General features: G+C 41.7%; 3 protein-coding genes and 1 long non-coding RNA gene across 4 annotated transcripts in view; all 4 read left to right on the forward strand.

Annotated features, from left to right (window-relative positions):
* The window catches only part of LOC147222268 (copine-9-like), a 120,571-nt gene extending 115,402 nt beyond the window's left edge, over positions 1-5,169 (forward strand). The window contains exons 19-20 of the mRNA XM_086167745.1: positions 1,553-1,626; positions 2,796-5,169. Coding sequence (XP_086023871.1) covers positions 1,553-1,626; positions 2,796-3,023 — 302 coding nt within the window. The 3' untranslated portion in view covers positions 3,024-5,169. The remainder of the gene's footprint in view (positions 1-1,552; positions 1,627-2,795) is intronic.
* A 5,348-nt stretch (positions 5,170-10,517) lies between these two features.
* LOC147222269 (zinc finger protein ZXDC) lies at positions 10,518-20,021 on the forward strand. The gene is made up of 10 exons (XM_086167744.1): positions 10,518-12,986; positions 14,540-14,692; positions 15,079-15,157; positions 15,442-15,572; positions 16,548-16,718; positions 17,029-17,804; positions 18,026-18,110; positions 18,209-18,363; positions 18,910-19,011; positions 19,370-20,021. Exons 1-10 carry the CDS (start codon positions 11,033-11,035, stop codon positions 19,454-19,456), a joined length of 3,693 nt encoding a protein of 1,230 aa, XP_086023870.1. The 5' UTR covers positions 10,518-11,032; the 3' UTR covers positions 19,457-20,021.
* A 7,433-nt stretch (positions 20,022-27,454) lies between these two features.
* Positions 27,455-46,034, forward strand: klf15 (Kruppel like factor 15). The gene is made up of 3 exons (XM_086167746.1): positions 27,455-27,588; positions 31,089-32,533; positions 43,077-46,034. Exons 2-3 carry the CDS (start codon positions 31,311-31,313, stop codon positions 43,243-43,245), a joined length of 1,392 nt encoding a protein of 463 aa, XP_086023872.1. The 5' UTR covers positions 27,455-27,588; positions 31,089-31,310; the 3' UTR covers positions 43,246-46,034.
* Positions 46,035-48,911: 2,877 nt separating this feature from the next.
* On the forward strand, positions 48,912-51,162 carry LOC147222271 (uncharacterized). Its single transcript, XR_015107781.1, has 3 exons — positions 48,912-49,361; positions 50,185-50,311; positions 50,912-51,162. It is a non-coding gene; the product is annotated as an uncharacterized LOC147222271 (long non-coding RNA).
* Positions 51,163-72,089: the final 20,927 nt, after the last annotated feature.

A 72,089-nucleotide genomic window follows, 5' to 3' on the forward strand; every position in this document is an offset into this window, starting at 1 on the left:
TGTTGAAAAGTCTGTGAACCCTCAGGCGAGTTTGTATAGGATGTGTGTTAGGCTGTAAAATTAAAAGTGGCACAGTTTCCTCTTTCCGGTGCGTCAACTGATGAGAAACATGAAAAGAATACGTTGTTAAGAGAGACGGGAGGTTACCAGACCGACGCATCTCTTGGGGCGTGCAGCTTCGGGGTGCAGTTGCAACAAAGTTCCTACGCAACACCTGGCGGATGGGTTGCATTGCGAGTATGTCAACCAAATAGAATCCATACAATAAGTAAAGTGGGGATTATTCTGTCAAACAAAAAAAATGGGGGGGAAAATGTTGTATTAAATTGCAGTGTCAATTTGCCATACAAGCAATTATCTTGTATAAAATGTGAAACCATTTTCAGTTTCATTGTAAGCATCTGAACATAGAGATATAGCAGACCTCAGAAACCAGACCTTTGTTTTTCACTATTTTTTGAAAAAAAGAAAAAAAAAAAACACCCATCCTTGTGGGGAGATGTTTAGATCATTGCACAGAAAAAACTCTAAAATATATGGTGTAATGACTTAACCACTGAAGTCTGTTGTGATTAATGTATATGTTAGTCTTTAGCTGGATGCCATTGAAAAGGCTAATGGGATCATTGAACAGGGCTCTCGTCTTGTTTTAGCATAGCTTAGTGCAATTTGTTGTTAGTATTTAACCGTAGCCTCATGATCGCTCTCTGTCTAGTTTTTGCATGTTTTTAGCAAAAGGTCCAAAGTGATCATTTGGCATGTGGTATACATTTGGAAAAGCCCCCTTACACTTAAAGTGCATTTTTCCTTTGAAATATCATAACAAAGAATGCCCTTGCAATGTGTGCTAAATCTGCCACTCCATGCACAAAATAACCCATTAACTTTCATGGAAAACAATGCCCTGATTTATGCACAGAGACTTATGACCATCTCTTTGTGACTGCACATTTCAAAGGGGGGTTTATTCGAAAGTATCAAATCCTGCCACGGTCTTATTCAGTAAGACTCAATGTATAAAACTGTCTGTCCATTAACCAAGTGATTATTATATAGGCTTGTGGTAAAAAGGGGATGATGCAAGCCGTCATACAAACACACACACACACACACACACACACACACAGCTCTAATCCAGTGTTAGATAACCATTGTTGGTGAATGAGCAAGTTGAATAACTAGTGAAATGCATTGGTGAGAACCAATGACTCATTCTTTCCAAACTAGTGGCATTTAAAAAAATCCCCCATTTTAAAGCTAAACTTGAATCTCAAACATAAATTATGTGAAAATGTATGCCGAGCGTGATTCGGTTTCCTTTTTAGAAAGATGAATTTCTGCTGGTATTAAAAATTAGCTCCTCTTACACAGCCAACCGATGTACGGTACATGCTATGTTAGTTGACTAACAGCTCAGATGTTTTTGATGTATTGAAAAGCTGCTCTTTGAGTCAGAGATGACCTTAAGGGTCAAACGTTGACTTTCTAGTAATTCTAGTGCCCTTGGCTTTGAGACAACAGTGCGCTAACTCTTTGTTGTCCACTTTTGCAGCTATGGAGGAGCTGGATGGTGATGAGGTTAGAGTTTCCTCCCGAGGACGTTTCGCAGAGCGAGACATTGTGCAGGTATGTCATGCTCCTCATTTGACCTTCCTTTATGTTTGCCGAAGTGAGTCTTCGCACACTACATTATATCAGAGCAAAATGACAGCTGTCCAGCTAATCTATCAGTTTGGGGCTTTTAGGTTGGACTGAATCAGTCTGCCGGAGATCAATTATTGATTACGATTGGCTCGCATTGACCTCAGGTGTGCCTGCCGTCAGAAGTGTCTTGATACTGATTCCATTTATGGATTTACAGGACTGTCTCAGAAAATTACGATATTGTGATCAAGTTCTTTATCTTCTGTGATGCAATTTCAAAAACAAAAATGTCATACACTCTGGATTCATTACAAATCAACTGAAATATTGCAAGCCTTTTATTATTTTAATATTGGTGATTATGGCTTACATCTTAAGAAAACTCAAAAATCCTATCTCAAAATATTGGAATATCATGAAAAAGTAATTTTTGTTTTTTTAATTGCATTACAGAAGATGTAAAAATTTATCACAATATTCTAATTTTCAGAGACAGTCCTGTATGCCCGGGCGACAAAGCTATTCAAAGAATTTAACAATCTATTCTTCCTTCAAACAAACATGCAGGAGAATATATGAATCGTAACAATTTTGTTGACGTCAGCCAACTGATTTACTTGGTTTGATTTAGGTAACAAAACTACTGAATTAGATTTATGGGCTGAATTACTCAAAGTTGTTTTGTTGTAAATCCAGCTAAATAGTTCAGAATTTTGGTGAACAAAAGCACTTGGTTTTGGCAACACACTTATATACAAGGTTGAGACAGCAGCTGCTTCTGATTCAGATTTTTCTCAAACTTAAATAAATAACCTTTAAAGGGTTAATTCAGTGTTGGAAAGATTTTCTTTCCAGCTCTCTAGAGGAAAATCTTGTTATTACCATAGAAAAAGGTAAGGGAACAGCATTACCCTCTATATGTATGTCTGATATTCTATAGGCAAGTTATATAAGATAGACAAGACGGCTATTTTTTTTTTTTACAATGAAGAGATCATCTCATGGAAAGCAAGAGATGAATACACTGTGGAGATATAAACACTTCCGGTTTACCCTAATCAAAATTCTGCTGCGCTGTTTTCAGCCGCAATAATATCTCAGAATTCATGAATTTAAATTTATTTTTCCTTTCCGTTCTCATCTTCACCCAGTTCGTTCCTTTCCGGGACTACATAGACCGATCGGGAAACCAGGTCCTCAGTATGGCCCGGCTGGCCAAGGATGTCCTCGCAGAGATCCCAGATCAGCTGTTGTCCTTCATGAAGAGCCGAGGGATCGAGCCGCGACCCCCGCTGCCTGCCACTTCGGATTCCCCAACGATGGCCACCACTACTGCGACCTCCACTCCTGCCCCCAAGGCACGCAAAACCAATGCCTGAAACAAGGACAGCAGATGGAGAAGTATGGCAGTCAGTGATCCTAGCATGTGTGTGTGTGTGTGCGCTTGAGTGTTTTGCATGGTTTCAGGGTTTGTTTACAGGAAACGAGTCAATTGAGACTCTTTTTCCAACTGAGAGGCACCAATCTGATGAATACACATCCTGTAAGAGGATTACTCCCAACAATATTTGGTCAGGAATCTGCAGAAAACACACTTTTGATCTGCTTTCTGCACGTGGCACCAATCACTTCACGACCTCCACGGGGACAATGCACTCGTCTGCAAAGATTCAGACACTACATGGAAAGGTGAACTCGGTAATGCCGGAGAAAGATAAGAAACGTCGATAGGCTACACCTGGAAATGCTCTTTGCAGTCCCCGGTTGTATGAACAATACAGTCGAGCAACAACTCAAAAGGAGGACGACGCAATACGTGAGTGAGTCAAGAATTAGCCATCTACATTCTGTAGCAACAGATAACAGCACAAATATTTGCGTAACATGGTGAGTGATTGAGTCCAGACTGATGTTGCAGCACTGGAAGTGTCCAAGAGCATCTTTGGGGTCCATGGAAACCAAAGGGTCCGATGTCTTAACAGAGACCTTCACTGGTCAGGATCCTCATCTCTTTACGGTAAATAGAGTCCAGATTATGTTGTAATATCTTTCTGTGGGTCGGGGGTCTTTCAAATGTTATGTGTAGTAGATAGGTGACCCAAAAAGTCCAAGCGGTCAAAGTTCGGTTTTATTTCACATAGATGATAGCAGGTTAGCGATGCTGAAATTAGCAGCCACAAAAAAAAAGAATGTTACCACTCAAAAGGGCAAACAGTGGCAAATGTTTGATGTCAAATCAATTGGAAATTGAAAAGCTTAATCTGGATGAGTTGAGTTGGTTCACTTTCATCGTGATCGGTCTGTTTTGGCTATCCACGCTGTCTCATCTTTTATTTGGGTTGCAAATTCAGATTTATCACCGTGACCGGATGACACCGGCCCACATCTGCTGACTGAGTAGCTCCGTGTGAATTTGTGTAGCACATTTTCTGGGGAGGTGATGGAAGTACACACCATATCTCACGCATCTCTTGCTGGATTATTTTAGTTTGAGCTGCTTTGTTGGTTTCGTACTGTTTACACAGGCGGTATTTCAACTGGGCCAACATGGATCAACGACAACAACAATGTTCTTGCAGTACACCAAAGAGTCCATCTCACACCCAGAACAGCAACATTATCTGAATGGGAGCGTCACAAAATACAGGTCTTTGACTTACGTTAGAATTTCATTCCTACGGCACAATGTAACATGATTTTCGCTGTAATTCTGAATTCACATAATGTACATAAGTGCCAATGACATTCACCTACGTGAACACAGTGGTAAAATCCTGATCTTGGAAAGTGAAAATACAAAGTAAATAATAAAGACCTACACTGGGAGTCAAAATGAAGGTTAAAAAGTTCCCAAAAACAACACAAACCAAACAAAGTACAAACGGTAAATGTAAACAAAGCTGTCCTCCTAGCATAGCACCACGTGTTGAGTCCAAAACTGCTCAAAGGTTCTTGTAGCTGGTTTTGACGGAGGTAAGAACACATTTAGAATGTAAATGCACTGAAGCGGAGTTCATTTAAAATGGACTGAGAAAAATTGACAGCAATTGAAACAACTTCAGTACACCACTGCTTACACTCAATAACAATGAACAAAGTAGTGCAAAACAAAAATCAACACTTTTCAAATAGCTTCAAGACGCTGCCCTTGCACATCTTCATCAGAGGTCATATAAGGAAGGAAGAGTTGTTGAAATTTCAGGTGACAGAATGTGAGAATGAATTATTTGCAAAGAAAACTCGCAATGTTATGGCTGGAGGTTGGTTATATTGTTGTCAAATTTGAGTTTATTTATAATAATGAATGACTTAACTTTAAAATTTAAATGCTTTTTAGTTTGGAGAAGTGTTTTTTTGTCAGATAGCAGTTATATGACTGTTTATTGAGCTAATATGATACAGTATATAACACGGGGTAGCATCGAGTGGGGGACTTTGTTGATTTTATGCATGTTCAGTTTGTGTACCGGAAACCTGACTGAAAACAAACTTTAAATAAAAAAAAAAAAAAAGAAAAGAAAAAAATTTTAAATATTGACACTTCAATGCTTGGAGAAAGTCGGGAAGTTGATCTCATGCTGCAAGGTGAATGCTATCAGAGGTATAGAAAACTGATTTAAAAATGGGGTCACGCTAAGCCCTCCGCATAAATATAATGGCCGTATCAAACAGGAAGCGACAGCTAAAATGCAGCTATGTATTTTAAAAACATCATCTGCATGAGTGTGCATTCTGATTATAATCCATCCATTATGTAGCACAGTCATCCAAGTCAAGATAACTGTTGTGGTGATGACAACACACACATACACACACACACACACACACACACACACACACACACACACACACACACACACACACACAACCACTCATTTTTTGCTCTGTTTTGATACGATCAAAATTTGTTCAATCTCATCATGCATTCGAATGGAAACCCAGTAAAAGCTAATGGCAAAATGTCGTTCATTTTTATGTTAACACAAATTCTTTTGTTCATGCAGTGAATTACCGTGGTTTTAAAAAACAGGATTCATTTGTGATAAGGTCTAACCCCCGAGCACACGCACGTGCACACACGCACACATGCAGACTCAGCTTGAGGCATTTAAATCAGCAACGCAGGCAGTCAGAAAATAGAGCCGCAGATATGAAACCCAGTCCGGGTTTAACATTCAGCAGCCACTGGACGCCTGGTGTTGTTTCATTGCTCATTAAAATGTATGCTAGGAATGAAATTCAAATAAGTTTTCTCATATGTGCTCCATATCTCAAGGTCATCTACTTGGCCCACACAGACATCAACAAAAGGGCACAACTTCCTGAAAGCAAGAATTCGAGAGGCAACTTCAAATGCTTCCCGTTCCAGAGCCCTTTGCGTCACTACAAAAAAAAAAAACAAGAAAACAGTGTGCAGTTTAATGAGCCGAAGATTATTTCATCCGGGCAGGCAAAGCTGAGAACGTGCAGACAAGGTTTCGCTAGCCTGTCCCCGTCTCTCTCCCGGGCTGAATCTTTCATGAGGTTGTTCCCCGGCGGTCCAGAGTGAGCTCAAAATGAACAGGATGCAGAACGTTGTTGTAGCCAAGGCAGTGTGAAATTATCAAGGGAACTTTGGCCCGGCCGCAGTTCTGTTGTGATGACCAGGTCTGCTTTTGAGAAGATGGGATGTGCGGTTTGGTTTGCTCGTCAGCTGAGGCGGTCCCTAAACATTTATTTATTTGTGCCTTTATATTTTATAGACAAAGGAACAAGGGGAAAAAAGAGAAGCATAAATCTCTAGCAATTAGAGTGAACACCGTAATTCAAATTAAAAATGGATATCAATTATAAATGTCATCTGCACAAACACAACAGCCACAGATACATTTAACCCCTTTCTTTCACTCACAGTTTTTCCAGATTATTATTATCTTGTTTTGTGATTATTAGCATATTTTCAGATTTTGAGGTGCTCTCTTGTTGACTTTTAAATGATGTCTAACACATTTAAGTAGATCTCAAACTCATTTGAAAGTATGTTTGTATTTACGTTTAAGATGATCATTTATATGATCTCATGCTTCAGATTTAGATGTCTCATGCTTAATTTCATGTGATTTCTTGCTCATTTTTGGACACATTATTGCCAAATATTAATGATTTCTTCTTATTATCATTTTCATTATCATTCTTATCATTGATAATCTTAATAATGAAATAAATTATTGCAATTTTCTCATGAGCAACTTGTTTTCAAGGGCTTTCCAGCTGATTTATAGTTTATTTCTTTTTTGAAAATTATTTCTTTTGAGTTGCCTGTGGCGTCAGTGTCAAATCAAAGGTGGACTTTCTATTATTCAAATATATTGACTGAACATGATCTTGACCCTGTAATTTGCAACAAAAACAACATTTGTTGATGATTTTTACAGTTTCTTGATCTTTGTAACAACCACAGTTGAAATAGGTCATTTAAAAGTAATGCCATAAACAGGGGTTAACTGTTACCTGTATAATGAATTGGTGCTGCAGCCTCCATACAATACTTTATATCTAATCATTATTATTTTTATATGTATGTATGTTCTATCTGTCACCTGACATGCCAGTTTCAGCATACAATAAATGACAGTATTAGAGGTCAGTCCTGTAAGAAACAGGGACAAAACGGAATATCTAAAATGACTTACCATGTTTTGTCAAATTCAACACTGTTACTAACCTCGCACTTCAAAAAAATTCAGGCTATTAATAATACACATCTACCATGCAGCTGAATATTTGATCAGCATTTTATTCCGAGTCGAAGCGTAGTTGTAAATAACATCCAGACAAACACACTAGGACGCGTGTTTGTGGCCACGGGAGAATGGTGCATCATTTAAAAGTGACCGCGAGAGGAAGGAAACGTCATGTAGAATTAAGGCTAGCGTCTCCTGTGCTGTTGGATGGGAGCGTCATGAGAGTCGGCCTCCAAAGTGTAAGGAGATAAAACAATGGAAAACGAAGCACTGAGCAAGAAAGACCAGAAACAGCGGGAGTTACAGCCGAGACCCTGAGATCTAATATGACAGGCTGGATTCTTCATTTACACACATGGCATTGAAGCAACAGTTGCTGCAGACACAATTACACTGCAGCTGGGTTGTACAGGGAACTTATATATCCGGACCATAAAGATGTCCATATGTCCATAAAAGTACCAGGGGCTGGTGAAAGCAAGGCACATACACACACACACACTTTGTGATCATAAATGTTTACATAATTTCTTGCAATTTTTAGATGATTCTTTTATCTCTTTTGGAAACTTTCTTGCTTATATTTATTTAATGTATCTTTTTTTTTCTTGATAAAAGTCTTTCATATGAATGCTTGTAGATTGGGAAATTTTAGATAACTTGTCACAAAAAAAAGCAAAGCAAAAAACTTTACTTTGATTCTTTCAGGTGCTTTTTCATCTTATTTAGTTATTTGGTCATTGTTAATTATTTCCAACTCATGGATGGAATTTACTAATAATTTAGATGAATTTGCTTGGTGGATTTTTTTATGATTTATTGCTTCAATAGCTTTGTTTTCTTATTTGTTTTTATTTTTTTATTTATTTTTCTGACCCCCCCCCCCATTTGTGTGTCCCACTCTGTGAACGCCTGCTTGTAACAAAAAATAGCACCTACCAGACAGTAAAAACAGTAAAAACAGACTCAAATGACAAGAAGAACCAGCAGCTTGAAGTCATAAAATAAATACAATCTTGTATGAATGCTATCTCAGAAAGTACGGTTTGCCAGAAAACATAAACCTTCTCTTGTGTTCTAAGCTCCTCTGGGCAGCAGAGGGGATTTCCAGTCTCTGTCTTTTTCAGGCTGATTTGTTAAGAGTCTACACCTCATTTTGAGTTGAACAAAAAGAAAAAGAAAATGGATTCTAGACCTCTAAAATTATGCATTTCTGACCCATTGAAGCAAGTTGACGTTCAAGGCTGACTGTTAACAAAAAACCTGGGGAGGTAATGTATTAATCAAGTGCGTTTAAGAAAAATCAAGGATGTTTCCCCACTCAGAATTAGTTTAGGAAGTTGGAAATCAGCAAATGTTATATGAAAGTTACAATAAATTAATATAAAAAGACATCACAAAACCATCACACGTCATGGAAAATCAACTTTAAAAAAACAAGATCAGTGGGGAATTTCCAGAAAATTACCATAATTGAGTAAGAGATGAACTGAAAATCTGCAGGAAATTACCCTCACGTTTATCATGGAATTGCATAAAAAGTACAAGAAAGGGTTAAAAAAATATAAAAAAATAATAATAACGCTCTCCCCAATAAAGATTCAAATGTTTCCCCATATGATTTATTTCTCATTCTATCATCTTTTTTTTTCACTGTGAAATACATTTCTCACACTGCTAACCATAACAACAGACGACTCAGAACGCGGGATATTTAAATGGAAAGGAAATGGATATGTGGCCTTATTCCCATCATAATCCCACAAGCTCGGTCGAGGAAGGACTCTATATTTTTATAGGACAACACAAGGGGTTTGTGTTACTTTGCATGCTTTACATATTGGCTGACACGCTGCCAACAAAAAAAAAGATGTATATGTATCTTTATCCAAATCTGAAGACAACATTCCTGTGTGTGTGTGTGTGTGTGTGTGTGTGTGTGCAGGAGATCCTTCCACCTCGATAGAATACCACATAATAATAGGATACTTTCACCAACTGCATGCATGTCAAGTCCTATGGCACACTTTTGTATGACGCATGTTGATCTTTCTATACATTGTTGTACAGTATCAGTTCGACACAGTAACTACACCGATGGAGGTATGACCTGGGTCGGTGTACAGAATACTTTTGTCGGAAGTTTACCTTTGGTTCTGTCCTTCTGATGTTCCAAATGTGTTTCCATTTGTGTTGTTCATGCTGTATTTATAAGTTTGTAAGTATTTTATAGCTTTTGCCGATAAGGGACAGAATAAAGTCATTAAAAAAGGGGTTGTATGAACCTTGAGTGAGTCTGATTGCTGCGCGTCTTCAGGAAGAAATTATTTCCTTGAATTGAAATGAGCAGGAAGAGAAGCCCGTGGTGTATAATCAAAATGATGCACCTGAGTCTTCATCCACGGAAACAGCATTTTGATTTGTCTACATATTTTAAATGACAAATGGCACCAATCAGAGTAGCAATTCAGGGAAATCATTCTGAAGTGGATCCTGACTCAAAAAAAAGGACAGGACGCCAAAATCCACATTCATGATTTGAATTTGTTTCTTAAAACATTTTGAATTGTGGAGTATAGACAGGTGTACATTTGAAACAGAATAAAGATTTTCATCAAGCTACGATACTTTTAATAAGGTCGCACATATGCACATCTTAATGTAAACCACTGACACACGGAGGTTCAGATCTCAGGGGGTTAAACAAGGTAAATAAACCCATCCCATGGATTTAACTTTATTGGATACATCATTGTAGATATTTGGTTGAGAGATGAGCGGATTCTGGTGTACCGGTATCGTGTTTGGAACAGTGGGCGCGGGAAGGTTTTTCTAAAAGAATGACATAATTTCCATCATTAAAAGAATATTGGTGCTAAAGTGAGATGCACACTAAGATTTGAATGTAATAATAGGAATAAACATCTCTGTACATGTCATTTGACAAGCATTATGTACCATTTTTCATCAAAAGGGGTACAGATAGGCATAATAATACACTTCATTTTTTATTTTTACAATCAGAAACACATTTTTTAATGTAGAAGGAGCAGAAACGAGGGTATGAATTTATTCCTTTTACCTGAGAACCGGTCTTCACCCTCCAAATACACCTTGTCCTGCTGCAGAGCCTTTCTAAATCTTCCTATCGTTTACCGCTATAATAGTCAGATGTGGAGCGGCGCTGCCACCTAAAGGACATTAGGTGAAAAAAAAATCATGAAAAATAGTCACAGTGACTTGTTTCGAAGCGAGACGTTTTCACAACGCTTTGTTTCACCGATAAATTTTAAACAATGCTCATTTCCTTAATGTTCCATATTTGTGCGTCTTTAAAACGAACTGGTCCCTTCCAGAGCGCTGAAGTTCTCCCGCTGCTATCTTCAGGGACATTTAGTAGAATATTTTTACGACATCACGTGAAACCAGATAACTAAACAATAATGTTACCATGCTCATTCTTTGGTTACAACCCCCCTCCTCCCATTTAAAAATGTATTTTGAATGAACTGTGTTTATTTGTAAAAACGCTTCCGAGCCGCACGCTCGGCCGGAGTACTCGGATTTCCCCGGCGGCAGTGAAGGCACCAGCCGGCCTGCTGTAAACTGCGCCGCGGCCGTTGAAGGGCGGGCCTTTTCCGGGTCGGTGCTACAGGGATACCAAGATGGAAATCCAGGGGCTTTCTAAAGCCCAAAACACTCACTCGCAACATGGCGCCCTGCGCAGGACTACCGCGTCTCCCCTCAGACCGGCGGCGGGCTTTGTCTCCCGGGTCGCCGCCGGTGAAAATGAAGCGGGTTATCCGCCGGAGTGTCCCGAAGCTGGGAGCGACAACAACAACAACAACAACAGCGGCGGCGGCGCCAGGCCGAGGACATATCCGTTTCGCCTGCTGGCGGAAAACGGTAGCGAGGCGGACTCCGTCAGCAAACCTCAGCCGAGGGATAAAAGCAGACCGCCGGGGGAAGGTCAGGACGCGAACACGGAGAAGGAAAACGAGTTCGGCGCTTTGTTCGGGTCTCAGGAGTTCGGCCGGCCCGCCCGGAGGAGCGGGGTAGACGGCGGGGATTCGATGCCGCCAATGGCGCTGCCTCTCTTCGAGGGCGAGGAGGAGCCCCCACCACCGCCACCACCACCGCCGACGCCGCAGCAGCAGCGGCTCCAGGCGTTTCCAGTCTTCCGGCAGCAGCGGGAGGACGGCGCCGCCAAGCTAACGTCGTCGGCCGCCGCGCCGGGGAGCCTGACCGCCGCCGGAAGAGCCGCGCAGGAATTGCACGTCGTGCTGAACGTGGCGCAGGATGAAGCCACCCGGGAGACGGACAAACAGCCGCCGAACGACTCGCCCAGAAACCCGGATAGAATGAAAGGCAGGGCGCCCCCGTGCTCCGGAGCGATGGACTTCGGCCCCGGCGGCAACGCCGTCCTCTGCGGACCCGGCGACGACCTGAGCTGCCTGGAAGCCCAGGCCCTGCGGAGACCCGAGCACGTCTACGGCCTGCTGGGCGACGGTCCGACCGCGGCCGGCGCCGAACCGCCCGGCGTCTATCACACGGTGGAGGACGTCGTGTTGACGAACAAATATGGCGATAAGATCTGCGGGCAGATTTGTACGGAAAACAGCGACGGCAAGCTGCCGTCCCAGTCCCGGATGGACGATGGGAGCTCGGACGCGGTGGAAGCCATGGACACCTCTGCCTTCATCGCGGACTCCGCGGCGCTGCAGGAGCGCCTGTGCCCGGCTGCGGTGTCCGCCAGCCCGCCCGCCGGCGAGACCTTCTCGGGAACCATCACGATCAACAACCAGAGCATCATCGTGACCATAGAAAACGGAATACTGACTCTGGCGGCCCCACCTGAGGGCTACGTCCACAAAGAGGACGGCATGGTGAGCCTGAAGGAGCACCTCGGTATGAAGGACCACGAAGACATCGTGCTTCTCAACTACGAGAGTGGCACCAAGTCCATCGGGAAGATCAGCACCCTGGCGGTGTCCGGCTCCGGCCAGCAGGACGAGCCCCGTCCCGGCCTTTCCGTCAGCGACTCGGAGCTGGCCCTGATCGACGAATGCTCCCTGTCCGCCCTGGGCTCTTCCCTGGACTCCTGCTCCATCATCAAGCAGGAGGCCGGCTCTCTGTGCGCCGTCACCGAGGCCGACCTGGTGGTGACCCCGCCGCCCAAGGCCGCCGAGACGTCTCCTACTGCCCCCCTCCTGCGGTCCAAGAAGGAGACCGTCGTGTCTTTCGCCTGCCCGGAATCCGGCTGTTGCAGCGCGTTCGACACCCGGCAGAAGCTCAAGGTCCACTTGCTGAACCACGCCGAGGACCCCCGGCCTTACCAGTGCACGGTGGAGGGCTGCGGCTGGGCCTTCGCCACCTCCTACAAGCTGAAACGCCACCTCCAGTCCCACGATAAGCAGCGGCCGCACACCTGCCAGTTCGAGGGCTGCGGCCGCTGCTTCACCACCATCTACAACCTGAAGGCCCACGTCAAAGTCCACGAGCAGGACAACGCCTTCGTCTGCGAGATCTGCAGCGAGAGGTTCCGCAGCGCCACCAGGCTCACCAACCACCAGAGGGTCCACTTCGAGCCCCAGAGGCCGCACAAGTGTGAATTCCCAGGTAAACTTCTTGTCCTTTGGTAACCCCCTTCAAGGGTGGCCATGGTGATTCAACCTGCTTCATCCAACCCTGTTCTCTGTGTCCCTTTCTCTCACACAAACTAACATCACATCCACCTTTCACTACATCCATAAATTTCGTCTTCCCCTGGACCTCCTGCTCAGTCAGTCCATCTCCAAAACATCTAAAATGTGCTGCCCCTCTGATGGACTCATTCCTAACGTATAGACCAATCTACGGAATTGTATTCTCTTTACGATTTCTATATCGCTCTATATAATACAAACTGGACGAACATAACTGATGGTTGTTCTGTTTCTTTAGTGTTTGCACTGTTGCCATGTTACCGAGGCCACCTTTGAGAGCCAACACCTACATGGTGATTTCCAGGATAAAAAGTATACAAGCAAGGGAGGCTTTTTAAATTCTGTGTGGAGTTTTTAGATACATGTACATTTGGATATATGTACAAGTATGGGACAAACAAAATGCAATATAGCTTCTAACCAGAAGTGCAGAAAAGTAGCAAGTGCAGATATAACGAATACATTTTTGCAGAATGTACATGGTATACCTGTCAATCAGTGATTTGCAGATAGGGTACTGTGAACATATACAGATGGTTATGCTCATGAAATGTAGTGGACTGTAGACAGGAACGATGGACATTATTCAAAAGTAGAAATTTTCAGGTGACAAGTTATTATAAACTAAAAAAAATGGACATTAAGTGGTGCATGAATAGTCAGACTAGTATAGCATTGTGTGGTAAAGTACTGCTCAATTGCACGTTTGCATATTCTCTCGTTGTTTGTGTTGGTTTCTTTTGGCTTCCACGGTTTCTGCCCAACACTGGGGTTCGCTGGTCCGGGACGAACCTCACCACTTGGCCAATGACGACGGAATAAGCTCCAGCAACTCCAGCAACAGCAGGATTGGCGGTGTACATATTGGGTGGATGGTTTAGTGGAATTTGGGTCGGCCCTTGGTATCACATTTCCCAGACGTTTCTGGCTACCTTGGTACGCTCGCTTTAGTGCATAACACAACTGCAGTAAACATTACAACTTGTAAAAGACTAAACTTTATGAGAAGCTGAGTTGAAAACGTACCTCTTCACCAAGCATGACCTCACTAATCCCCCCCCGGAAAAAATAAAAACAAAAACAATGATGAAATGAATGTATGTATATATATGGTCCAGAAATGGCTATTTGGTAGAGTGGTCACTTCTGACTTCCGATTCATTCGGTGACTGAATTGCACTTTTTGTAAGTCGCTTTGGATAAAAGCGTCTGCCAAATGACTTCAATGTAATGTAATTTAAAGAAGCATGCCAGCAATGGGCCGGCACTCGCTGACAGAACCCAATCAGTCAGTCAGTCAATGAACTCAGAATTGGTAATGTAGCCTGAAAAGTAAGGCAGTGGCTGAATTTCAAATGGAAACATGAGTAAAGAGAAGCAGGTATACAGTTCAAGCCATGCGTGCCTGCAATTAGGGATCTATAATTTGTATGATCATTGTTTTTTTTGTTTTTTTTTTTCCTCCAGGCTGTGAGAAAACCTTCATCACCTACAGCGCCCTGTTCTCCCACAACCGCACACACTTCAGAGAAACGGGACACTTCACCTGCACCTACCCCGGCTGTGACAAGACCTACGACAAGGCCTGCCGACTGAAGATCCATCTGAGAAGCCACACGGGTGAGGCCACTTCCCTTTCCCGGTTCCCACCATGCACATCGGTATACGTCGTCACGGAGACTTTTTGTTTTGTCCCCACACTCTTGCTTTATCATGTAACGTGGTTTTCAAATTTCGACTTTAGTGTCGTTCTGCCTTGTGAAATGTTCCAATAACAAGACTTGGGGCCCGTTTGAGGCCGTTTCCTTCCACAGTCATTCCCCAGTCACATGAGTGTGTGTATGTTTTGCTCTCAGTTACTGTGGTGCCGCAGCAGCAGAATTACAAAACATTGTCAAGATGTGAGCGTGCGTGTTTCTGTGTGTGTGTGTGTGTTTGTGTGTGTTGCGGAAACGGGCCGGACTCACCCTGCGCTCAAGTAAATAAAGGCAACATTGTGGTCGCAGGTGAGAGGCCGTTCGTCTGCGACTCGGAGGGCTGCGGCTGGTCTTTCACGAGCATGTCCAAGTTACTGCGCCACAAACGGTTAGTGCACGGTCGAGCTCACTACCCTGACCAGGCGAATGCAGTCAGCTCTATTTGCAAGAAAATCTCAAAATGACCACCAAGCTAATTTAAAAAAATCTGTTTTCACATTAGTATTACAACACAAAAATGAATTGCTCATATCCCAACACTGATTTAATTCTATGATAATTGTATTTTTCATTTTTCACAGTTTTATTAAATTGATTAAAAATAATAACTGTATGTTTTCGAAGCTGACCCATGTTTGATAGCCAGAAGAAACCTCCCTTTTCGTCCGACAGGAAGCATGATGATGATCGGCGGTTCGTCTGCACGGAGGAGGGGTGCGGGAAGTCCTTCACCAGAGCCGAGCACCTCAAGGGTCACAGCATCACTCACCTGGGCACCAAGCCATTCCAGTGTCATGCTGAAGGTTTGTCAGTGAGCGATCTCACATAGGCGGCGGCAGTTACCCTTTTTAAGGAGCATCCGTGGGCGGCGCGTTTGCAAGAGTGCTTTTTTTTTTAAAATTTGATCCCAATACTTAGATATTCACCACCGTAGCTGTTAGGGTTTCCATTAAATGTCTGAACTTTTTTTGAGTTTTCGATGGAAGGCCTTCACCTTCCACAAAGTCTGCTGGGTAATTTTTTTTCTTTGTCTTTTCTCATTCTAAAGATTCGGATGCGCTCTTGATCATGAATGGATAGTTCTTTTGTCCACTTTTACTTGGAGCCACTTAACACTAGAAGGACTAAGGATGAAAAAAGACACAAACCACTGTAATGATTTGCAGCCTCCGTTGATTAACATCTATGTGATATTTTCAACAGCTTTAATATGAAAATTAAAAAAATTGCCAAAAAAGTGTCTGTTATTTAGATTGTGAATTGTTAAAAAAAAAAAAAACGAGAAATGGGCCTTTAACACCCCCCACCCCCCCCGGCCCAGAGGGTTGTGGGATCAGGACAGGTTTAAAGCCCTGCAGAATCCTCCAGTCAGGTCTCAAATAACAGATCCCTCATGTCAGTGTCCATAAGAGGCCATGCTGCCAAACTCGGTTCGGTTTGTTGGACTCATAAAACAACTGCATCATTTACTCAGAGTTTGGTTCCAAAAGCAGCAGGCTGATTACAGTGGAGCAGATTTCTGATGACAGCTTATTTTGGAATCGATGAAACTTGCTTCCAGACACTGACGTCGCTTGATCCGAAGTTATTGGTGCTTTATTGACTGCACTAGGAAGCATGTGTGTAGCTTGCGAAGATTCTTATGTTTCATTTTCCAGCGAAACATTTGTCAAACCGGTTCGTTTTATCAGATCTGCTGCGGTATTTCAACTCAGGCAAGTATCGTCGGGGTATGTTCTGGATTCACCAGGTGTGACTTTCTCCTTTGCGTCTCCCAGGTTGCAACGCCAAGTTCTCGGCCCGCAGCAGCCTGTACATTCACTCCAAGAAACACAAGCAGGACGCCAGCAGCCTGAGGACGCGCTGCCCCGTGGCCAACTGCTCCAAGCACTTCTCATCCCGAAGCAGCCTGAAGAGCCACATGTTAAAGCACCACCACCTCAGCCCTGGTCAGTGCGGACATGGGACGCCCACTTGATAAGTCATTTTGTTATCACTGATGTGTGTCTTTGACACGAGGTAAATTTGCTAAAATAAGTCCACTGGGAAGACAAAACGTGATGAGGTTGGCGACGTGCGAGAAACACTTCTTGCTCTGCTCAAATTCCTTTCCCTCCAAGTAAGAAATAGGTAAAGAGAGAAGTTAGTTTGTTCTTTTGGGTAACTTCTAAGTTATCCTGTTAAATTAACAAATGAGAAATCGATGGAAAATAACGAGGACGTTTTTGCAATTTTGTAAAAACCTTTCCTCAATCCTAGATGTGCTGAGCCAAATGGAGACAACGCCCACGTTAACTCCCAGCAGCGAGCTCATCAGCTCCCCCCCCGCTGCCGTGGCAGGTCCTGGTATGACGGGTGGCGACCAGCTGACCAATCTGGACCTCAGCTCTTTGTTCTCCAGCGTCCCGCCCGCCAGCGTGCCCCCCTCCGGCATTGGAGTGGGCATCCCTGTTGGCGGCGGTGGCGGCTCCAGTGCGGCCTTCACCATGGACCTGTCCCTCGTCAGCTCGGGCATCCTCACCATCGATCCCGCCACCGTTGGCACGGCTCTGGGCTCCAGCGCCGCTCTGGCCAAGGCCGTAGACCCTCTCATCCTCGCGCCCAGCACCGACATTGGCCCTCACCACGGCTTGGAGGGCACGGTGGGCGATGTTTTGCCCCCCCAGGGCACCCTCAATCTGGACGACGTCCAGACGGTTACCCCGGAAGCCTTGGGGACCCTCACCGCCCTGGGCATGCAAGGCCCCGGCGCCTCGGTGGACCCGGCCCTGCAACATCCCCTCAGCTCCTCCAGCACGCTGAGCATAGAGCCCACCGCCCCGCTGGCCGTTCCCACCGTGCCTGAGCTCCTGTCTTCACCCTCCAAGGTGGTGGAGGTCGGGGGCCCCGGTGGGGCAGGGCCCCTGCTGGGATGTGTGGAGGTGCTGGGCCCCCAGGAGAGACCCAAGGTCCTCACGCAGTTAGTCTTCCCCGCCCACAGCAGTTTCACGCAGAAAGACCCTGAGCTCAGTGTTGTGTCGCCGAGCAGCTTTCTGGTGAGTACATCCAAAAAAAAAAAACTCTGTACGTCATAGTTCTAAAAGCTCAAAAGCCAGGAAGTTTTCTGTCCTACTGTATTGTGCGGACAGTATTTAGATATTTCAGAAAGACCCTGCAAACAAACAGAAGGTCAAAGGTCAACCGCGATCATTGTCGCATCCAAGACCTTTTTTTTTTTTTTTTTTTTTGTTAAACTGAGCCGTGTTTTGTCCGTCAGGAGAGTGGAGGCTCTGCCAGGACCGACTACAGAGCCATCCAGCTGGCAAAGAAGAAGAAGCAGAACGGCCCCCCAGCTTTCTCCGGTAAACAGGCAGATACCAGTGCATGCGCACACACACACACACAGACACACACAAGGCACAGCAGCCGGTGAGATTCACAGTGTTCTTTGTGAAACCAGGTTCATCAAGTACAAGTCAGAGAAAAGCCAAAGGTGCAAAGGCAGCGCCCGCCCCTGCCACACGTTACAGTGAAGGAGCGGCGGCTGCCAACGGGGGTCTGACCCTTCGGGATCCAGTCACGGGCGCCCAGTATGTCCAGATACAGCTACTGCAGGTAACGCCCGACTTCTTTTCCGGCCAAGACTGAAACGACGCTCCCTGACATGGAATCATGTCTAGCAAAAAAAAAAAAAAAATTAAAAACAACTAGCCCTGAAATACATTTCAAAGTTTGGAAACTTTGCGTTCCATCGCAAATCCAAAAATGATATGTTGGGGTTTTTCCTCTTGTCAGTACAGACGAGTGATCCTCGGGCTCAGCAGCAGGGCAAGTTTCTCTCAGAATTTTAGCTAATTTGGTTAAGCTATTTTCCAGATTTTTTTTTTTTTTTTGTCAATTTCAGATAGTTTGTTTATTTACAATAATTTTTGTGTGTGTCTTTTTCCACATTTGGGGGGGGGGGATTTAAACTACATGTATTGCTATTAGAATTCTTATTCAAATTAGATGATGAGCTTTTCCTCTCAGTGCAGCCAGTCACCCTGAGGGGCCACAGCCGTTCCATATGTGGGGTCACTTCTGTTGGACTTGTGATTTATAAAAAAAAAAAGAATTGTTTAACTGCTAATTATTTGTATGTGTGCGTGCTTACATGTGCAGGATGACCCGGCCACTGATGGAGACCTGGCCTTCCAGCTGAGCTCTCAGCCCTCCACCTCTCACTCCCAGCTGACGGTCGACCTGCCCGTCAACATTCTACAGGTAACACACTCTCCAGCTCCATTCATGTTACTCTTAATGTCACTGGTTTGGGTATCAGCCACACACTTGTAAAAATTTAGGATGAAAATGTTGTTTTAGAAAACTACGAAAGAATCCTTCTGAAATGATTAAAGTAAATAGAGAATTAACTAAAATAACTAGCAGCAAGTTGTTTAGAAAATGTGTGAAATATGTCTACTGTTCTTAAAGGATTATACATATCTGGTATTTGCCCAAACTGCTGCAAAAGGTTAAAAAAGATAAATAAATTTCCACCGGGCTGTGATTGCACACCTCATTTGCTTGCATCCATGGGTTCGGTGGCGGCAGGAAGTGACACGGCTATGCTTCCTCACAGGAGCCTTCGGTAATGACGGAGGACGACAACGGCTCCGACAACTCTCAATTCACAGGAAGCACAATCAACCTGCAGGACCTGGAGTGAATCTGTTTACACCCAGAAACAATCGCCTCATCTTCTTCTCCAGGAGGTTTAAGCCCCCCGGGCCCGAGTCCGGGACCTGGTCTGGGTTTGGGGTCGGGGTAGGATCTGCTATGAAGCACCTTTACGCGACAAGACGTGGAATCAAGAAATTGCAGTTGAAGTTCAGTTCGTACCAAATCAAGCCTGAGAAAAAGAAGGAGACTCCCCCATGTCCTCGGGTGTGTTCCATTGTGACATGCATGCGCACGCACGCACACACACACACACACACACACACACACACACACACGAACACACAGTGGGCTGTCTGCCCCGGTTGCCTTACAGACGCCTCACGCCTTGTCCGGCTTTATTCGTTTCAGTCTTGATTTGTAACATTTTGGTAGATTTATTTTTCTACTGCGCCAAGTGGGTTCATGTTGAAAACATGCCTGTATCATGTGTTTATATCCATGTATGTGTAACGACTTGCTACCTTCTTCTAACACGGTCATGTGTTTATTTATTATTTCCCGGAGGGGGTTTACACAACGGCAGAGCCAGACAACTAAAGAACTTAAGCACAGCCACTTTGTTTCAGTGTGTTTTTGTCTGAAAGCAGGAGCCCAGAGCAGCATGAACTGAAAAAGGCACTTGAAAGCTTTTTAGAAATGAAAGACAGAAAAGTAAATTGATTAGGGATGAATATCAGAACAGTTTTGAAACAAATAATCTGATTAAAACACGACACAGCCAAAAGCAGTTACAGAGCATTTATCCCCCTGGCTTAACAGTGGAAAGAGTGTGCGAATCTAAAATGAGAAAATCAACTAAAATCTGAAAAATGTGGAGACTCTTGAAAAATTTGCACCAAAAAATATAGACTCCAAATAATGCCACCATTTGGCTGAAACATCAGTAATAAATTAACATAGTGAGGAGACAATAAAATCCCAAACCCCATATTTTCCTGTCAGTGTGTTTTAGGATGTGACTCATTTTTCTTATTTATTTATTCAATTTTTTGTGATTTCAAATAGAGTGATGCTTTGTTCTCAAACAGCTGGCCTTCCTTCGGAGAGAACCCAGGACCTGTCAGCCGAAAGGGCCCTGCTGGAGCCGTTCAACCTAAAATATTGCACTTCATGATGTTGATGTTATTAGCATTGACATGGGGGGTCCTGACACCCACTTCTTCTCATCACAGTGGCCATATTTGACATTTCTCTTAAGTGGTAATAGTAATACAGCTATAACTTTTTTTTTTAAGATGCTGTTTATCTTGTTCTTTCCTCCGTACTGAACTTTGATTGACCCCAGGCCTCCATAGACAAAGTCCATGCAGTTCTTCTTGTAGCCACTAAGCGACAGTAGAGTTCCTCTGAGCCGAAACCAACGTGGAGGCCTTATACAGGATACCCGTAAACAACTGCAAATTTGCATGAATCTAGTTATTATTAATGATAATACATCAAGTGATTCATAATTGCTTCCCCCTATTATCTCTATGCAAACAAAATTCAATTATAAATTGAGTTTTTGGGTTTAGGAGGTAAGCTAATGTTTCCAAACTAACAAGAGTTGTGAATGAGTGAATGGGTTTTATGTGTCTCCCGTGTTGCCCCATGATTGACAGGTGCTGGATTCATGATAAACCTAACTCTTGCACACATCTGGGATTGGCTCTGGTTGCCCCAAAACTATGACAATAAGTAGTAAAAGAGAATTCATGAATATTACAAACCACCTTATACTACTACTTTCGGTTGCTCTCTTAGAGGTCACCACAGCAAATCATCTTTTTCCCATCTAACCCTCTCCTCTGCATCCTCTTCTCTCACACTATCTAACTTCATGTTCTCTTTCCCTCCACCCATAAATCTGTCTTCTCGTCTTCTGGTCCTCCTGTCTGGCAGTTACAGTCTCAGCATCCTTTCACCCAGATCTTCACCACCCCTCCTTTGTCCATGTCCAAATAATCTTAGTCTCCAGAATGTCTAACATACACTGTCCCTCTGATGGACTCATTCCTGATCATATCCATAGTCTTCACTCCCAAAGAGAACTTCAACATCTTCATCTCTGCTACCCCCAGCTCTGCTTCTTAATGTGTCTTAAACCAAATTCATGGCCAGGCTCACCTCTGTCCTCTACACCTTTCCTTTAATTTTGTCTGACACTCTTTCGTCACCCCTGACCCTGTTTTCCATTTGTTCCAACCTTCTTGCACACGTTTCTTCACCTCTTCCCCACCCTCACCATTGCTCTGAACGATTGACCCTAGGTACTTAAAATCTTCTACCTTCTTTATCTCCACTTCCTGTAGCCTCATCATTCCACTTGGGTCCTTCTTATTCACACACATATTCTATCTTGCTGTGGGTAACCTTCATTTCCTCTCCTCTCTAGGTCATACTTCCACCTGCTCCCTGCTATCACTACAGATCACAATGTCATCTGCATACATCATAGTCCATGTTAACCCCTGTTATGCCTCATTTGTAAGCCCGGCCATCACTGCTGCAAACAAGAAGAGGCACAGAGATGGTCCCCGATGTAGTCCCAACTCCACATTGACCTCCTCTGTCACAGCTACAGCACACCTTACCACTGTCTTACAGCTGGCATACATGTCCTGCACCACCCTGAGGTACTTTCCTGCCCCTCCAGACTTCCTCATACAGGACCACGGTTACTCTCTCCGTGCCCTGTTGTATGCTTTTTCTTAATCTACATTGGGTAAAGTAGATAAGTTGAATCCCAACAGCCACTATGGATTTCAGCGAGGCACCTCAGCCAATGAAAACTACATCTCCTTGTAGAAGTATGTTTTGTAAACTTTGTTTATGTATAGATTGACTCTCTGGATGAACATCCTGGTGATCTTTCTCCCTCTTTGTTTCTGACTGCAGTAATTGCCTTCCTAAGTTTGCTCCCCTCAAATCACACCCGCTGCAGGACTTTAAACAGAAAACATCAATTTCCCAGCGCACGGCTTTCACACTGTGACCAGCTGAAATATGATCTTTGTTGTTTTCCCATGAGTATGTTCACACGTATCACACAGACCACCATTCACACACACACACACACACAGTTGCTGAGGGCAACCAGGGGTAACTTTTAGTGATGACTCTTATGCACGTTTGTGGATGTGAACAAAGGTGGACGCAGCTGTGGGAACCTAAATCTTATCTCCTGGAGTTTGCAGGAACGGCTGTGAATGTTTTTGCATGGAAAAGGAGATCAGGTTGAAGCAGGAGGCTGATGCTTGGTACCAAACATTCCTACTGCTTCACTACACTCTCAGTAAGTTTCATTTTTCCTCCACTCTCATTTGAGTCAGATTCCTGAAAGTGAAAGCAGCAAGGTCACATTACTTCCGCAAATACACAGATATTTTTGGGACCTGCGGTATCTCGAAAAGCTTTATTTGCAGCGATTACAAAACAAACACCAGCTAAACCAGTGTCTACACTTTTATTTATTTATTTATTCATTCATTCATTTTTGTTCTTTTTAATCTTTAGAACAACATGTCCAAATAGTTCTGTATCTGACATCTTCCCTTGGCTGGTGTAGTTTTAATGAGGAGGTTTTTTTTTTCTTTCATTTTATTTTGTTCTTTTATATGTATGTTTGATTATTTAAATTTTTATATATTTTTGTTGATGCTTTCTGTATATTAATGCTGGTAATTATGCGTGAATTAGGACTGGAAATAATGGAAAATGTATATAAATTTAATTTTTAAATTACTATGAAAAACAGGATGTGTGACAACTTTTTACACAAGATTAGAATTCTGACATATTGTACAGAAATTTGGCCTCCTTTATTTTCTATCAGTCATGCAGTATTTGTCCTCTGGAGTTGAAATGCATGTTACTGTTTATACTTTGGAAAAGAGTAAGCAGTTACGTAATAGTTATGTAATAACTTGTGAAGTGACTCTACATTGATAAAATTTTATTTCAAGTTTGGGGCTTGAAGATACCTTTCGACCTTTCGGGAGTGAATGCTCTACTACTTTTCCCACTGCCAACAGAACGACAGCCATTTAGACGGGTTTTAGCCAATATATATATGTGTGTGTGTGTGTCTGGCATATGGGGACCTTGGTCTCTCCAATGAAGTATGAAGTAAAGGGCTCTGCGCAGGGCCTCTTACACAAAGCGCTACAGTAAATGGGTGTTATTAGGCCTCCCAGGTTGCGGGACAAGCCGGGCAGCACGTCTGACCGATTCCACTTGACCCCTTAATCCAGCCTTCAAACAGCTGGAGCCGAAAGCCATGAGACGGTACCCGCTGCACGGCACTGCCCCGCAGCCGCAGATTATGGGGTCGGTCTGGAGGGACCGAATCGCCGCTGATTCCAGGATTAGTCACTAGCCTTTGCCCTATTTTTTTTTTCCCTCCCCTCTGGTCTTTGTCTCCACAGGGATGCGCAGACTTAACTCCGAGTGGATCCGGAAATCTGGTTGCAAGGACGAGGAGGCCACGTCGCCGCCAGAGATGCTCTCTGGCACATAAATGACAAGCGACAGGTAAACGCTACGGAAGCCTGTCTGCATTTATACATTCAATACGATCGGTCAATCATGACTGAACTGCAATTAATATTTTGTCAAATCTGAAGTTTGTTAAAATCATGATGTAGGTCAGTGTGACCTGACTCATGCGGAAAAGGGCTCCCAAATTATTCTTGATAGAAATTGTCTGGGTTAACATATGGAAATTAACGTTACGAGCCACATATGTATAAATAAGGAAGTTTTCCAGTTCTCTTTTTTTGGCTGGAAATCTTAATGAGCCTGTGCATCGTCCCATCAGGTGGGACTGAGAAATGTTCCCAAGAATACACCCGATGTTCTCGGAGGAATTGGTGCAAGGCCAACAGTGCGATTTGTGTCTGCAGGACCCGAAACTTCTGTATGAGCTTTACTCGCATCTTTCAACCGCCAAAATTCATTACCATGGCCTGTGTATCAACGTAAGGCCGTGTGTGAATGACACACAACTGATGTGTAAACAAACTGATGTGATGAGCGCAAAGTCGATATGAGGGGAAGGAAAGTGTGAATCTTTGCACGTCTCTGGGCACTGCAGTTCTTTAGAAACGACTCATCAGGATAAGCAGTGGGCGCTAATGATGAGGCATGTCTGTTATTATGATGTCACCAACATGTCACAAGCAAAGCATTCCTGGAGTGAAGCCCAACATCCTCCTCACAGACAGGATCAGAAGTTTCCGTAAACGATGCCATTACTCTTCATTGTCCTATATAATTATCTTTTATTTTCTTCTATTGTTTTTGGAATCACATGTCCCACCCCTTAAGAACCTGGCTTTTTATTTGCCCAAATCACAACTTCCTCCTTAAGGAGGAAGTGGACAAGAACTATCAGGACAGGCAGGTTCTTATCACCGACGGGATCACTACAAGGGGAAAATGGCTGAAAAACTCAACGACGCCCGAAATCTTCTCTCACCAGGCACCGAAATGTGAAAGCGGGGGAGAGAAGTCCCGTTCTCCCACCTCGGAGTCAATTATGTGGATACACCTAATTGCAGCCGCTGTTCCCAGAATAACTCTTAGTGTGATGGTGGGTCTGTCAGAATCTTGGACTCAAAGCTTAAGCAAACAGCATGTCTAAGAACAACCATTACTTAGGAAAACACTTCCTGTCAAGCCTGACTGGGTTGCAAACACTGCCGCTGAGAGAATACACAGACTCTGCACAATAGTTCATTTCAGGACTCTCCATCAGGATGCACTGGACTGACAACGCACAGAAAGGCTGACACCTGGTGAGCCATCCAATCCCATCGCAGAGACTGGACCAATGAACGGGTCATGAAAGGAATCCAGCCAATCTGGTTCGTATCAAATCAATCAGGTTGGTTTCAGTTTGTTGATGTTCACAGTGAGTGCTGACACTCGGGTAACATAATATTACACCAGCTGCCATGTGATATTGTGAGATGCAGGCGGCTCTCCATTAACCCCAATGCCAACCCGTCAAGGTCAATATAATATAACTTTCTCTAAAGCCTGTGAAAACATTCAAAAAAAATGTATAGTTTAAAACCATTACTTTTCTGTGTTTTTACAGCTTGCACTTTGTGGGAAATTAATTAGAATAGCTTTAAAAATTGGCAAATTTAGCCATTCTAGGTGCATGAGATAAGAATTGAGAGTGGCGCAGGACATGTATGCTCGCTGTGAGAGAGTGGTGAGATTGCTGTAGCTGTAACAGAGGAGGTCAACAATGGAGGTGGGACTTCATCAGGGGTCATCTATGAGTCCCTTCTTGTTTGCAGCAGTGATGGGAAGGCTGACCGATGAGGCTAAACAGGAATCAGCATGGACTAGAATGTTTGCAGATGACATTGTGATCTGTTGTGAGAGCAGGTAGAGGGCAACCTGGAGAGTCAGAGGTATAACCAGGAAAGGAGAGAAATGGAGGTTAGCTGCAGCAAGACCGAATACACATATATGAATGAGAGGGACCCAACTGGAACAGTGAGGCCACAGGGAGTGGAGATAAGGACTTAACGTACAGAGGGTCAACAGTCCAAAGCAAGGGAGAGGGTGGAGAAGAGATGAAGAAACATGTCCAAGCAGGTTGGAATCAGTGGAGAAAAATGTCAGGGGTAACGTGTGATTGAAGAGTGTCAGCCAGAATGAAAGGAAAAGTTGTCTTGTCTGGGTAGATGGGGGCAGAGGATCGGACGATTCTGGATTGGCAGACTTTTGGGGAAACGCAGTAGCAGTAGATTCTACTAAGTAGGGAGGCAAATACAAAATCACATTTAGTTATTTTAGCTCATTAAATAACACACTGGGAATCAATATATATGCACAATGAAAGAAATAAACTGATAGAAATAAACAGACACCTTTGAAATTCACATCTAGAGACGATTGGTGACGTAATGTTTATACTTTCCAAAAAAGGAAAAAAAGAAAAAGAAAAATATATATGTTTATCCTGATCACACTCTGTTACTCTGTAAAAACAGATAGGTGTTTACATACTGAATGCTCAGAAAAGGTCAAAATTATATATAAATACCTCCAAGAGCCTTTGCTTGTGTCAATTTATTTCATGTTTGATGAATTGTTTCTCTAATATATATGTTATAATACAGGCAGTTTTTGTGACCTAATTGCATTTAGAGGCCTTTCTGACATTCCAAGCATTTTATAAAGTATATAAGTATAAAATGAATTTTCTAAGAAGTTTTTGCAAGGTACTGTCTGTTCCGCGGGTTAGAACGGAATCGGGAATAACAACTATTAGCTTTGCCGTCCCTCCTGCATGGAATACGCTCCAGGACGATTTGACACCCGCTGAGGTTTTTCCACTTAGAATTTTCTGCTCTATCCTGAGGGACACACAGCCTGAGATGTTTGCGTTTTTATATTCGTCAATTATTTTAACGTTGAGTCACAGCCACCGCACATTCCGCTGTCACCGAATAAGCTCTTAAATTGCACTTCTGGAAAAAAAAAAAAAAAAAAAAAATTCTTAGGCTGCAGGCCTCTTGGCCTGGTCACCTTTGTGAAAGACATCCTGTTGGTTAAATAAAGATTAATTATAAAAACAGTACATATTATCAAGGACTTTCTGTTCAAATGAAATGAATTGTGTAAGTAAAGTTCAAGGTAATTAAATAATACTGTAAACTTTCTGTAGAACTATAATTTTGAACTTTTAAAAGTATACACACAGACAAAAAAACAAAGTTTTTCATGTATCCGTGCATCTGTCCATCATTCCACGTCGCGCCTCCTTCCACATGTTGTTCCACGCAGCGGAGCCTCTGACTGACACATCAGACGGCCCACCTCCATCCCCCCTCAGCCAGCCAATCAGGAGGCCGATCGAGGACGAGCCTTCAGCGGCAGTCTCCTCCTCCTCCGCTGCAACCGCGTAACACACACACGCACACACACACGCACACACACTTGCAGTCATGTGACGGTGATATAGTACAACTTATTCGGCTGTGGGTCCAGTCTCTGCAGCGACGCCTCCGCCGCGGCGTGGATTCTCTCAAGGGCGAACCCCAGTCGTCCGGGGCGACGGATGTAAACCCACGCATGATCCCACGGAGGGATTTTATTCTCCGCGCGTGAAACACGGTAAGACCCGAGGAGTCTGTTTTTTTTCTTCTATTTTTTTTTTTTTTTTTAATTTAAATCACCCCCTCCTCCTCCTCCTTCGTGGACGCGGCGTGTTCCCGCTCGGCGCCGCCGCAGACACGACGAAAACATGTTTACGTTGACGGAGCGGAGACGCGCACACGCCTGCTCAGGAGCAGAGGTGGCGGGTTCGATTCCCGCCTTTGCCGCATTGTAACCCACGCACGACAAATTCAAATGAATGAACTAGTTCTGTTGCGTTTTTTTTTTTATTTCTTTTTTGCAGCCACACAAGTGACGAGGCAAGTTTCACGCCGCGCGATCCTTTACGCCACCCGGACACCCACGAGGTTTCAAATCCCATTTTTTTTTCCCCCCTCCCTTCACAATCCCTCTCATTAGCATGTGGGTCCACGCGTGAGATCGCGGAAAGAGGCGCTGGCCCGATGCGTGGGGGTGGGGGGGGGGAGTGGACGCGCGTGGAAAGGCCACGGTGACGCCTCGTGGTGGATCACAAAACTTGTGTCCCGCCGTTACGGACGCAACGGATGTAACGGATCCACGGGTGACGGGATCGCCCCGTAAACAAGCGTGATTTACACACGCGGCTCCACGCTGCCCCATGCGGTCTCCACGGACAATAATGTTGACACTTCGCTTTTTCTGCCCACCCCTTCCCTCTGCTGGGGTTTATTCTCGGCCACTTGGATGGAAGCAGGAGGGGCTTGTGTGTGTGTGTGTGTGTGTGTGTGTGTGTGTGTGTGTGTGTTGGGCGACGTTCCCGGTTCCAGGAAAATAACCTATTTATGAAGTCTGAAGTAGGACTTTCGAAGGAACACAAACTCACACTGTTGTTTAGCAACAAAGACAACATTAATAATAATAACAATAATAATAATATCAAACCTAAATCTGTAACAGAATTATATGACTGCAGTGGTGAGATTGTGGAAGATTAGATAAAATGAGTTTGAATGTCTGAACACTTTGACCTGTTTTTCTCAGAAGATTCAGCACACACACACGTGCACGGAAAAAATGATGTACAATAACCACAGCATAACGACACTGCCAGATGACATAAGAAACTGCGATGCTCTAAACTCACACACAGGGCTTGTTGTAGCAGACTGTAATGCGGTGTACGGCGATAGGCTAAAAAGGACAAGCAAGAAGTGGAATTACGGGCCGAAGGAGCGTCTAAAAGCGGACGGATAAATTCTAAAAGAGCGAACGCGATCCTGCTTTGCTGTATTGATGTTGTAAAGGTGAAAGTAGTTTTGCAAACGTGCAGTTGTCGCAGCAGAGACTCGTCAGGTCTTATGCCGGACTTGTAATACACGTTTCAAAGTCAGGGACTAAACACAAAAAGTTGGAAGGAAATTTTAGGAGTTTTACGCTCGCGGTGTTTCGGCCGTTAAGTATAAGCTTCTTACCGCAATATCAACTGTGTCTGATATTATTGTAAAGTCTTTCTGTCTTTAAGGTGATGTAACACAATCAATAACTAATAGATGAGCTCTATGAAAACCAGAAACAGGAAACCTGGTTGACAAACAATCACCGGAGCGGTATTGGCGGCAGAGACTGTATTTGCCGGCAGTTTGGATGAACTTTAACCGCGAAAGACGATCGGCATGGGATGTCCAGAAAAAGGGGCCGATGGCGAAGCTGCGGGCAGAACAGCCCGGCTTGGACGATGCCAACTCTCCAATGTACCACAACCAAGTGGAGAAAGAAAAGTGAAATAGCAGAGGCTCTACAAATACCCGGTTAAAACATTGCATGGTGCGAACAAAAAAAAAATCTAATTGTAGTTGTGTAAATAGTGACCCAGTCTTTGTAAAATACTCGTCTGCGACTAAAAACTAATCTTTAGATGTGAGCGGGTATGAGATGATTTTTTTACGGGTAGCTTAAATCCGTTGTCCAATGTCGGTCGACCTCCCGTGGCCTCACGAGGTAAATCCTAGGAGACTCACAAGACGATTGATATAAAAACAACGAGACTCTCGAATCAATGATCAATTCAGCGGTTTCAGGCGCCCGAAGAGGAAGCTTGTGACTTTCCGATCACACCAGTGGAGTTTCCGCCGTAAACATATTTCAGCCATTGTACAGGATTATGTTACTCCCTTATTATACTTCCATGGATATTCGCGTTTTCTGGCAAATTTAATAATGATGTGGATATTATGCATGTACTGTCACCTGCTTTACTCGCTTAAGCTTCTGTTGTTGACATTTAGCCGTTGACTGGTCCTGCTGCTAAAATAACAAGTATGATCCTGGCATTTAAAGAATAGCTCTTTCGGTACCAGAAAGAAAAACAAGTTGTAGCAGCACAAAATGGGATCATTTTCATTATTCTTAACAACAAGCTCCAGACTGGGTTTTGCTCATTGAATAGAAATTAACATATTGAGTTTTTTTTAAGTTCATCCTAATCCCGAAAACAGCCGAACCCCGGTTTTCTTTTATGTAAACAAATGCTGCTAGAAAGTATTCGGTGTGTCACTTCCTGGCCGCGTCCACTAAAATGAACTCTTTGTGGACCATCTGTTGGCCGGAACAGCAACAAGATGGCAACATGTCAATAAAATTTCCCCCATATGGGCCCAAACATTTCAGGTATTTCTCGTAAAAAAAGCGAGTCCAACCGTTGAATGTGTTATCAATTTACGTCAACAGTGTGTGGGGCCTGCTAGCGCATCTTTCTTGTCACATGGGTTTTCTTGTGTTGAAATCTGATTTCAGGTCTGTAAAAATAGATTAATTACCATTTACAGTGAAGTGGATTTGAAAAAAAAGGAAAAAAAAGTAGAAGTCTGTTCTCGAGTGATATGTTCAGATTCCAATTTTCGTGCTTTTCAGGAGTTCATGTAAATGTCACTGGCCGTGTCACATTTTCCTGTGCGTATCTTGTGATTTACAGAGAAAACCATGACTTATAAACTGTCACTTTGGGACTTTTTCCTGATTACTAAATATTCCTCCTGGACAAACATTTACCATCAAAAGCAAAATGTGTGCTTTACACTCGGGGATTTGTGAAGAGAAAAAAAAAAACAAAAACTTTTGACTTGTGACCAAATAATTTTTGAGAAACAAAACTTTTGGATTAGCATACAGGGCTTTCAAAAATGGTTGGAAATTATCAACAAAAAAACAGTCACCCTCTCAGACCCAAGTCTTAAGAAATCATTCCTTCATTCATTATCTATGGTGCTAATCCAGTACTTGGGAGTCACAGGGGAAGACTCTCCCCACCGGGCCACATATTGAGACAGACATTCATTCACCTGTCACACGGAGGCATACGACCAATCGTCGAATGCTACATTTATTAATCTGATGAGACGATCTTATATCTACGGGCGATATTCGTGTGTTACTGAAATACATTTTTCCTAAATCCGTCTATCTCCATTGGAGTTGAGCGGTCGGTGTCTGTGGATGGTGCACAACAGACTTCTCACTGTTTCTGTTTCTGTTCGCAGTGCCGTGTCCCAGCTGGAGGCCTTGGATTATAACTGTGTTTACCAGAAACTTGCTTTTCAAGCCTGCGAGATAAACCCAGGTGCTTCACTTTCTCAGAGTAGGAAGAAGGAAGAGTGACCTTGTGACCTTACATCTCCGACAGAAGAACTACATTTCCAGGAGATCATCTCAAAAGCTGACGCAAAGACCAAAAAAGCGCGGCAGCTTGGCTTTAGCGAGGGATGGTCGATAAACCCGTGGTGAGCGAGGATCCCCTTCATTCTTCCGTTGGCTTTTTGGCAGCCTGCAGGCCATCTGACATGGTGACGGACCTGGACTACCAGGTGATGCCGTCACCGTTCTCTGAGGATGACCTGAGCGAGTCGTCCAGCCCTCGTTCCTGCTCCAGTCCGGATTCCCAGGTGCTCAGCTCCAGCTACGGGAGCAACTCGAGTGTCGAGAGCCAGGACAGCATCCTGGACCACCTGCTTTCTCAGGCTTCTCTAGGAGGTGCCACCAGCGGCGCGGTCGCATCAGTGGCACCATTATCTACTTTCCTATGGGACTCCAGAAAAAATGAGCCCACCAAAAGTGAGCCTGTAAAAGAGGATGGTTTTGATTTCCTTGCGTGGTCCAGTGCGGAGCCAGATGAACAGCTTGGGGGTTCCTTTCAGCCTACGCTGGAGGAGATCGAAGAGTTCCTCGAGGAGAACATGGAGGTGGTGACGATGAAGCAGGAGACGCGAGAGGGTTGTTCGCGGTTGGGAGCGGAGCTGGAGGAGTCTCTTTGTCTGGAAGTTGGCCTGGAGCGTGGCAGCGTTAATTCCCGAGAATTTAAGCTCGAGCCGGATGCCAAGTCTTCAGACCAAACTGTTCCGACTGCCATCTCTACGAGCCCGGCCCCTAGCGAGACCAAAACACCGCCAGCTAACCCCGTGTATGAATCCAACACAGAGAAGCCGTCGGGCGACAAGACACCGGGGGACAGTCACTCTAACAGTGGCGGGATGCCGGTCATCGTACAGATTCAGCCTCTTCAGATCAAGCAGGAGTCGGCACCGGCACCTCTTACCTCAGTAGCCCAGCCTCAACGGCCTGCTCCGGCTCTAGACATCAAAATCGCACAGCTACTGGTCAACATCCAAGGTCAGACCTTTGCTCTGGTGCCCCACATTCTGCCCTCCCCCAGCCTTAACGTTTCATCGAAATTCGTTCGGATCGCGCCCGTCCCCATCGCGGCGAAGCCTCTCGGACTCGGGGATGGCTCCGCCAGCCACGGATCGGGGATTATTGTCGGGAGTCAGAAGTTCCAGAAGAGCCCGGTAGCGGATCTTATCAAAATGCATAAATGCACTTTTCCTGGCTGCACCAAGATGTACACCAAGAGCAGCCACTTGAAGGCCCATCTGAGGAGACACACGGGGGAGAAGCCTTTTGCCTGCAACTGGCAGGGCTGCGGATGGAGGTGGGTGCTGAATTTTAAAACAAATGGTAATTTGTTATTTGCCACAACAGACATCGGGCGCTCGATGCCAGTTAGAATACTCAGAGATAAAGAAGGTGTCAGATTTGAAGTGCTTTGGGTCGACAGTCGAGAGCAGCGGAGAGGTTGGGGAGGAGGTGAAGAAACGTGGGTTAGAACGGGTGGAGAAAAGTGTCGATGGTGAATTGCGACAAAAGAATATCCGCCAGAATGTAAAGGGTGGACTCCCGAAGAGGAGATTTACGGACAAAGCGAAAGAGGACATAAGAAGTTAGTTTGTGTGAGAGAAGATGCAGCAGCGAGGGCTTAGACCAGGCGTGGGCAATTATTTTGGCGGGCCACATTTCTTATTTAATTTCTATGCACGTGCCAAGTAGGTATCATGTAAATTGAACAAAATGAAAATTGCAATTTAAATACTTACATTTTCTGGCATTTTATTTCAACTTTAAAATCATCAATGATCATATGAATGTACTGACATTATCCATACAAAATTAAACATAAAGGAAAAAATAAGGAGTTTCTAAATTCAATATCGATTGAAAACACTTATTAAAATATTCAAAGAAAATAGTTTGGCGGGGCGGATAAGAAAGTGAAACGGGCAGGATGTGGCCCGCGGCCCGTAAAATGCCCAAGTCTGGTTTAGACGGAGGCAGATTGGACGTGGCGACCCCTGAGGGGATCAGCTGAAAGAAAAAGAAATTGAAGAATTTATAGGATCATACTCTGGAGACTTTGTCATTGCGAAGACTTAATTGATTAAGCCTGTATAATGGAGCGCAAGATTTAATAGGCCTCAACTCACACGTGTTCGTGTTGATTGTATATTAGCATCTGCCAGTGATCTAAGAAAATTTGTACAACTTTGAAGAGGAGTCGCGATCAGCCTTGATCTGCCTGATTCAGGAAGTTATTTTAAGGATCCGTGATAGAAAAGCTGTGAAAATACTTTTTTTTTTTTTTTGTTTCTTTTTGCTTAAGCGCTCTTAACGACTCTCATGCTGCCTCCAAAGTGGTAATTGGAAAGCTCTAAGGCTGTGACAATTGAACCGCATGTAGCCACACACCTCTTGTAACCCAGGGATATGCAAGAATAGCACCAGTGCCTTTTCTGTTTCCTTTTTTTATGTGGATGTAAATGAATTTCTGCGATGCGGCATGTGGTCCTGAGTCACGTGGGCACAACATCGGCACCTCCCGCTGAGACTCTGCAGCTGTGCAGTCGCCGGGGAGACGTGCGAGTCTGCTTGTGTATGCTAAGTATAAAACAGCAAGAGCTAATTTGGATCCCGCTGTGTTTGAAAGGAAAACTGAGGGGGAACTTGAATGTTTTCATCTCTTTGCACATTTCAGTGACAACATTTCCTGCACTCATTTATCTGAGCTCGTATGTGTTTATCTCGTTTGTTTATGGGTGATAGACTTTAAGTTGTATTAGCTAGAGTTTGGTCTCGAGGACATTGAATCAACCAATGAAAGTGACAGGAACTGCTTGATGGACTTGGACATTGTCCACATTTTCTTGTTTTACTGCAACATGTTGCTCTAAACCCCCTTTTATTTGGCTGGGGATACTTTGCATAAATTTACAAGCTTTTAATCTTTTTGTAGTCACATCATGAACCAAAAATTTACTTTCATGTTGGACAGGAGGATTTGGAATTAAGTCATTTGTTTTTAAAGGCAGGACGGACAGATTAGACAGCAGTCTAGACCTTCAGCCGGAAGGGAAATACTGTATCTGCTTATTTGAACATTTATTGCCTATTTTTTTTTGTTGACAGAGGATGTTTAAAAAAAAAAAATCAAAAACTGTCATGAATCGAAACGTTGCATTTTAAAATGTGATTCAGAAGTTTTGGAAAATATCAAATATGGACATGATTGGATGTTGGCCAACTGATTTAGTAAAGAGGACAGTCAGCAGAATGGATTAATCTGACTTGTAAACAAATGAACTGAAAAATGTGAAAATAGGATTAAATCCGTTGTGTTAAATAAAAGAGAACACAACCAATAAAATTCCACAGTATGACTTTTTTGTCATACTGTTGTAATAGCTCATCAAAATTGGTGCCATTTTTCTGCCAAAGAAATTAATATTGTATAAATTCTTTATAAGTGTTTAAAGCAAATTTAGCCGTTTGCTGTGTGTAGTGAGGAAAATCTAACTCCCGTTTCCCCAAATTTGCGCTCAATGTCACTATTTCAGTCCGTGTGAACAGTTACATATCTACAAATTTAATTTAACTATAGATTTTTTTGGGCTCATTTATTTTCTTTGTAAGCACTGCTATAAATCATAATTTAGTTATTTAGTCTCAGTCTTGGGGCACAAACAAACTGCTTGGTTGGTATGGGGGTTGACAACATGCAATATAAAACCAAATGGACTCATTGAAGAGGTTTTCTAAGTCCCCGTTCACCTTGGTTTGTACGATATTCAGTTCTTCAGTCATTTCTTACGTTTTAAAGAGATGCTGGTGCGGAGGCGCCGTTTCTAACGGAGTTAACAAACCCCGGGAGATTTGTGACTGCGACTGGAGCGGCGGGTCCCACGTGGCTTAGAGCGATAACAATCTGGCTTGCTTAAAATCTTACCCGCGTGAAATGCAACCAAACCGCAGCAGCAGCTCATCTTCGATCAACGCCAAACAACCTTCAGAGTGAATCCCCTGCGAATGCAATATCTAAAACTGCATATGAAACCAACATGACGCACTTCCATACAACTTGCCTTTGCTTGAACATAAACAACAGTGTTTCATCTTCCCCGTTGACTCAGCTTGACAAACTGCAGTACAAACACCTGCAGGGTGTTCCCATGTGCTCCCAATACTGTCTATGCAAATGGAAGGCTTACATTTACTAACGCAATGGCACAAGACTGACATTTTTTATTTTATGCCTTCTGCATGCCACGGCTCGCTTAAGACCAATCTTAACGGAAACCGATTTTTGAAGGATCTGAACGTGTATAAGATAGTTTCACATGCAAGCGCCACTGCAAAAAAAAAAAAAAAAAAAAAGAGAAAAGCTTGAATACAGGCCGGGTGCTGCAGAAATGTGTGCTGTCATAATCCTATGTGTGTGCTCCAACTAACAAAGGGCTCTTGTCTCTACAAAAGGCAGGATCTAGTTTGGGTGGAAGTGTGTGCATGAGAACCAGTGTATGTGTGTGTGTGTGTGTGTGTGTGTGACCCACTGTATTTGATGGGGTAAATGAGGGGGTAAACGAGGGGGCCGACTAAAGGAGAGAGGAGTCATGAAACACGAAGAGAGAGAGAAGCAGATGGATGTAGCGGAGAGTAACTTTTTAAAGGGAAAGCTAGAAAGACAGGAGAGGCAGCGGCGTCGGGTGGTGGCGGCGTCGGGTGGCGGCGGCGGGGGATCGAGTGTGTGGAAAAACCTTTGCGCACAATCACTTGAAGGGAACGGCAGTGAGGAAGTTGTGCGAACAAAGACAAAGTGTTGAATAGTTACCATGACTGTGGGCTAGGAACGTCCAGGCTGCCGCGCTGCATGAAAGGGAAAAGAGAGGGACCAGTCCAGGTTCCTCAGACGGAACAGAGAGAAAGCGCTGCAGAGATGTGACCCAACACTCTACGATCTTATCTAAAATACTGTCGGTACCTGAATATGTATGACCTTGTTAACACATTTCAACCTGTGCAGTAATGCCATCAAACCTTATTGTTTTTGGCTTGTACCATCTTGCTAAAGCTGTAGTTACCTAACCTTAGTACCTTGGTAAAGGTTAAGTACAATTTAAGTACTATTAATCTAATTTAATCTTATTTACTCTCTGTACAATTTACCGTTTGGGGGTTAGAGGGATAGAGGCCGCTATCCTCAAGATCTTCAAGTAACTGTGTTGCCCTCAGGTGAACGTAATCCTCTTAAATGTAACATAAATGGAAAAAAAAAGCAGTGGTCAGTATCAGTATGAACTGCGTTAGCCAAATGTGCCGAAGTCGTTGTTGGATCAATGAAACGGGGCGCCTGCACCCCATCCCACTGGCCTCCTCCCCCCGGAGCTGATGTTTCTTTTGAGTAATGTTGCTCCACATGAGGTGAACACTTGTACACTCTGCAAAACAATCCCCTCTTTAAACCCTCATATGTACTACACTTTTTCCAATTATCTGGCGGGCGTCACGTCGGACCGACCAGGACGATATTGTTGGTTCCCCACATCGTCAGAATCACCGGTGCTTTGCGTTTGGAAATGACATTTTCATTTATTTCTGCCCAGTACAATAAAGATGCTAAAGATGCCGTCAGGTTAGATTAAACCTAAATCAGTCGCAGCTTACAGACAAAAGATGGCTGATCTTTGTCGTTATACACCGTATGCCTGATATTATTCTTAAAAAACATAATTTTTGTCAGAAGCAACAGAGAGGGTGGAAAAGAGGCGAAGAAAAAGAAGTTCATGTAGGTGAGAATGGATGGCGAACAGTTTCAGGGGTGTTTAAAAGAGTATCAGCCAGAATGAAAGGAAAGGTATAGAAGACGGAGGTGACGCCAGCCATGTTTTCTGGTTTAGAGCCTCTTAGGAAGACAGCAAAGATGAAAATTTGGAGATGCTTGTGAGCTACTTTTCAAATGACCTCTTACAAATGGTCAGCCTCCACGAAAATGACTGAATATACATTTATTTATATAACTGCACCGTATATGTTCGTGTATCATGAGCAACTGCATGAACACTTATGGCACACTACAACAGAGTATCTTTTTGGTCATTACCTAATGCCGATGACTTGTGCTACACGAAGTCAGCCAGAGCTGCACGGTTCAGACAGTAGCGGCTGGTAGCGTTTCTCAAGCTTTGGAAATAAGCCCCAGGAAAAATGACTGCTGTCTGCACTACTGTGATTTTATTACCTTCACCTTTCTCCTTCTGAACTTGCTTTGCGGAGGGAAATATGTGTTGTAGCTTTTATTAACAGTTCAAAAGTGCCACTCTCCGTTTCCCTTCCTCAGAAGAGCAACAGCAGTTTTGACAGATCTAGCAAATTCACTTTGGATGTTGCAATGTGGAAAAAAAGTCCTCCTCCCATTGCACTTGGAAGTGGTAATTTTTCGGTTTCTTATTTGATTCGGCTCATGTTTTGCCCTTTCTTTAGAAGAAATGATTTGCTAACCCGCTGGTTAGCTTGAACTTGGTGTTTCTTGCTGTCCCGTATTTCAATCAACTGGAAAGTACCGCAAGAAGGACGGATGACAGACTTTCAGCGGCATGCGATCTACCAACATTACCTTCGTGATTAACTGATCAATCGCAATCGACGTATCGGGCACCCCTGGTCTAGATGAAGAGCAGATAAAAGGAAAAGTTACAATAATATTTTTGTTTTGGTAAAATTTCTGAAAATCTGAACCTCAACATAAGGTGGGATGGATCCATCCATTGCATCAGTCTGGCTGCTCTCCTTCTGAATGTTTTCCACTGTTAGCTCGGCATGTTAGCAACCGCCTGCTAGCTAGCGTGGAGCCCGAGCGCCTGGATGGTTAATGTAGTCTTCTCAGTATCTGCTACTTTTGCTAGCAGCGCATTGTTTGTTGACATATTTCTGAGCAATGGCACAAGGTCGCTGAGATTAGCTGTTACGCCGTCCCACGATGTGTTTCGTCACACATTCCTTTTTTTCGATTGGACGGCGGGGATTTGCCGGTTTTCTCCCAAGCGATGTTTGGTCTCTGTCCGTTGTTGAACACCTGAAACCTGAAAGCAACCGTGGGAGCCCAGAATTATAGTCTGGAGATTGCAGACTAATCCGTCTCTGCCGCTACCGGCCGACGCACCGGCGCTAGATTCAAAGTGCAGTTTCCCGACGACCTTTCGGAGGGTTTAAAATTTGAATAAATGCAAAGTACGAAGAGAAAGCTGATTTTGAAATCACTTATATTCAATATTGGTTTATGATGTCCTCTACTCCCTAAATTTTGCCCCTCAACTCAAAGAGACTAAGACAACCAATGAATTTTCGGAAGCAGAGAGTTCACGTACGACTTCGTGATCTATCAAAAATAAACGGTGCTATAGCTCCAGCTGCGGGAGCGTTCCTGTCAGAAGGGGTTGGAAGTGACAGCAGAACATCAGTGAATGTGAGAAGTCAGTCGATGAAATGGAGCGAGAGAACCACAGCTGCTTCAGCCAAAAGAAAATCAGATTTAAAAATATTGTCGACTGGCTGAGCGTGCACGTTAGAGGAGACATTGCTGGAACCCCCCGGTTCGTTTCGCATTGAACTTAAGGAAGGGGTTGATAAAGGTGCTGTGATTAACTTGAAACATCTAGATTCCCTTCTTGGCCATATTTTGCTTGGCTTTATCTTCTTTTTTATATATATACATATATTTACCTGGTGTTAGGTCACACACACATTTAGTTGAATATTATCCGAACTTTCTGGTCTTATCTTTATCTCTATCTATCTAACTCCAGCACTTAAAAAACACCAGCAAATAATATATGCTGTGTTGATAATTTCTATATATATCATGATTTATACGAAAAGCGCTGCAAGTATAATTATGTGGTTTACACTAATACTTATTATACATTTATAATGCAAGCATAATTATATGGTTTACACTTTCCAAAGTGTTTGTTTCAGGTATGAAGTGAGGCTGATTGAATGAACATGCAGTCAAAATCCTGTCAACTTTCATAAAATTTTGAAAATATTGGCAATTGACAACAGATCAATAATAATAACAAAAATATTATTGTTGTTTTTGTCATTATTAATTCATATATATCAATTATAGTAGTAGACTTCTAAAGGACAGTTTTAGACACTCAGTGACACTTTACGCTGTAACAAAAAAATTAGCTAAAATGCATTAAAATAAAAAATATATATATTTAAAAGAGCGTTAGAGCTGAGGAAAAAGCAGTTTGGACGGTTGGGTTTGGAGTAGTAAGTTTAATGTTGGCTAAAAGTCTGGGCTTCGGGGCAGCTGCGGCAAAACTCCATCCCCCAAGGTTCGGTGCAAGGCTCTGGCGATGGGGTTTCGGGAGTCTGCAGCTTGGAGATGAACGATTTTATATACCGATCAACAGATGGTGAATAAGTTTCCAAACTCAAATCACGACAAGATGTTTTTCATACAGCAGTTTGTCAAGTTCTTCAATTGATATGCTGAGAAAGTACACGTCGTGGTGAATGAAAGAAAGCAGCCCCAAGGAGATGCTTTTAGCACTTAAAAGTGAGAGAAATCATAATAAAACCGAGGTTTCTCTGATAGTTTGTTGTCCTGAACATCGAAAGACCTTCAGTGGGTCATTAACATACTGCATCATTTGTGTTATTGGAGAGGAAACGAAATGCGATGTGAGCCTGGAATGATCCGAGGGGATCCGAAGGTGTGAAAGCAAACGATAAGGCTGGTATTAAATACTCATTAACCAGTCAGCAACCTGGCGTCGAGTCCGTTATCACTCACTGACCTGAAGTAGATCTGTCTCCTGTGGCGTCACAACATGTGTTAATACGTTTCACCATTTGACTTCAGTGAAATATAAAAATATAACTGGCTGTGAAGCAAATGCCATCGCCAAATAAAACCCAATGAAAAAAATCCCACTAGAGGACCAACGACATGCAGAGCTATGTTGAAGAAACTGATTTCTGCAGTATATTGTTGGGTCACATCAGTGGCAGATTATTTTTTTTTATTGCTATTGCAAACCTTTATTTAATTAACAGCCTAATAACAGTGTTCAATTGAAATTTTCATTTTTTTTCTATTGGGGTTGTAAAAATGAACATGGCAATACAGATTAATTAATTTCCGTGATTAATTTGCCCCCAAAAATTAATTCACAGTGAACAATGACTCAAATTCCCATAATTCCACTCAGTGGTACAGATTGGTGATCCGACAGAATTTGACGGCAGGTGGAGCGCAAAAAACCCAAGACAGGACACTGGATCAACGAAAAATAGAGGTCACACTTCTTACCAAAGCACTTCCAGCTTTAAGTTCCATATCAATGCCAAGCAGACGCTGCTTGAGAATTCTCTGCAAGTACCTTGTTGACATCCTGCTTGGCCCAAACTGTCTCGGAACGTTGGTAACTCAGATAATGTAAAGATGATCACAGCAGCTGGCTAAGAGCAATATGGGCCACGGTAATTGGAGATTTGTTTGATTGGAAAAAAAGAGGGTAAAATGTTATTGGTAAATTCTGCTGAGTCAGTATGCTTCATTTTATTTTATTTTATTTTATTTTATTTTATTTTATTTTATTTTATTTTATTTTATTCATCACCTTTAGTCACCAATCTTTTTGCCTCCACAAAATTTTCCACTTAAATAATGAATGGGTAATTTTGATTAATTAACCTAAACTAATCCATCTGATTATGGGATTAATTAGATTAAAATTAGATTAATTATTTTCTATGTATTTAAATGCATTTATTTGGCTGGGTCATATCCCATTCTGATCATGAGCCAAGTGTGAGGTCACAGATTACCGATATAAACTAAAATCTGAGCTTGTTGGAAATAGGAAGAGAAGTAGGGAGGCTAAAACAAACAGTTTGATGTTCGTTCATTTGCCTTTTGTGCTCATTTGGTTCAGTGGAGATCAGATCTCGTTGCAGATGAGGTATTTTGTTCAGCAGGTTTTTTCACTCGGATCGGCGTATCAAGTCCTCCTCTTCGGCCTATTTTAACTCGGGGGAAAAAGCACTCCCAGCAAAACAACGGGGCATTGTGAAGTAGTTCATGGCAAACATTTTATAAAGTTAGAGAGATTTTTCAAAATATCCCCGTTTGGGGATTTCTACAACACATGATTTTTTTTTCTAAGGTGCCCTAAGATGAAAATGTAAGGGAAACCACAGGCTAAGTGGTTTCGTGCAACATTGCTGACATATTGTGGACTACAGTAAAGAATGGGGTCATTGAGCTGCTTTGTTTATTTATTTATTTTAGGTTTTTTTTTTGTTTTTTTTTAAGTCTCGTGTGGCTACAAGAGTTCTTTTTTTTTTCCTAGAAAGGAGGGCGGCAGAAAACGAAAGCCGATCCGGCGACAGCCATCGCCGGCTTGATCGGCTCCTCTCACCGGTTTCTTTTCTTTCTTTCACGAGCGCGATTGCTGAGCACTTTTATTGGCAGCGCCGCCACGTAAACCGCTGTCAGATGTTGCGAGTAACATAATCGTATCTGTTACAGCTCTGTTTCTTTAGCCTCTAGCTGTAAACTGTTTATCTATAACACGACGGAGGACAAAGGCTTTTTAATTTTTTTTTTTTTTAAGCGTTGCAAAATAATGTCAGGTTGCGATGGCTCCCATTCATTATCCTGTCAGGTCGGAGGGGAGGGGAACATCTGCGCGGCAGAACCGAGGCTCTCACCAAAACTAGTTTGGGGCAGTAGCCTGGTTTTCATCTTATCTTATCCAGAAGGAGTCCTAGAGCCGTCTCTGTTAGACACATTGACAATATAGCCTCTGTGTATGTGTATGTGTGTGTGTGGGTGTGTGGGTGTGTGGGTGATGATAAAACTAAATAGAAATCGACAAAGCAACATCATGTCACATGTCATGTGGGGACTGCACAGTACACACACACACACACACACACACACACACACACACACACACACACACACAGAGCACTGTGAACCCCGATGGTATGTTTGTATGATGAGTTGCCATTTGTCAGTTGAGCCAATAGTTTCTTCATCTGTCAGACACCGGCTTCTTCAGAGATTCAGAAACCCCATTGTTGTGACACTAATTGTCCAGATGATTTGTGTATGTGTGTGTGTGTGTTTGTACCCCTGGACCTCCATGTGATGTACACATTATGGTAAAAAATCAAAACAAGGAAAGACTCGACATTGGAATTATGAACAAAACAATATATATATATATATATATATATATATATATATATATATATACATCATATTTATTACAGTTATTTAAAAAAAGTATGATATTTAGTGAAAAAAATCAGATTTTCTGAAGAAAACCAGGAAAAAAAACAGTGTTCTGATCATCAAATAATTGCCGATATCTGCATGAATATGAACTGTTCCTGGAATATCGAATTTGAGTGTGTTGAGATGAAATCTGCAGCATGTGGACGGATGAATTAATATGAAAGTGTGCACAGAGTAGGGCCTTTTTGTTTTTTAACAGGAGAATTCGGAATTCTGAGAATTCACAGAAGTGGGCATATGAGCTAATAATTGCTAACATTTATTTTAAGGCGCCATACTTGGCACTCAAGGACACTGTACAGACATATACAGAAAAATACAGATTTATTTTATGAAAAAAGAACCAATGAAATAAAAAGAATAAAGTGTCAAAGTAAAAAAAAAAAAAATTAATAAATAGATAAATAATTATATATACACATATGCATGTATATTTGTGTGTGTGTGTGTGTACATATACACACACATTCATATATAGATGAGAGAAATGGGGGTTGCTTGTGTATGCGCGCCTGTTCCAACCCGACTTTTTCATTTCTTCCTCCAGGTTTTCCCGGTCGGACGAGCTGTCCCGGCACCGGCGCTCCCACTCGGGGGTCAAACCCTACCAGTGTCCCGTGTGCGAGAAGAAGTTCGCCCGCAGCGACCACCTGTCCAAGCACGTCAAAGTGCACCGTTTCCCCCGAAGCAGCCGGACGGTCCGTGCGGCGAACTGATGGACCATCCTGGGGAACGCCCATGCAGGCACGGACTTGCAGAGCAAGGCGTGCATGTCTCGCGTACGCACAAAAAACAAACAAAAAAAAAAAAACGTCCGCACTGTCACACAGTCAACTCAAAGCACGCCTTGCTTTTTTTTAACTCCCTGTGATTGTTCTAATTTATTGTACAAAGGTAAACCAACACATCCTGTAATCAACCGGTGGTCGTTGCTGTTTGTGCTCGGGTAAGTTGTTCTTCCCCGGCAAAGGATAAGATAAGCTTATCTCCCTTTTTTCATCCTGGCTTGGGATCGCTTCGCCTTGTGTTTCCACTCAACCTGGAAAACAACTGCCTTTTATTCTCTCCCCGTCCCCAGAAAAGCTGCCAGTGTCTCGGACATTCCTTGGCCTTTTAAAAAAGTCAGACGAAAGGTCGTCCTGATGGTGTCCGCCGACGGGCGGATCGGCGATTACTCCCCCGAAACTTTTTTTTTTCTCGGCTGTTGCCTTGCACCACGGTCCGGCGAACCCGACGTGTTTGTCTTTGTGTTTCACCATCACATGAAGGGAATGACGGACTAATGCTGATTCATGTACTGCTTGCTTGTTTTCCCATCATCATCCGTTGAGGTCATTTTTGAAGTCACTCATCACACAAAGGTCAGGGAGGAACTTATTCAGATGCCCCCCAAAAATGTCCGCAATCAGCTGTCTGTATTTTGTTTTGTGGAAATTTCGGGAAAGGCTTGGTGCGGGACGGGGATGTCTCAGGCGTAGTGAATGTTTTAGCTGCGGACGTTCCTGCCATCGCTGTCTTCCTGGTTGCTCATGACAACAGATAATGTGATTGGGGTGATGAAGACACTGAAATCTTCCTTGAAATTATTAAAAACAAGAAACTAATTTATATGAGGGAGCATTTTAGATGGAATGATCACAGAAATGAAGAAGGGGGGACGTCTGAATGAGGAAATGCTGGTGAAAAATGACGCGCTTCGGCTTTTTCCATGTAATGGGGTCAATTCTGGGCCAAAGGCCCGCTGTTATATATTACAACGCTGTTATTAACAGCTTTTTTTTTTAACAAAACAAAATAACGTTAAGCACTTGTAAGTTATGCTATAGCCTTTGACGTCACAGTTTTCCACAGAATATTCGTGGATACTCGACCTCTGAGCAAAGTCTGCTTCCTGATGCGATGTACTGCATTTTAAGTATTATCATTGTTGCAAAATTTCTGAAAAAAATCACGTACACACAACCGGTGCTATTTTCTACGAGCGTGGCAGGACTTCATGAATAGCCCTCCACCTCCTTTTTTTTATCTTGAAGAAAAAGGCAGACGTTGCCCAGATAACAGCTGTATTATAAGTATGTCGTAACATTTTGGGCCCGGAGAGGAGTATGGCTACTTTCACCTCGGTTAAAATATGGACTCTGCCGTCTGATGCGGCGGATGAGCCGGCAGAGTGTCATCGATAAAACGTGATAGAAGGTAGGGGTGTAACAGAGCAAAACAAGAGGTGGCGTAAAAGTGAATCCTTGATTATATCTGCCTGTTGGTTCGGTGTTTCATTTTATGTTTGTTGTGATGAAGCAAATTAATTTGTACCTCATCTACGCTCTGTTACACACGTCTGGCCTTACTCTACCGCAAAATCCTTACGCTTTAGCCTAGCACGTCCGGAAATAACGCTTTTTTCCAGCTTTAGTGCTGATGGCTGATATTCTTTGAATTATCTCAATGCGTTGGATGTTGATGAAAATGCGGCATGGTGCCCAAGTGATGAGCGCTTTTCTCTCCTCACGGGAAGGAGATCTCTGGTTTGATTCGGACGGGGTGCTATCTGTTGCGTGTTCTGTCTTTCTGGATTCTGGATGAATGGTTGTACGTCTCTGTATGTGGTACCTTGGATAAAGAAAAGACGATTGTCACATTAGCTGGCAAACAACAATATGGGCAATGTTGATATGCAGATTTGTTTGATTTAAAAAAGAAAAAGAAGAAAAATGTTCTTGGTAAATATGGTGCGGTCAGTATATCTTATTTTGCAATTTTTTTTAAATTTTATTTATCACCTTTTGTCACAAGTCTTTTTTGCCTCCGCAAAATGTTGAAACCCAAATTGAGACATTTAACGAATGGTGGCATGCCTCTATATTTGGCCCTGTGATTGACAGGCAATTCGCCCAATGACAGCTGGGATTGGCTCCAGTGACCCCTGAGTGCAGGAGAATGAATGAATGAGTAAATGCTGTTCACAACGCAACTTCTGCCAGCACTTTTTTCTCATTTGTCAAAAGTACATCCTAATTAGCAATAAGTACCCATCATAATAGTTGGGCAGTAGCTTAGCTATAAACATCCAAGTAAACCTTTTATTCTTTGCTGCTGTTTGAATTTTACGTTTTCTAAATCCAAAGCCTGGGATTTTACAGGCTTTGAATCCAAAACAAAAGGGTTGAGATTACTATTATCTGCAATTCACGAATTGCAACGGTGCAACAGAGCAACGGTGATAAGAAGTAGCTACATGGTTAGCTCGCCGGCTAATGGAGCGAGCCAAGTGTGACAGGTGACGTATCGGTTGTCATCTGTGGGCAAGCGTTGTCGGGGCAACGCTTTCAATCAACAGCTTCACACAACTGTATAGTAACCTAACACACACACAAACACACACACACACACACACACACACACACACACACTGCTGCACTGCACAGAAAGAAAAAAAAAAAAGATGCCGGGCACAATCTTGAGCATCATGACACATTTTCTGCATTAAGTTCTGTTAAAAAAGAAAGTTTTATATACTCCATTACTCTTCCGATATCCAGTATATGAGGCTGGTTCTAATTGAGGCATTAAGTGATTTTTTTTTTTTCTTTTCTGCGTCTGATATTCAAAACAGATCACGGCCGAGCCTCCGTCAGGCATGAGAATCTGCACCTCAGTGATATTATCTCAGTTCATGTATTGCAAAAACAAAACGAAAAAAAAAACAAGAACCTGACAATAGACTGCCTCAACTCTGCTTTATCGGTTACTCAGATCAACCTGAGGAGCCTCGAGCCTCAGTCATTCTTTTTTTTTTTTTTAAGGGGAAAACAATGGGAGACATTAAACACACCATGGTGCTGAACTACCGGGAGGAAGATCTTCCGGAAAATGTAGTCACAAGATCCTTTCTGAGGACAGGTGTTTTCACTTTCTGAAGTCCCGGGTCCTTGAGTAAAGTGTAAAGGTGTTGCCGAGCCTTGCATTTTAATCACTTATGTAGAGCAACAACAAGCAGGGCTACACAACATTGTACATCATTCCTTTTTATTTTATTTCATTTTTTTTATTTTTTATTTTTTTTATTTTAACGCTTGTGTAACCACGAGTGGATTATCGCATCCTATGAATGTATGTAAATATGCAGGATGTACATGGCTGTATCCAGGAAAAACGAAAACAAAACAAATCAAAAAAATTCCGATGCCGTATCTTAAAGCAAATCAGTGTTTGTGAAGAGTTGTAGTGCGGAACCCCTTCAAATGTGTACATAAATTAATGTTTCAATACATATGAATATATTATCTATTTTTTCTTCTTTGTTCTATCCGAGATGCATTTACAAATAAAACTGATAAAGAAAACCTGTTTGTTTCACAGTATTATGTATGATATTTATCGGATTAGTTTTATCATTGGTCAGGATTGGGACTCCAATGTGTAATACAGCTGTTGCAACAAGCGTAAAATAATATTTCTCCATTTTGGGCCATAATAACAAGAATGGAGTGTTCAAAATTCCTGGTATTTAATGTTCCTGATTTAAGTGCCACTCATTTTATGTTCCTACTTTCACCATTTTGTGTCCAAGTACTGCAGTTTGTTTGTTTTTTCGTCTGCAAAGACGATTTAGTTTTGAAGCTTTCACAGCCGTTGCTTTTTACCTGTGACTTGGTTTGGTAATATTTGATTAAATAACATGTTTTGAATAGATGAAACAGAATGTATTGGTGATAAAGGGATACGGGAAGGTAAAGGGATACTACTTGCGATATATTCAAATTAAAACATAATGTTATTTGCTGAAAGTATCGCTGAATACAGTTACTATGATACAACTCTGTATTTCTCATCTGCATGACTAGGATTTAAGGGAAACGAGAAAAAAAGAAAGTGACCGCACATCCTGCATATGAGGCAAGAGTATGAAAATGAGTGTATGTCAACTGCATTTTTTTCTATTTCCCAAAACATTGTTTTAAGTTATGCAACATTTGGCTTTATGACAGGAAAGTAAACCGTTATGACAGAAGTGGCAGTAAAGGAACATCAGGACGAGGTAATAACACGATACTTGACATGGTACTTGGACTGTAGTTTTACACCACAAATATCCACCAAAGCTATTGGCTGTTTTAGCTCATATTATTCGAAGGCAGACTTGTGTACTCTACTGTACTTTCTTTCCTTTCTCTTCTAGCACTAAGTGTTACTCTTAATGTTGGAAAGTCACCGATTTACAGCTCCAATTAAGAAGACTGATTTGCTCCTGGAAACACAAGAGTTTCATCCAAGAAAGTTTTCAAATTCAGTCCAGGAAGTTGTCATTTCAGATCAAAACCGTCACCCGATGCTGGATATCTGATGAAATCGTTCAATCTTGCAAATATTCTGATTATTTTGTGAGTTAATCACGTGACTTAAAACCAATATTGGCTCATCTGAGTGTCTAAACTAAATGAATAACATGCCCTTACACTGATCCTAACGTTGATGTGGAAAACTCAAGGAGGTACTCTATGAATGAAATATTAATCTTGGCATTTGTTATTTATTTACAAAAATACAATACAGTGGAAATAATCATAGGCTGAATGTCCCTGTCTTTAAGGAAAATGGCCCCCACCATTGTTTTCAACGCCGTCCCCCCCTGAGGATTTTGTGGCCCCGCAAAAGGAAAATTGAAGTGAGCCCTTTGTCCCCGACTGTACCTTCTCTTCCACCAGCGGACAATCGTGACTTCCTTGCTGAGGGACGATGGACTCTCACATATTGGGGAAGTTAGGACGCGGTATTATTCCCAAACAGCCGTTATGGATGAACCTTGGGCCACCGAGCGCTGACAGGAATCGAACTGGGTCCCGAGACGACTGCCCTGCCGCCAAATATATCTTCCATTCACAGAATGACCCTTCCCTCATGAGACAGGTATGGAATTTATTTCTTGGCTTGTAAATATTGTGGTCTTACCAGCAAGAGTTGGATTTCCTGAGAAAAGCCCACCAGAGCTGGAGAACTGCAAATGAGATCAACGTTATGTAACTTAATATGATCTAGTCTTTGGCGAATCTTTCTAACTCGACGACAAACTCCCAACAAAAGAATAGAAATCGTAACTCTGTTATCCAACACGGCGGATATTTCTGTGTTACACAGAGGTTTATAGTGCTGAGGGTATTAGTTCGGAAAATTGTTCCCAGAAGCACTTTGATCTGGGGGTGGGGGGGGATGTTCACTTGAATTTTCCATGGAATCATCTGCTCACCACTGCTGACAGCGCTACAGCTCTTAGCACTGCTCAAAGACAACAAACAAACAAAAATACCTTATAAAGTAAACAATAACTCATTATTTTCATTAGTATTAGTGACCATTGCATTATTGTTATGATAATACTAATACATTTTATTTAAGGGCTTTGTTATTTATTTAAAGGCCTTGGCATCGTTCATATTATCATTACTATTTTTATTATCATTATATTTTAATTTGTAATTGTAGAAGTAGTGTTGGTGGTTATTCATGCCCATGTTCATATTAATATTACTCATATTATCAATTGAATTATTATTGTTGTTGTTGTTATTATATCACCTTATAATATAAAATAAGGGGTTATTTTGCCTGATTTCCAGCTAACATGTACATTAAGTGCTTTTCTTGCTAGATTTAAGTTGCCAACGGTCTGCCTCAGTCCATTTCTAGTATGTGTTAAAAACAGCCACTGACCAGACTCTTGGTAAAGTTGCTGCAGCGTCTCTTCTCACACAGCTGGCTTACTCATCGATGCCCACCCGAAGGTCTAAAACAAGGTGTTTCCTGGTGATCGGCACTCCCGATTCTCAGCAACAAGGTGATGGAACCCTGCTTTTAGTGTTTTTTTTTAAGACGCACCTTCAGGTGACCAGCGTATATTGCGCATTGTTTGTCGCTGTGTGTGCACCTATAGACCTACATGTGGAAATCACACTTCCCCTTCGGGGGAGGGGGGAGCATTGACACAATGGATTGCTCCAACTAGCCCTCCTCACTTGTTATGAATATCTGAACAATACACCCATACATTACGGAAACTGCGTGTCCTTATGGCACTTGGGTGTACCCTTTAGCCGTTTCTGATATTCACAGTAGAAAGATAAACACAATAAAAATAAGCAAAGAAGAAAATACAAAAAAAAAATAATAATTGCACCTTTCTCGACTAAAGCCTCTAAAAAATTGATGGCTTGCTTAATATAGCCTCTCAGATTGAATTATTAAATAAAGGTGATGAGAACAAATGTCCAATTAGTGTAATAGTTATGAGAAAATTAGCATATAAAATAATAATGATAATAAAAACTGAAAACCAGTGGCTACCTATATTATATTATATCATTAAATGTTGGGATGTCTTTGCAGACTTCAATGAAAAAGTCTTCTTCATGATAATATACATATAGTTTGAGCTCAAAAAACACTACAACTTTGGGGCCAGGTGACCATGCGAAACAATCCCGAAAAGTCCTTGAAAAGAATAATTAGAAATTTGAAAAACAGATAATCAAACAAACAAACCAACAAGAGTTATTTTAAAAAATGGACCAATATAAGTCTTCAGAATTCCACAAGGCCATGCATCTCTGATTCAAGCTCTTCACGCCTCATTTCTTATCCTCTTTTTGTTGTTTTCTTAGGCTCAAGGTCTGTGGCCGGCGTATCAACAACGCTGCGGGAACAAAACCAGGCAAAATCACACATTTTCACCACTAAAATGCAAGAACAAAAGCAGAGGAGCTATGCAAAACTCGCACAAGTTTCCAGGTGTGTATTGATGCTACTCGAATGTTCAACATGAATTGGGTAGTACTATCTCACCAAGTGGATTAAAATGAATAAAATTCAGGCTTTAATACCCTTTAATGCTCACTCACACACACACACACACACACACACACCGGCTGCCGTCTCAATCTGATTTTCTGTCAGAGTGCAGCCAAGGAACTCCGGTATTCGACGTTCCCTTGTCTTCTGGCTGAGTCTTCAGAGTGACTGCACTATCTCGAATCCAGACGCAAACACAGTGAATCGTGGATAACATTAGCTGTTTGCATCCGATAGCAGAAATGAAGTCAGGCACGACTTCTGCGTGTCTTTGTGTATCTGTTCACAAATTAGGAAAATGCGAAAATGGAAAGTTAGCGGTTGGGTCGCCCCATACACGTGCCGAAGTGTCCTCGGGCAAGACACCGAACCCTAGGCCGCTGACCGGATGGTCATGTTAACATCTTGCACGCCAGCTCTGCTTCCATCAGTCTGTGAATGGTTGAGCTTGAAATCAGACTCTACCTATTGTTTTATGTCACTGCTATTATGCCAATTCATTGTTTTGCCCAGACATTGATGTGTCCTGCTTTATTCTAGGGTCTTCTGGTGCGGAAAGCTACCATTTATTAGGATTCTTGATCCCACAGTGATCACGGTAAGAGCACTTGTGCACACAATCGTTTTTTCATTTAGATTCTGAGATAATCCCTAGCTCTGCGACAGGAAAAAAAAATGGACCAAAATAAAATTCTGTGTGTGTATTCTATCTAATAACAATATCAGTCTCTAATGAGCAAAAAGCCAAACAAAAAAAAAACAACAAAATTTGAGTTATTTTATCTGACAACGATCAGTCCAAAATGCACTGAGAAAAAAAGAAAAGAAAAAAGTAATAAATAAATAGTATGAGGGGCGGCAGAGGCGTCCAATGGTTAGCGCTTCGGCCTCACGGCACGAAAGACTCTGGTTTGATTCCTGATGCGATTTTCCAACGGGTTCTCCGGTTTCCCCCCACAGTCCAAAATCATGCAGCAGGTTAATTGGAAAAAATGGGTACAACCGCCCCCGAATGAGTGAATGGTTGTTTTTCTGTATATTTGGCTCTGTGATTGACTGGTGACCAGTCCAGGGTTTAGCCTGCCTCTTGATCAATGACAGCTGGGATAGACTCCAACATCCTCAGTGACTCTGAGTGCAGGATAAGCGGAGGAAGACGGATGGAAAAATAAAAATAAAGAAAGAACACAAAATAAAGTGTGTTTATGTGTGGAAAAGGTCTTTATGATCTGTAAGTGATGCTGTTTTCATTAGTTCCCTGTAGCTTTAACCTCAGTGTGTTGTTTATCTATGGAGATTTGGCTGTTTCATACAGGATATCCGTTTGACAAAGATTGTGTGTGTGTGTGTGTGTGTGTGTGTGTGTGTGTGTGTGTGTGTGTGTGTGTGTGTGTGTGTGTGTGTGTGTGTGTGTGTGTGTGTATGTGTGAAAAGAAAATGCTATTCTGAGCTCATTACAGGTTTTCAAAATGTGTGAGATTAAACCAGTGTGAGGTAAAATCTTTAATTTAGAGCCTGAATGATCGTAGAGCTGCTTCAAACATTCAAGCAAAACCCACATTTATCGTTCGTCTCCAGACATTTAAGTAGATTATTAACGAGTGCATTGGTGTTCACTCCTTATTATTACAACAAACAAATTTCCATGATTCAGACGATTAAGCCTCCCATTGCCTCAACGAAGAGGAAATAGCTGTCTGAATAAATACCTAAATAGATAATTAACAAAATGATGTCACAGGTGAAGAACTCAAATATTTTTAGACACTAGCAATATAAAAGCCAAAATTGATATAAATTTTGGCTACTTATACTATATACTATATACAGCATCCCCTGCAACCCTGAGTGCAGGATAAGCGGAAGAAGATGGATGGATGGATAATAATAATAATAATGTTATGATAACAACAACAACAATAATAATAATAATAATTAATTATTTTTACTGCTTTAGAGATCCCATCTGCCACAGAGCGAGAGATTGGGTAAACCTGTAAATCACAATTCCATGTAAAAGACACATAAAACTGCACACCGTTATCTTTTTCAACCCATCTGACTAGGTAGAGTCTCAACTTAGTGCATGCTTTGGAATGGGGGGGTCGCAATATTAACCAGATTAATGATAACAGAAAATGTATTTATTTTATTTTATTTCATAACAAGTTAAAAAAAAGTCAATTTCACAGGACTGCAATTCCAAATGCTGCACGAAAATGCAGAATAAAACATTATGCTATAGAGACCAATACAAATGCGCACTCTATGGATTACAAAAGCACTTAGCCGTGTAGCTGTTGTTCCCCAGCAGGTTTCAGCCATTCCTCACCGTAAACTCAACTTGCAATCACTTGCAAAGTGATTGTGAACTGGCTGTGTCTCCATTCAGCCAGTGCAAATGAGACTGAATAGGAGGATCTAGAGGGTGAAATAAAACTTGAGTTCAGCAAATTTATCCGGTTGCCGGACTATGAAATTGGTATTTCTGTGTGATGAGACAGTGATTAGGAATGCATGAGCCCTCCTTGACACAAAGCAATAGAAAAAGAAATTGATTTCTGAACAAGAAAAAAAACAAAAAAACGCTTGAATCACTGATGCAGTTTGGAAACAAGTGAAATATTCCCAGAATTAACAGAGGCGCAGCGCAAAAATGTTCATAAAAAAATAAAAAATAAGCGTCTCTCGATAAAAAGAAAACCGCATATTAAAAAGAAAAAGTCCAATAAGAAGCGAAATACTAGTTCCTGTTCCCATCAACTGGACCCCTGACACCCCTTGAATGTCGACCAGCACTGATAATATCACAAAAATGATTTGTTTTGCCTTTTAAAGCTCTTGGCCATCACTCTTTCAAAAACATGAGTTTTTCAAAGAAACACCATCCATATCGATTTCCTTGACTATCTTTTATTTTTTTCTCCTGAAGCCTGTATTGTTAGCTCGAATGACTGCTATAAAATGATGCTGACATTCACATGAGCACTCACATGGCGATGTTAATTATCTGGAGATAATAAACTGCCTCTGGAGGGTGTGTTCGGGTTGCTTTGTCCTCAGTCGCGTGGTTGGGGGGTGAAGGAAAAGTAGAGATACATGTGATGATATATGTTCATGCACACACAATTAGATTAAGCGCAGGCGTGACACATTTATGACCAAATTTCACAGCTTTTGGGTTGTTTTTGTGTTTTTTGTCAGCAGTAGAGGAAATATGGGCATATTTACTTATCGGCATCCACGGCCTTCGGCAAGTATGTGAGCCTCCACTTCCATTTAGATGGAAAAAAAAACTTACAAACAAGTCACCCACACGGATGGCTAACCTCAGTAATGAGATACCCCCCCGGCTTTAATTATGTAAGAAGTGAAGTTTCGACACCGCGGACGTTTATTTTTGCGTCCTGTTGTGGATTTGGCCTGCGTCAGGTCTGCATGGTAGTTGGTCTCAAAGTCTTGGCTTTGCAGCTTCAAGCTCACGGTCTAATTCTGTGTGAAGGACAAGCTTCGCAGAAAAGGAGGCGGTTGGCGTGCCGCTGGTTTCCGCTACCGTCTGCAAGATTCAACTGCAGTATGTTGGATTTTTTTTTTCCAAAGTTGAGTAAATGGAGTTTACTGTGCCACTTTCCAGAAATATTTCCAAAAAATATGTAAACAACCCATCCATTCACTTGGTTTCTTTCTAAGATAACTGCCAAAAAGGAGTTGGCACAACAACAGTATTTTATCTATAAGACAGTTTCTAAAATTCAGTTGAAGTCTAACGGCTAATTTGCCAATATAATTGCCAGAAATGTAAACAATTCCCTCAGCATATCACTGCCACCTAAAAACACACATATCACCCTACTCTATGTGTAGAGTATACACGTACAGTGAACCATTACAAATGGTAATCATTTGTATCTATTTATTTATTTTTTGTCATGAAATTATTATTATTATTATTATTATTATTGTTATTGTTATTGCTTTTGTTGTTGTTATAGTTATTATTACATAACATAATATTTCCATTACTTTTTGTCATTATTATAACCAATAATAACCATTATTATTCTAGAATTTATCATTATAATCATTATTGTGGTAGTGTTATTTTTATTGCTTTCTTATTATTATTGTGATTGCAATCATCATTATTATCATTGTTCTTCTTCATCTTCATCATTATTATTATTATTATTATTATTGTTGTTGTTACCATTGTGATGTTATTATTGTTGTATTTTACTATCGTTGTAGGCAGCTATAATCACCAGTAATTTTTTTTTTTCCAAGCCATGATCATAAGTGACACCCCTGAATTTATGGTTGAAGGCGAAACCAACAATATTGTTTTTTGATTACTATGTAACATATTAAAACTCAGTATGTGCTTGTGTGTAGCTAATCGTGTAGTTTCCGACCAAGACACACACATTTGTTCTTCTCTGCTAAAAAAGAAGATACTCCATTCCTTCCATTCAATTAATCTTGATATAACCAATTATTTCCAAAAAACAAAGCAAATAAACACAAAACAAATAAGCCACGGCTATGACATGCAATTATCATGTTTTGCAACCGGATGTGTTTTTCTGGCTTTCTCATCAAACTGAATGTGTCCTTATCTGTGTTTTGCACAGGTTGGTGGTAATAACAGCCTTACTAGCTATCACACAAGTGGATTTTGTTTCTGTTTTTTTTTTTTTGGTCTTAGGTTATAATTGGTCCACTTGTCCATGGATGATTTATTAACGTTAATTTGTTGTCAAGACTAAGTCATCCTGAACTGACCTTTCCCATATGGGCACTCCAATTCAGTTCACCATCCAGACCCAGTTTATTTTCTAGACTGTATAAGATTACATTGCGATATTGCATGATGGGATTCTGATGATGGGAAGACAGAATGGTGGGATTACATTAAAATGCACTTAATAAGAGTACAAATGATCAGTAATAAAAATACCGAACATGATCATTCTCTGCACGAACGAAAGGGCTGGATCATAGGTATCAAACTCTGGCCCACGGGCCACATTTTGGCCCGTATTGTTATTATATTTGGCCCGCAAAGCCATACCAAATGACTATTAGAGCTGGCCCACCAGTATGGACTACATTGCATGTACCGCTAATTCTACAAATCCCAGAATTTTCTGCTGTTTTTTTGGCACGAAAATCACAAGAGGACCCATAAACGCCCTCTCCTCTGCTGACAGTAGTCATAGCGACCTTTTGCTAATACTGGCACCCTGCTACTTAGGCAGATAACAGGATTTTGCATGTGTGCAATCTTAAGTCATATATTGTATAGTATTAAGTAATGCTTGATCCATATCGAATTTTTAAGCAAAACTTTTTCGGGTCCATATGAAAAGGTTCCTTGCTATATCTGGAGGAAGATTTTTTTCAATAAATATCAATGTTGGCCCGTGACTTTGACCCAGTTTTGAATTTTGGCCCACTGTGTATTTGAGTCTGACACCCCTGGACTAGATTCAATACCAGGATCCCCAAAACTGTGTGGAAACGGCACAGCAGTTTTAACAAGGCTACAACATCAACACTGCTTGGAGATGCAATTATGCTTCTCGTTTTACCGGTATCTCGTATTTAATCACTGCACATCTCCATCTGCAGACACCCTGGATCCTTTCAGATCAGGATTTGAAATCAGAGATAATTGACTTGACAACTGAAATATTCTTTTTTTTTGGGAGGGGGCGGGCAGTTATTAAATCTCAGACTTCTTCGTTGGTCAGTAAAGTTATTTATCAATCTTTGTATCTTTTTTAAGTCAACAGATGAACAGTTTAAACTTTTGGCCACATGGCTGACACTATTTGACTCTGACTGAAGTGTTCTTGGATGACATGAAGCCCATAAATTGGTCTCAACAAGGGCTGGACAATATACCATCCCAACTGTCAACTTATATTTTTCAATGTATCAGACAACTCTTTGAAAATGACTTCTCTTTGCAGAGTACTTAAATCATTTTTGAAATCTCGTATGGAAAATTTGCACAACCTTGGGGGGGGCAGGGGGCTAAGGCTACTTTGAGTCTGTGAGAAAAATGATTAGCAAAGCGAATAAGGCGCAAAAATACATTTATCTTATAGATGAACAGTGATTATGTCAAGGTGATGCATTTAAAGTCCTTCCATCAGATATCCTCAGTTGTACTAATTTGCGCAGTATTGTATGATTTTCCAAATGATTAAATAACGTCAGGTTCAACCTACAATCATCCGATGACACAAGTTACTCCCTCCACTGTCTCAGGATTGAGAAAGGAGCGTCTATTGATATTGCGTAAACTGAAATAGGCGGACCAAGTGAGAAAGGAAGACTAGGATCTGATCTTCATGAGGCTGTTAGAGAGGGCGGAAAGCGGAGGAGGGAAATGGGTTTTGGGTAGATATAACTGCGAGTCATCTGCATAATGACGGAGGGTTTAAAATGCTGTTTGCAAGATTTAAAAATCCCCTGATCGCCAGCATAAATCCCTCTGGAGACGTGGATTTGTTTTTGCTTTTTAAAACCTAATTCATGCAGTTGTGACTATCCATCCTTTCAAATGGACATCTGTCAAAATTTGTATTCCAAGTGAGGTGGTGAGAACACGACCCCAGGAAGGAAAGTTAGCATCGGGTTGAAACTCTGGCATCTGTGATCACATTGAAAGTAGCCAAAACCCCAAATTTGCTAAGATTTGGTTTTTGCAGACTGACCTGCATCTCGATGTCGAATAAATCGCCTTTCGATGAGATTGCCTTTGGGACACATACCAAATCCATGCTTAATGACGGGTGGAGAGAAAATGCTTATGGTAGGTTTGTTTGTGCATAAATATGTGTTCAATTTCGGCAAAAGTAGCTCCCGCCTAGCACATTTTGCCTGAAAAGACCTGGCTTTAAACCAGTGTCCACGCAGGAACTCGGCAAACACATGCATTTGTGTCTTCAATTACATTTCAAATACATCAAGCAACCAAATGATGCTAAAGCTTTCCATATGAGGAATGTGCCCGGGTGCAGCATGTGCTTTTGGGAGAACGCGGTTAATCCAGGGCCAGGAGTTATGCAATACGATGCAGAAAGAGTAGCGTTTGGCTGATGTTATGGCACCTCATGATGACAAATACCAAAACAGAGAGAGTTGATCTACACGAACAGTCAATGCGAAAGCAGCCTTTTTGCAAATGCAGTTATTACCTTTATTTAGACCAGAAATCAATGACAGAGAACACTTACTTGAGTTTTCTTTAATGAGGTTCTTGGAATGATAAAAACGGACAAAAGCAAGTACACTTTAATCGTTATTTTAGTACCTTAAAACCCAATTTCTCCTAATGGATATTCCTTGGCTGTGGGATAAGGGATAATTTACTGCAAATTCAAAACAGTTACTTTTAACTTCCTCTTGTAGAGTGTTTTGTCGATCTGGACTGTGTCGTACTGCAATTAGACGAGCGTTTAATTAATTTAATGTAAGATCTGTTGGTTAGTTACAAAAAAAAAGATGTGTTCAAAGTTTTCGGAAATAAAAAGAGGGATTCTCTTCTTACTTCGTTATTTCTATTTTTATCTACAAGGATTTGCTTGATGCATTACTCTCCAGTAAACTCATTTATTTAAAAGTAGGTGGACTGGATTGAAATAAGAAATAGCCAAAAAAAAAACAAATAAGGAGAAAAACTAAGACAAACAACTCGCATTATCTAAAGTCAGATGGAAATTTAATACTGTATTTTGTCAAAAAAAAAAATCTAAAATTCAGACTGAACCTAGCTAAATTAAGTGCATGACATAAAAACTTCAGGAGATCATCTGAAAGAAATGTATTTATTAAAATAAAGATGAAATAGTATTTTCTTCAAATGCAAACCTCCCAAACACAAAAAGTCGACTGCATTTTCGAGTCAAACTGATCCTGTGTGACTTAAAGTTCGCACAACCTTTCCTGACAATGTGGGCCCATTGTAATGCCCGTGAGCACCTCTGCAGAGGCGACATACAGTATGTCGTGTCTAAAATACAAATGATTTGAGATTCCAATAACTGCTGAGAAATAATGGAATTAAAGAACCAATTCATTGCACGCAAAGAAAAACTGCACATTTATCACCTACGAGTATGCCTCACATCAACACAGTTATTTCTGCCTAAGAACCCGGAGCTAAGATGAGGAGGAGATGGGAACCAAGTTTGCAGGTTCGATTTTGATGTCGGAAACATGCGAGCGAGAGTTTCCGCCCTTTGTGATGGAAATCGGAGAACTGTTGAAGTGGATGAACTGGAAACATTAACATGCAGCTCGAGTTCCGGATGATTTATTTTCCTCCACACCTTGACTTTGACCACATGACTCATGTTGCCTTAACAACAGCCACACAAAACGCAAACAGTAACATTTGCTATACATATATATTATTTTATATAAAAACACTTAATTTCTCCATATTTTGAAGGCCATACTTGCATTAAACAGATAAATCCTTTTGATTTTTTTTTTAACCTTCTCCAGGCAGATGTTGCAGATTTGCGACAGCCAAATATCAGATTTTTCCTGCAACTACAACTTAATTTGAGCCTGAGAGGGTTAAATGTTCCTTTCCTCCAAACTTGAATGTTCCTACAGTAGAGAGGCTAATAATTTTCCTCATTGTACTATATTTGACAATTTTTGATTTTTTTTAAATAACAAATTTTTGCCAATTTCTTAATGGATCTCAAATAAATGTATTCGACAACGTGAGCGCCGTGACAACGATTATGCTTGCCATATTGGTCTCATTCTAACACCTCTGTAAATTTCACAATTAATATTTAACAATTAATCATGTTGCTCTGGTCCAGTCCAATGCCCAGGAATTGAACACGTGACCTTTTCACCCAGAGAATTTGTCCTTATCCCGCTGACTTCCCTGAAACATCCCAAATATGTACGGCAATCGGCCCTTCGGACAACTCGCCGTTTTGTGAACCTCCAGCTGAAAGGCGCGTTCACAATGCAAAGCAGTCATTTTCTTTGGACAAAAGGCGCCCCATGTGAACAAAGAAGACATTAGCCCTGATCTGTCCAACATGTGTCGTTGTTTTGGAAGAAGATGGGAGACACACACACTCAAAACACACAAGAGGATGGAATTTGTGTTGACAAATCAGTACAGTTAGAAACTGTAGACTTCTCTTGGTGTTTTCCATTCAGGAACAGCAATACATTTTTGAACCCTTCAAATAAAAACGTGTTATTGTGACTTAAATTTGATGCAAAAGATACCCTCACCTTTCAGCATAAAGGCTTGGACATGGTCCGCAAGAAATGCATTCTCACTCCGTCGGCTGTGAGAACAAAACGTCATTTGGTTTTTGCATCCCTCGATTTACTTGCTTATGTAATGCTTTCCCACCTGACGGTTACAAAAGAGCTTTCCATTGGATTTCATTCACCCATATCATGGGCAAAGTGCAAAACATAACGTCATCAGGATTATCTAGAGTTTCGTCCTCTCTGAGAGCTTTTTTCACGCAGGGTGTCCCAGGACTAATGTGTGATTGGGTGGACTGTTAAAGTGAGTTGATGCGAAAAAGCAGAATTGTTGTCATAGCCTTCCCCAAAGTCAAAGTCTGCACCTGAGTTTCAAGTATGAAATATCACCGGGAGAAAGAAACCTGGAAGTTTCTCATAAATATGGAAAGGCCTGGATGCAACATCTTGCTAATGTAGCGAGCATCTTGCGAAGCTACTATAAGCAACAGAAAATACTGTTCCTTTGAGCAATAAGTGCTATGAGGAGAAAACGGAAAATGCTAAAGGTATATTTTTAAACCATGTTATGTTATTCTTATTCATAAAATTAACATAACACTATTATAATATCTATTTAGATGAATAGATTAAAGAAAGGTTTTTTGTGATCACATTATTCCCATTGTGCGCTCATCGTGTAGCAGCAATGCTGTTCCTGTTAGCTTGCAATTAGCTTGCAGCTGAAACAAGTATTTTCTGAATTTTCTGGTCTATTTAAAAAAAAAAAAAGTTTAAAACCCCTGTCTTCTTCCAGCAGCAACAGCAACAGCGGCAGCAGCAGCAGCTGAACAACATGTGTCCTCGAGAACCAGTTAAGACGGCAGCCCTGAATTCCCACCCACACCTCCATTTGGCTAACAATCAACAAGGACACGGATGGAAAAAAGATCTGGTAAAAGTTGTCCTCCCATTCCAACAAACTGATATATCTAGTTTTTTTCACCAGTTAATATTTTCCACTTACTGCTCCAACATCGGCCGTGAGTGTAAAACAGAGCTTTTGAAAAAAAAAAAAAAAAAACTTGGCTGCCATCTTTTTGCAAGCTAAAATGACTCACAAAACACAAGAAGCTGAATCATTGGGTTCACATGGAATCTCACCAGGGATTGACTGTCTACGGACCTCTTTTCAGCAGCGGCTGGGAGTCAAGAAAAAGACAATAATTGAATGAATTTTTTGAAAAGGCCAATCTGAGCCAGTTACAGTTCAAACAGCAACATTCAGTTATTCGGGGGGTTTCATTCCTTGTTTCTGGACATCTGTCATTTTGTTAGCATTTGTTAGCGCTGCCACACAGTGAGAAGGCTCCCTGTTGAGTTAGCATGTTGGGTGTGAATGGTTTTATAACTCCTTTTTGTCGTTTCTGAAATGTATTAAGAAATTCAGGGTAAATTTCCATCTAATTTTAAAGGCTGTTCCTCGCCAATGCCGGGTAATTCGTCATTGATTCTCCACATTTGTTCTTGATGGCTGCTTTTTTGCAGGATTTTGATGCATTGCTAAGGCTGAATATCAAAGATGACTCACTGCAAATATCATTTATATTCAATTTGATCTTTTGTTTTCAATCTTAAGATAATGATCGGCGCTGTTCATATATATCAGTAGTTTGGCTTCACAGCCTATTTCCAGATTCATCCACGGGTTTATTCTGTGTCCTCAAATGCCACTTGTTTTTTTTTAAAAATCGGTTCCAGAACAAGATGGATTTTTGACGTTAAAAGCAAACCAAAAGCCGTATTCATTTTTAGAAAATGTATTTATTGTGCAGCATCCGCGTGTTCACGGCGCGCCTATATTTGTGTTAAAACCGCAACTTAGGAGACACGTTCAAAATTAGCAATAGCCGGAAACTCTGTTTGCTGTGCTTCGGCAAAACCCAAGATAAATGGACTGCATCTTGTAGTTCACAGAGGGCGTATTGTGTGTTAGCAGGGCAGAGCTTCTCGAAACAGGTCAGGATCCACAGAACACGTATGCCAGGGTCCCGGGAGAATTTTTAGGAATGAGAAATAATGCAAAATTCTGATTTCTGCCAGATTAAAACAATAAATTAAAAAAAAAACATTAATGATTTTGAAACATTTCTGACACTATTTTTGCTTATTTTTCCTTTCACACCCAAGCAAACTCACTTTGCATTTTGCAATCAGTCAACATCGCTCGAAAACGTCCATTCCGCCGTTCTACTTTTACATCAAAATGAATGATAAAACTCTCAGGGGGTCAAAACGAATGGAGGGCTGGGGGTGAGCAGAGCGGGTGAAGGTCATTTCTGGAACAGAGCACATCCAGCGACCTGAACCAAACACACTTGTGTTTGCATCGAGTCAGACCAGGTGAAAATTTGCATTACATGTGTGAATGACATTTCCCACACTTACACACAGATGAAGTTTCATGTGTGTTTCATTTGTCTGTGTGTGACGCAGTGTGTGCTCTGGAAATCCTCTTCCATCGGCCAAAAGACTCACTTTTTACCATCTGGCCTTTTTCAGTCCCACCAATCCGCAGCACTTATTTTTGCTGTTCAATTTCTTCATTTCTCATTTTTCTAATCCCACTGCTATTTGGCATAAAGAGTCCACTCATGCAACTAATTTCCATTTATCTGCAATGTTTGTATTTACTTATGGACTTGAAATATGCTGAGGATTAGGGGTAAAATTAGCACAAAATGTAAATACTGTAAAAGCGGCTAGCTTTTAGCAAGGCAAGCAAGGCAATAAAGTTACTTTCTATGAAAGCGCACACATTGCAATGCAAACACGCTACTTCGTGTCCCGGGCCTGACTTTTTTTTTCGGCTAACCTGCAGTGCCACTGACCCGTTTGAACCGCTCATGACGATCGCAGCTCTGGTCAATAATTAAGCAGGCCGAGTGTCCTGAGCGCTCCCTTCAATCTGACCGGCAATAAATAACTGAGGACAGAACAAATGGATAAACGGCAGATGACCATCGTTATAACTGCTGGAATGTGAAAACTATCCAAGGCGGTGGATCCCGTTTGGAAATTTCCATCAGAAGGTCGAACCCCTTGAAGGGTAATAAACATGTACTAGCACATGGATTGTTAATTTCCCCTCGGAAATGTGCGGCTACAACAACAAAACACGCGATCCGCAGAAACGCCACGGCAACAAAAAAAAAAAAGCTTTCGTCACCGGGAAACACTAGTTCGTCTGTATCGCGTTAAGACGGGCGCCTCTCTCCGTCTTATTGTCTCATCAATATTCAGGATTTCTAACCGAACCAGGTCCCCGTCGGGCTCCCGTCCGCAGAACTGTCCGGGTCCGTAACAACCGCTAAACGCTGTAATTTCTCCGGGTCAGGTTGAGTTACGAGCGTCTGCTAATTCTCTGTTTTAACAACAGACAGACTTATTGGCGTGAGTTGCTTTCTTGATCAATAAATGAGGTGTTGGGTAGATTACAACATTTGTGTTAAAACTACAAGTGGTATTTTGTGTTGGTTAATGCCAGAATACATCTGAGTGCGCCTACCGGAGCTCTACGCTCGTACTATTTTCATTGTCTTGGGCCGGGTGCTGGTGAGTAGTCTGTCTAAAACTTGGCAAGGAAAATAAATAAAAAGAGTGTTTTCCAGACAGTTTAAAAAGTCACCGTAGACACATCCCGCTAAGACTTTGACAGACATCTCAATGAATACCTTTAAAATTGACTTATTTGTTAAATAGTCCCTTATTGCCGTCACTAGAACTTAGCTGTTTTTTGAACGTATGGTATACCGTCCACCCCCAAATCCTCGTATTTTTAATTTTAATTCAAAAAAACACTGTCTTGATCTCCTTGACGGTTGATAAGTATTTGAAAAGGCCGAAAAAGGGTAACCAGGAGAAATGAAGGAGGATTTTAAATCAAAGAAGAGCGGTGTGTCCTCCCTACCCGTTTGGGCTGATCTCGACCAAATATGATCCAAAGAATTTGATTAAAAAAATAAAAAAAGAGATTTATTCATCATATGTGTTGTGCTTATGTCAGCACCACGTCTCAGAAGGAGGTTATAAAACTTTGATTTAGGTGAAGGATTTGTGAATATGGATCGCTTAAAATGCGAAAAAGAGGAACAAGTCCGAGTTCTTTCCCAAAAAAACGATCGCATAAAAATCAATAAAGCCGCAGGAAAAGCCATCAGTAATGCATTTCTTGAATCACGAAAGTCCTCCTCTGACTTCGGCTCCTTTTGGTTTCATAACTGACATTGAAAAAAAAAAAAAAAACATCTGTTAGAGGAGAGAAAGAGAGAGCTTTCCAGTTGGCCTCAAACAAAACCAAATTTTCAGAGTGGGGATGACAATGGAGCTGGATGTGTCATTAATTAAACGCTGAAAGTCGGTGCGCGGCTGCGTAGGAGAGATGCGGTTCAGAGCCCGGGCTCCGGCCCCAGCTGGCATCCACCCATCGCCCATCTTTCGGGGCCCGAAGGAGCCGCTCGTGATTCTTGGCAGTGAACTCCTTCCACCGGCAACCTCACTCGCCCGGTGAAGTTTCACCCCCTCCAAAAGAAAAGACGAGTATCTGATTAGGTTATTGGAGTTTTTTAAAGCTGAAGAAGGGAAGGGCTCGGGAGAGGCACGGCGGTTAGCGGTTCTGCCTCACGCCGAGAAGGTTCCTGGTTCAATTCCAGGTCTGTTCTCTCCTGGGGTTCTCCGGTTTCAGTCCAAAACCATCCAGGAGGTTAACTTGAGACCCTGAATTGCCCAAACATGTATGATTATATGACATGTGAATGAGAGAGTGGAAGGTTGTATGACGATACGACATGTGAGTGAGATACTGATTGATTGTAGTGATTTATACTATGTGGAAATGAGAGGATGGATGGCTGGAAGTCTCTAAATTTCTGTTTCTACATTTTTTTTTTTTCAAAGTCAACTTTATCGACAATTCTAAGGATTGAAATAATGTTTCTATACAGTAAGACCTGCAGTGACATAGTATAAAAACTCTAAATAATATCACAGACAAAAACCATGGCAAGGTTATGGCAAAGTCCAAAAACAGTTAAAATTCAAGTGGTTTTTAAAGTGATAGCAGTAAACAAGGATCAACATGTTCCCTTTTTTGCCTTCCCCTTTTTTTCTTGTTGTTGTAACCCGATTTAGGTTGTGTGTGTGTTTGTGTGTGTGTGTGTGAGTCCATGATATAGTTCTTTAAAGTTTATGTCTATATGACGTTTGACTGGCGTGCCCCTCGCCCAGTGGTTGTTTGCCTCGCCCACATTTAAATTATCATTATAATAATAATCTGGTGCTGATTTTTGGGGAAATATTTGGTTTATTTCAGGTTTTTCTTGTTGTTGTTACTTCTGTCAGCAATTGGACATGTTGAGAGTTTAAAAAGAAAAAATGGAACAAGTATTAACCGCATGAAAAAAATAAAGTGAAAAATTACCAGAAATACCAGCGGGAGCTCGAACAGACAATTACTGAAAATAAACTCTCCCTGATCTGAGCCCGAGTGTGTCAGCAGGTTTTTCCTCTGTTGTTGTTGTTGTTGCGCGATTATTGCTGTCAGACTTCAGCGCACCAAAGAAAACTCAGCCTCCGTTGGCTAATTCCTGTCCTCGCTCTGGAATGGGTTCTTTCTTCAAAACCCACCGCAAACAGATCCCGGAGTAAGAAAGGGGTTTCTTTGTACGTTTTCATTTTCATCTTAGAAAAAAGAAACACATCTAAGTAAAGGAGCAGGTAGGCCAGAGTTTGGATTATGGGTCGGTGCTGAGATCACACACTGGTTCACACAGAAACTATAAAAACACCCGCCTTAAGCTCTTTAACACTGTTTCGGAGGAAAACGCCTCCCCAAAAAATGAATGTGTCCAGTGTAGTCCTGTTGATATTGAAAGGAGATAAAAGTGTAAGCAGAGAAGAAACATGCAAAGGACTTCTTTCTCTCTTGGAGAAAATCCTTTTTTTTTTTTAAACTTCTGCTGAGGAAGCTGTATTTTCACCCACATGCTTTTTTTGTTTCTCTTCTGTTGGCGGAAAGTGCTTCTGTCACATAACGAAAAAGGTCCCGGTTTGATTCCCAAAGGGGGTCTTTCTGTGTGGAGCCTCCATGTTCTCCCTTTGTCTCCACGGTTTCCTCCCACAGTCCAAAAATATACAGGAGGTTCATCGCAGAACCTTAATTGCCCCCGAATGAGAAAGTGAATGATTGCACGCATCTTTTCGACACGTGAATGAAAATGTGAGTGGTTGTTTGCCTCTGCTTTGCATGTGAATGACATACAGGACTGTCTCAGAAAAGTAGAATATTGTGATAAAGTTCTTTATCTTCTGTAATGCAATTACAAAAACAAAAATGTCATACATTCTGGATTCATTACAAATCAACTGAAATATTGCAAGCCTTTTATTATTTTGATATTGCTGATTGTGGCTCACATCTTAAGAAAACTCAAGAATCCTATCTCAAAATATTTGAATATCATGAAAAAGTAATTTTTGTTTTTTTAATTGCATAACAGAAGATAAAGAACTTTATCACAATATTCTTATTCTGAGACAGTCCTGTATATGTTTACAAGGTGAATGAATGAGAGGGTGAACAGTTGTTTGCCTCTATATTATGAGTGCATGAGAAGGTGAATGGTCGTATGCCTTTATTTGAAATGTGAATAAGAGGGTGAAAAATTTTGTCTTTATATGGAATGTGAATGACAGGGTGAATAATTGTACGTCTGTATATGAGATGTGAATGAGAGGGTGAATGTTTGTGTCGTCCACGGTGGACGCCGTCTATCTCCAAACAAGGCAAACCCTGACTTCATGAAAAACGGTACAGATAATGAACGGATGAATTCAAGTTTTGTTTTGTTTTTCTGCAATCAGTGCCCAGCACCCACAGCCTTGGACTCTGCTGCACCACCTCGGTGTTGGTATAAACATTACCTCGTCTAATTTTTAGCTCAAGTTAGACTTCAAGATGTGCTAATACATCAATGGCTGCACCAAACAAAGCTTCCCGCATACAGCGTAAGTTTCAACGTAAATGTCAAACCTGGTAATAAGTCCCGATCTCAAGCAGAGATAATCATTTCTTTCCTCGTCCGTCCGCTTAAGTTATTTATCTGGCGTCTTTTCTTGGTGAAAACCAGCATCGAGTCTTTTGAATGCTGTTCGCCAGGCAGTCTTTCAGCGCTGTTTTAAAAATCATCCCCGGTTGATATTTAAGCCCAAATACTTGGCAAAATGAACGTATTCCAGGTTGGGCTGTCATAGAACGTCCATTGAACATTTTCCAGCGGAGCACCGAGTCTCTGAGGAGCCCTGTGGGGGGGAGGCTCTTGCCGTGGACACTGGAGACACAGTGCTAAGTAGATGGATCAGCAGCTTGGGGTTATATAATATTCTAACTACATATTAAAAGTGAAAAAAGGACATAGAGGAGGTGCTTGCAGTGTCAAATGTTAAATAACAAAAGCAAATGATGGGATATTTGTTCTGTTCGAAGGAGGACAGCACAAAATATGACCGTTATAACAATTATGACCTGACCTTGACCTTGGAGAGCTTTGGATCCCCACGGAGCAAAACTCCAAGGCCAAGACTGGGAAACATCGGTGGGGGATTGGCGGGAAGCGGCAGAACCGTGGATTTATTCCATGTGATCTGGCTGAGCGGGACATGTTTTTGAGCAAAAACACAAACTCTATCCGTTAGAAGGATTTCACTTGGAGAAATATTAACCGCTTGCTTCGGCCGGTCAGAGGTGCTGGGCTGCACACGGAGCCAGGAGCCATTGTGGATGTAGCTTTTGGCCTAAAGGTTGGTTAAGTTGGCCTTTTAAAAAATTGTGATCGCGGAAAGGGAGGTAAAAGCTTTCAGTTTCCACACTTATTTAATTGCCACTGTAATATAAGTTTGTTTCTGTGAGGTGTAAACCCCCTGTGCACCACTGGTTGGTGGGCTGTGGGTTTCGGACCCCGGCTGGGACTCTGGCTCCAACCTCCAGAATGGAGTGTCACCTAATTGGATAAACAACCATTCATTTTCCAGGGACTCCAATTTTGGGTGCGTGTATGTTGACTGACGTGATTAATAATTGATCCTTTATGAATCTCTTATTATTAATCTGTATTAATTCGTTGCAATCAACCATGAGCGGTAGGCAGCGCCAGGGGAGCAGTTACGGGTTCGGTGTCTTGCTCAACAATTCTTTGACACAGAGCCGGGAATCGAACCAGGATTGTTCGGTTCCAAAGATGATTACCTCCTGTGCCATGCCGACCCCTCGCGAAAACATGAACGCCTAACGCGTGACGCCTTTGCTCGAATGATGTTCCATGAAACCAAATAAGTATTGCGACGCTTCGAGGGGCTCCGTGCCGACGGAGCTCAACGAGTCAGCCATTACTTTACAGGCCAGAGACTTCAAGCCATCCCAAGTATGTACACTATCTGTCCTCAATGACGGCAGCTGCTCTGTACGGTGATGCCGTCGTGTGCACGTGTAGGCATGTACGGATGTGGTAGTCGAGTCGGGCAATGAGCAAGTTGACGTGAAGCAGCCGGATCGGATCCTAATTCAAAAGCTTTTCCGTGACAGGCTGAGGTGTCAGAATAACGAAAAACAAGACAATGAGAGAAACAACAAAAACAAAAACAATGAAAACTGTATTTATATTTTTATTATTAATTTAATTAAAATTTAGAGGACAATTCCTTCATTTTAACCGGTTTACACTTGCTGCAGTAAATTGATACTTGTTAACAAAAAAAAAAGGTGCTGCTGCCTTTTTGCTTTTATTTAATGCAATATTACTGTATTCCACATTTCCGCAAACAAAAAGAAACATTATTGTTTCTACAACTCTACTTTTATCTTAAGCAACGTATATTTTGTATCCTATTATTTGAGTTTCTATTTTCATTAAATATGTGTAATGCATTTTCCGCAAAAGGTGCCCCTTGATGTTTTATTGAATGGATGTGCTTTTAATGTATTATTCATATACATTTGTGAAGCACTGTATGTATTAATGCATAGACCAACACAAATAGATGCACATACATATACATATGTATATACATATTCATATACAAATACACATACATACACACACACACACACATCATAATATTGATTATTGATGATTTTTTATGACATTACTTTACACACTTGGGAAATACCTATGTGTCTGTGTGTGTTTGCGATGTTAGAAAATCACATGGAGATTCTCCGTGTCCCCCCACATAATGTTTTGACTTTGCACTATTTGGAAATATATTTTTAAAGAACATGGAACAGGGTGATCAACAATTGTATTGTCATTTGTCTTTTCCACACAGGGAGTTTTCAGCCTGTGGTGGAAGTTGTGTTTCAACAATGCCCGGAGAGCGTGAATAAAGGTTAAGTTTGTGTTCATGTACGCAGCCCTCTGCTCCCCGAGGCCTGTTCCTAGAATCAGGTTGTAACTCTCGCTCTCCTTCACACACACACTCACACACACACACACACACACATAAACAGACCACAGCAGGAAATAACACTCTGCTCTTCTCCTTATATAAGAAGTGGTGTGTGTTACACCAAATCTACAGCGCTGCTACAGATCAATGGAAAGAATTGGTGATGTGGCATTTTGTTTGTATTACAATTTTACTATTATGATGCAACCAGCAAACCATTATAACCAATTCTAATAAAAGTCCTGGTGAAAATGAAGATTCATATTGGTGAGAATACAACAGCTCAAGTTCTTTATTACACTTCTCATTCTCATTTTGTCACTTTTGAAATTAGCTATCTGTAAATTCCCAGGATCTTGATTTAACATCTGTATGCATATTTGTATGTATGTGCACTTTTTTTGTTGCTGTTGCTATTCTTTTTTATTTTTAAATATAGCATTAATTTTATGTAAAAAAAAGGAAAACATGACAGTGGAATGATATAATGTGATGTAAAGTGTAATTTTTTTTCCTAAATGCTTTGTGAAATGGTGTTAATTATCCTTTAAGTCAAAGTCAAAAGTCAATACTCTCAATACTACCGATCACACATACAAAGCATTACAAATAGCATTACTCTAAGACCCGCAGTGCAAAAGTACAAAAAATTATTAATGATTTGTCACAGAGAACAACGAAAAATGACTAGTTATGCTGAGGTAGAAATGGATAGGCTTTTTTTTTTAAACTGACAGAAGTGCTAAGGTGCCGTTGCAAGAAAAAGAGAAAGAAAATGATGGTAGCAGTATGAAAGTGAAGTCGCATCAACGGTTTTACAGTGCAATTTTTTCTTTTTAGTGAATGAGTGAGTTCTTATGGCAGCTACTTGATGCCAGTAAAGATGGGAAAGATTAGAAAACAGAAAAATTTGATATTAGCTTCAAACACCACGTTTGTTTACTCATTCACTTGGATTTTCTAAATGATGCAAAGAATGAATATTCCTATTATTATCTTTATAAAGCAGTCAAGCATATTTTGAATGATATCACTATCTTTAAATTGCGTTACAGGAACCCAACACAGATCCAGCCCATTGTGCGACGGCCTTCTGTCTCGACGGGAGTAGAAAAAAAGAGAAGGAGAGAGAAGGACCGAGGTACAGGTACAGTGATCTCTTACTACTAATAACAGTAGTGCTGACAGTTATGGTAATAGCTGATGTGGTACAATATTAGCTTTTCTATCCATAAAAGAAATAAAAATGGTGAATGCTCGACCAGGCTGCTGCTGGATCAAGCCACCACCCCCGGGAACATGCAAAGCGAGAGCCAAGGGACTATAATGCACCGATAAAGGGACATGAGTCCTTCTCTCCTGTCTCCGCTTTGATTGATAGCGCTTTATGAATATATTTATTATAAAAACACATGCAGCATGTGGATCACGGTGATTCTCCGACGCTGTGCAAGCTCACCCTGCGCGTTCTCTCTGTGTTTACCTGGAGACAGCCGACTACTACCAGGTTTCACTCTGCGGTGCAGGATCCTCATTAAACGGAGAATGTGGCAACAGGGAACTGCTGTGTTTTAAGGGATCAGAGCCCGGAATCTGCCCATGGCGACATCCCGGACGGACACAAAAGTCTCACGCACATTGTGAGCAAGCGCAAATTGACCATTAGGGCAATTGGGTCAGTTACCTCTGATCTCCGGGAGCGGTTGCATCATTATAAAAAAAAAAAAAAAAGTTTTGATCACGTCATCAGCAAGAGCAGGACCCCAGACTAATTGTCGGTGAAAGATGGCAATTAAAAAATTATATGTGATAACTGGTATGTTATTACACATGAGCAATACGTACATTAAGTTTGATAACCGATATATTACTGTTAAAAAACAAACAAAGCAATTTTATATCTCATTAGGCTGACATAAAACAACCTTCTTGCTGTGAGGCAATGAATCAAACCAACACACTGCTGTGCCGCCCGCTGGGAGGGGAAGGGGTTGGGGCAGGGGGGTCGTGAGAAATGAGGCTACACGCACACTCATCAGGTTTTTCACTGGAACGGGATTCTTGAAAGCAAAACTCTCTTAATCCACACATTGAATCGGGCTCAATGTTGGTTCACAAAAGGAAAACACATCCACCACGTACGATACGAGGAGGGCTGATTGTTTTTTGCAGATATAGGATATTGTGTACTGTAATAGGTCAAAAAATGAATTAACAAAGAAAAAAAATATATATATGAATGTTAAATATATATAAATACATACACACACTTAACCATTTGCCAAGGATTTTCAACAGTTTTTTAAAGTGTATTTTATTTATTGAGAATTCACCTGTATGTCATCTGCTGACAAAAACAAACACATCACAGTAATCCTGGAATTTCTCACCATGTTGACTTAACTACTGGAAGTCAAGGTTTATGCTTTTTAAGACATTTTAAACTGAATTATTTTATCTTGTTTTTCTTTTACGGAGAAGGATGTGCTATGAGCGAAAAAGTCATTTATTAAAAATGTACATCTAGAAGACAGAAAATGGCGCTTTCTGCATCCCACGGACTCCAGCGTCTCGGCTGGACGTGATTCTAGTCACAGTCAGGGGCGAGGTTCAAAACTAGGTGAGGTCTCCAGTCAAATCTAATTTCTAGCCATTAAATGCAGGAATAAATATTCAAAATAGGTAATTACTAATAAACTGGCAGGCAACCTTATCAAGGTTTTGCACCTTGACGGTATAAAAGCTTGCGTAACACATCTAACAAACCCTTTTATGGCCATGTTTGTTTCTGGCCGCCACAGAGAAAATACACCTGTCTCTCAGAGGGCATCCGGTTTAAATGTGAGAATAAAGATTGATACTTTAACATCGCCTGCAACAGTTGGCTCCTGGAGTGTTATTCAAAAAAAAATAAATCATGAAATAATATATATTATAGTAACTAAAAGCCTCACATTACCTGCTAAAAAGAATC

Source organism: Fistularia commersonii, chromosome 21, assembly GCF_037954325.1.
Source record: "Fistularia commersonii isolate RoL2024-O1a breed Wild chromosome 21, RoL_Fcom_v1.0, whole genome shotgun sequence".
Taxonomy (NCBI): domain Eukaryota; kingdom Metazoa; phylum Chordata; class Actinopteri; order Syngnathiformes; family Fistulariidae; genus Fistularia; species Fistularia commersonii.

Coding starts and splice junctions, on each gene's coding strand:
- LOC147222269 (XM_086167744.1), top strand. CDS start 11,033: ATGGAAATCCAGGGGCTTTCTAAAGCCCAAAACACTCACTCGCAACAT. Junction 15,158..15,441: donor AAGTTACTGCGCCACAAACG/GTTAGTGCACGG, acceptor TTCGTCCGACAG/GAAGCATGATGATGATCGGC. Junction 18,364..18,909: donor TCCAGATACAGCTACTGCAG/GTAACGCCCGAC, acceptor TTACATGTGCAG/GATGACCCGGCCACTGATGG.
- klf15 (XM_086167746.1), top strand. CDS start 31,311: ATGGTCGATAAACCCGTGGTGAGCGAGGATCCCCTTCATTCTTCCGTT. Junction 32,534..43,076: donor TGGCAGGGCTGCGGATGGAG/GTGGGTGCTGAA, acceptor TTCTTCCTCCAG/GTTTTCCCGGTCGGACGAGC.